Source organism: Primulina eburnea, chromosome 13, assembly GCF_022965805.1.
Source record: "Primulina eburnea isolate SZY01 chromosome 13, ASM2296580v1, whole genome shotgun sequence".
Lineage (NCBI taxonomy): Eukaryota > Viridiplantae > Streptophyta > Magnoliopsida > Lamiales > Gesneriaceae > Primulina > Primulina eburnea.
This window is the reverse complement of record NC_133113.1, coordinates 21119909-21191997: the sequence shown is the minus strand read 5'-3', so window position 1 is coordinate 21191997 and position 72089 is coordinate 21119909. Positions and strand designations below refer to the sequence as shown.

At 37.0% G+C, this 72089-nt stretch overlaps 2 protein-coding genes and 1 pseudogene across 3 annotated transcripts; all 3 read right to left on the bottom strand.

Annotated features, from left to right (window-relative positions):
- Window positions 1–385: 385 nt before the first annotated feature.
- Window positions 386–7240, bottom strand: LOC140808773 (protein ROOT INITIATION DEFECTIVE 3-like). Of its 2 annotated transcripts, none has more exons than XM_073166019.1 (10): window positions 6866–7240; window positions 6574–6776; window positions 4886–5173; window positions 4137–4250; window positions 3132–3265; window positions 2906–3053; window positions 2555–2739; window positions 2051–2178; window positions 1284–1534; window positions 386–733 (listed from the first exon to the last, which is right to left on the bottom strand). In XM_073166019.1, exons 1-10 carry the CDS (start codon window positions 6945–6947, stop codon window positions 557–559), a joined length of 1710 nt encoding a protein of 569 aa, XP_073022120.1. In that variant the 5' UTR covers window positions 6948–7240; the 3' UTR covers window positions 386–556. The 2 variants fall into 2 exon arrangements, with proteins under 2 accessions (XP_073022120.1, XP_073022121.1); XM_073166020.1 differs by having other exon boundaries at window positions 6924–6940.
- Window positions 7241–41450: 34210 nt separating this feature from the next.
- On the bottom strand, window positions 41451–44892 carry LOC140810780 (phospholipase A1 PLIP2, chloroplastic-like; annotated as a pseudogene).
- Window positions 44893–63325: 18433 nt separating this feature from the next.
- On the bottom strand, window positions 63326–64099 carry LOC140808647 (zinc finger BED domain-containing protein RICESLEEPER 2-like). Its single transcript, XM_073165785.1, has 3 exons — window positions 63671–64099; window positions 63501–63574; window positions 63326–63408 (listed from the first exon to the last, which is right to left on the bottom strand). Exons 1-3 carry the CDS (start codon window positions 64095–64097, stop codon window positions 63370–63372), a joined length of 540 nt encoding a protein of 179 aa, XP_073021886.1. The 5' UTR covers window positions 64098–64099; the 3' UTR covers window positions 63326–63369.
- Window positions 64100–72089: the final 7990 nt, after the last annotated feature.

Below are 72089 nucleotides of genomic sequence, written 5' to 3'. Positions count from 1 at the left end.
AATATGAACTCCTGACAGCTAAGAAATTACTTGGAACCTTTAACCTTATCAGAGGCAGTTTAGACAGCGATATTTTACATCAACCTAATTGCAAACAAATATGATTATTTAGTATAAGATCAAAGTGGGATTAATTGTTCTATGATTATTTAATTGCAAGTCCTGACCCAAATCTTCCTTGTTTCGACTTTCAAATGCAAGATTATACAGCATCCTATAAAGCTGCCGGTTCATTATATTTTTTAACATATGGACACTAAAATATAGATTAAATTTCCCACATCCCACTGACAATGTCATTCATGCAGCAACAAAATCAGCTTTGGACGACTGACGACAGTGTCTCAATGGCTCTACAGTCACACAGTCCATAATACAGGCCCCGAAACAAAACCACCATAATTGTATAAAGAACTCTAAAATGTGCCATCATGCCCTCCAAAAATGAGAAAAAGTGATACATGATCATGTTGAACTTGGAACTTTTGAGTTAATAAACACATAGCTACGATCGATACGTACCTAATTATTAACAAAATTGACAGAAAAAATCAGTTCATAGCTCACGACTTCTGGCACCTTCAGTGAGACTACGATCCAAAATCTCTTCAACGCAAAACTGATGTAGCTTCTTGTACATTCTCTCCCAGTGCTGAATCATTTGAGCAGATCGTTCTTGATCGCTTTTCAGCCTTTCTAATTCCACCTCAGATGCCACTGAAGAACCTTGTCGCTGCAACAGGGAAACAAAAGCGAGAAATGTCAAAGTGATCTTTACCTCCGCAGTTCATTTCAATAACATGTGCTTGCTGTATTACACAGCGAGATGAAAATATAAGGAGGAAATGTAATTAGAAAGCAGAAATTTCCTGATACACAGAATCCAAACTAAACTAAATATGATCAAATGCTTTCCTCTCAGAATATAAATTGAAGGAAAATGTTGGGAGTACACTTAAGGTTACACTCAAACTTACATTTTGCATGATAAATTACAAAAGTATCAATGAATCCAATTAGATCTTCTTTTATTTTTTTATTCTCCATTACCCTTGAAAAGTAAAAATATTATAATGTGTGTCAATCTAAATGTACATATAGCAATATGCACAAAGATTTTCAACTCACAACAGCAGAAGAAAAACTACATCAAAGATATGTAAAAATCAAGCAGAATACGTCAATTCAATTTCTTAACCTAAATGCACTGTCCTCATAAAAAGACATAAATGGATGTTAAATCAAACAATAAAGAGGAAACTTCCATCAAGAGAAATCCAAACCTCTAGTTCTTTGATTTGATTCTCCATTGTTTGAACGCTAATATACGACAAGTCTAAGAATTTGTCAGAATTGTCATGAGGACTGAGATAAACGTCAACATGGGCATTTTCCTCTGGCGTACTAGCATACTTTTGTAGTGGGGGTGGAAAAAGGAAGCTGTGCCCTTTTGGTGTTGTATCTCCTGACTTTTTAGACATCTGAGAAAATACAGACTGCGACTGTCTGGTGATGAGAACGTTATTAACTACACCTGCACAAGGCCAAGGACAGAGAAAACAAGCTTAACGCCTATACAGTCTAATAAAACGAAAGAACTTTCAACTGGTTAAAAGGATGGAAATTTAAGATTGACAACATAGGAAATAAAGTTATGATGAAATGACATAAACTATAATACGATTACTGCAATTACATAACACCCAGTTAAAACAGTCATCTGTTCAGAAAATGCTCGCTACCAGCTCGCATTGGATCGATAACGAATGCAGACATCATCAATGTACTTAACCAAGCATCCATCATCAGTAAGTATTGAAGTATAACAGTGGCTTTTATAAAGTTTTCACAGGATTCCAAAAGTTAAAAGCAACTAATAGAAACAACTCATGACTGACATACATAAATCCCAACGTAAATACATCAATATAAGATACATCAAGTGGAAAAGCGAAATTTGTTAAGTTAAAAAAATAATTGAGTCGAGTAATTAAAAAGTGTAAAAATTACAAAGTAGTCAATTGAAAGAACAAGCATCATAAAAAAATACCTTTTGTGTGTCTGAAAACACGAACGATATTTTGAGTTCTAGTATCCCAAACTCGAATCAAACCATCCTCTGATCCAGAAACTAATAGAAGTCCATCAGCACTAAAAGCCAAGCATGTTACAGCTTTACTGTCGTACAGATCACAATTCACTTTCAGGACAGGTTAAAAATGAAACAGACCCACAAAAGTAAAATATGCAAAGTATTTAATAGAAAGTATAAATTGAAATATAAACACATGCATTAGCTTATGTTCTTGCCATATTATTTCTATGACATGAAAACAATGGAGGTCATTAGCTACCATAAACCCTCCATATATTGTAGAATAAGATGCTCGTAGCCTCGAAGAGATTCTGATAACGAAATGAATTGCAGGTCACTGTATGTCAGAAATCTTTCATCAAATATGGTGGGAAAGGAATAAATCATTAAGCCTTACAAGTTCCAACAATCAAATTTGTCATTAAATTGAAACGTATGTAAATTTGAAATATAACCAACCTATGCTCAGTCAATGAAACAAGGCTGTTGTTGGGGGTACCAGGAGAATTTAATCCGGCAATATAAATTTTGCCATCCCTGCCACCAGCATAAAATACTGTTTCTCTAGGTCCCAAGACAATAGTATCAATTATGGAAGGAAAGACTATATCTGTTAATAGTTTTCCTTCATATAAGCTCCATACCTGTGATAGAACAAGGGATGGCATTATCTTTACCAAAATGAAAAAGGGTAAGGTACAAGGTAAGAAAGGTGGCATCATATAAGTGAAAAGAGCTGAACACACGTTTGTCTTTTTTAAGGAACGAGTACATTGAACAAATTGGAAAACAGAGAGTGAAGAAAAGAACCTTGCATGTACGGTCCTCAGAAGCCGACACGATGATGGCATTACATCCTCCATGTCCAGTCTTAATGTCGGTCACTTTCAAAGAATGCTCGTGAAAGCTGTACTCATACAGAGATCTTGCCTCTTCTCTCCTCACATCATCAAATATCCTAAAATCGATAACTTCCATCAAATATTTATTTTCCGCAGCATTATAACAAAATTACACATAGGGACCTAAAACATACAAGAAAAGTGACCACACCCGAACACATCCATCCTCTGCCCCTGAAATCAAGAGGGATTGGTCATCATTGAATACCAGGCAAGTGACAGCCCTGTAATGTGCATGCCACTTCTTCAGCAATTTCCCAGTCGCAATCTACAGATCAAATCATAAAATTTAAAAACACTATCCTATGCATCTCCGTGTCCCAGCTCACAACGCACAATTGATGCAAATATATTTAAGAATAACAAGATGTTAGATTTCACATCAAGTAAAAATTGCACTATATTTCAAAGTACAAAATGTAGATTTTCGTTCCCACATCCTATGCACTCTGTAATAGTAAATATTGAATGTCCCTTCACGACCTAACCATTTTAAAGCAGTCAAGTTTAAAATAATGCTATATGGACAATTAGAAATCAGCCAAGTTGCGAACTCCCTTCATGGTCCGACGATTAAGAATCAGACAATTTGCCAACTACCCCTCATTGCAATTTTCACTGCCGCAAAATTTATAGTCTACATTATAAAAATTAACTTTTGCACATGCAAGTTGGCACCTGTTTTGTTATCCCTTCTTTTTTAGCAGTTTCTATATTCCTTGTTTTTTTTGTAGTACAGTTTCTATATTCTGACAGCTTGAGCGTTATCTTTGTTATCAATAATCAAAGGCCAGATATTCTGCTCTCTATTATTTTTAGAAAGACTAACTCTCTTCCTTATACCAATCATGCATTTTCAGTCTTATTCACAGCCCAATCGCATGCTTACCTAGGAGTTCATCCTACTTAGTAGACGTGGTAGCATCTCATGGAGCTAAAAGAACAAAAATAAAAAAATTTACAACCAAATGTATAAAGTGAAGCTAATTAGACAGGTTTATTCAAATAGTAGATAATCACTTACTCAATGATATAGCATAACATAAAGCATGAAACAGGTAAACGACCAAGCAGCTACGAAACAGAAATCATTTAAGCGATTTAAAAAGGCATCATATGGAATACTAGATTTTATTCACCTCCCAAATGTAGATATCGCCTGAAAGACCTCCTCCAGCAATATAAGTTCCCTCACTATTTGAGACAAGTGGCGCAATGGGTTCTGCAAGGATGCTACGGGCTTCTACATGTGGCTGCAAACTCAAAGCAACTTAAATAAATTTTGATCCACGTTTTCCGAATTAACAATATTACAAAAATCCATCTTCCAACAAGCCAATCGAGGGTTTGAAAACTGAACCGAGTACCTTTATTTAGCACACTTATATTTGCACCAATAGATTCATCAAAGTAGTTCTAAGTTCTTTGCTTCCAAAACATATGAAACAAACAAAATCAGAGGTGGTAATTTTGATCAGCATCCAGTGCAAGCAATAATCAAAATAAAAAATATTGAAGCCTCGCTGGAAATAGCGCCACATATCCAAGTTTTTTTTAGCAAATATCTCCAAGTTTTCGACCATTGCGAACCGAACGGGTGGTCGTGATCATTGCTAACTGATCTTTACTTCCACCCCCAAAATTTTCTGCTTTTTTTTCTAAAAAATATTATTAATTTTTTTTAAAAAATCCAAAATGTCTGGTTTAAAAAAATTGAAGACATAAGGGAAGGTCATGGCGACAGTTCCATGAACTATCAATGGAACAGGAATCGTGGTTGGCCGTTGCGGCGAACCATGTGCAGGACACACCGGACTTCAGTGATACCAAATTATTTATAGAGCCACACCTGCGCCATATATTTGTGGGGCAAATTAAACAAAATTACCTTGTTCCAGGACCAATAAAGGATGGAGCCAGAAGAAGAGTGCTTAGATTTTCGTAGTTGGGACGAGGCAAGAAAGCGGCCGGCTACGTTGACGAGACCGTGAGGAGGAGAAGAGCATGAATGGAACCGTCGGAGCTCCTCGCCGCTGCAGAGGTTCCAACAGCTTATGTCGGCGTCTGCCGGTGATGACGCTATCAAGATTTCAGCGGCTTCCATCGCAGGGTTTAGGCTAACTAGCCACTGGGTTGCTTGAAACTTCTGTAAAATCTCTTGCCTCAGACGATCACCCTGTTGCCATAAGTAAACAATCATAATTTATTAATGCCAAACCAGAGCTAAAATAGTAGCATAAACAGTAGACATGATTCTCAATGTCTCATACAGACTTAGTGTTGGATATCAAAGCTTTTCAAAAAGCAAATGTTTTAAAGTGATTATTTATTTATCATTGAAATGTATATTTGCTCACTAGTTTAAGATGAATGATAAATTCATCCTGGTGCGGAGTAAAAAAAAAGATCATTTTTCTTAAATGATTGGAGGCTTTAGTTTTAAACTGAACAGTTTTTATTTAGAATTCAGTTCCTTTCTCAATGAAAATTGAAAATATAATATTTATAATAATTCGTGAAGTTTAGAGTAGGAGTTATAAGAAAAATGCTTTGAGAATATTAGCAATTTGATTATAGGATTCTTCAAAAATTAATCTAATAAACCTCACTTTTACCAGAAAATCATTGAGCAAAACTAAAACTAACACGCCTAGATACATAAGCACATGAACTATATATGCCTCAATAACCAAAAATATGAGCAACCGCTGAATTGGCTTAGTCAGCAGCCCAAAGGGATTAAACCAATGGTGGCCACAGGCTATTTACAAACCCCTCAAACACACTTTCTTCCCCCACCTCACAAGTAGGAGTCCTCACCTCACAACAGAACGGCAACTGAGATTATACAAGATAAAAATTTAAAAAATAATGACATGATTCACAGTTTTCTGACCAGGTAAGGGACAATTGTCATGCCAGAAATGTCATCCATTTTGCAAAGGTTTGGACAAACACGTGAAGTTTTGTTGCGTCAAGGCATGGTAAATAAAGTATAAGAACCTACTCTGCTTTGCTAATTTCAAGGACAATCTGAAACTGGGATTTTCTATCTAGCTTAAAAAGGAGTTTACATAGACGAATAAATAATAGGCACATACATTTTCCAGTATGGAATCTTTTAACGAAGTCAATGTGAACCTATAATAAATGTCACACAAGGTGAGGTGGAAGATATCACCAAGAACATGAGAAAATCAATTAAAACAAAAATGACAAACAATCGGTATTCATCATATGAACTAAGATAAGCCATAGTTATTTGAAGCACGATAGTCGAGACACACTAAAGAGCATCAAATGGTGAAGCTTAGTTCCAAGACGCAAAGTGTGGCACACTTTTTATTAGATATCCTATAATCTACACATTCAAAGAAAACTTCATCATACACAACTCCGTGTTTTTTGCAGACTATTAAATAACAATAAAACAAATACTACTCGAGTATAAATGCTATTATCTAACATTCAGATCATTTATTTACTATCACCACATTTAAGGCGGGCTTAAGAGTGGCATAAGCATTAGACATCCAAAGCAACCCAAAGCATGGGCTTTATAGTTAAGGCGCGTACTTTACGGAATCTCTGTTTGTGTTGAGGAGCAATGACTGAGCAGACGATCTGGGAGTTACTATTGTTCTTATTATAATCATTACTGTTCTCCAGGAACACTTGTTCTTTGGGCCTCTTTTTCTGGGGCTCCATCTCGAAATTCCACTGTAAATCGAGCCCGATTTCTTCTTGACCCGGGCCAGGAGCCAAACCTTGAACTTGAACTGAAAAAAGGAGAGAAAGTGCCGTTAGGGTAGAAAAAAGCTCAAATTTCATGAACAAATAGAAGTTAGACAAATATCAGAGACAATACAGGGAGGGATGTAAGGGGGGTGGTGTTCAAGGAGATTAGGGGTGTTAAAGTAGGTCACTTGCTGCGAAATCTGACCCTCCATGCTATTGTTATACAATCACTGCAAAAGGGAATGAAAAACAGGATTAAATCAACAGAAAATTCTGTGGTGTACAACCAAAACAAAAAAGAATCTAGAAACCAGATAAAAAAAATTATAAGAAATATTGGGATTGCGTTTCAAAACTATCAGTCACCTGTAGGGTTTAGATTGTTGTGGGTGTTGAAGGAATTGTTGGAATTTATTTTGAGAGAGAGAAGCCATGGCTGCAGGCCCTAGAGAGGAGAAACGATGGAAGGGTCCAAAATAAACTCTCTTTTATCTGCTAACTACAACTTCAATCTCCAAGACTTCTCGATTTTGTTCCTTTGTAGATTTTTTATTTTTATTTTTTTGGTGAACATGTAATGTTGCCTTTTTTTTAAATTTGATGATAATTGTACATGAGAGCCGAACAAAAAAATATCAGGAAAAAAAATCACAAAACTCCGATAAGACGATCTCACATTGAAGTTTTTGTCTATTTCAAGTGATTGTTTTTGTGAGACCGATATTATATTCGGGTCAGTAATGAAAAAATATTATTTTTTATATTAAAAATATTATTTTTTATCGTAAATATGGACAATGTTAACACGTCTCACGATTAAATATCCATAAAAAATATATTAGTAGCTTATTTTTAAAGTAAGACGTCTAGATTATAAGCTTCTGAAACATCATTTAAGTTATATTATATAAAAATATTCCTTCCTATTATCTTTATCTTTAACATTAATAGGAAGGACTAAATGTATCGTGCTTACAAAAGTTTAGGAAAAGAAATATTAGATTGAGATATCCAGGAATCAAAATAATTTTAGTGCATAAATATAAATACTACATCATGATTTTCTCCCAATAATCACATAAACTTCATATGTTATGCAACCTGTTTACTTACACACTCTGTGGTCAATTTCTGATATTTGGACATGCACACAATTTGTGTGGGGACTCGGACGCTAATCAAGTTCTTAATCATCATTGGGACCAATTAATCAATAATAACACAGGGTCTAAATTTTTTTTTTTTTTTAAACTGCGGAACGTAGTGATATACAATATATATACATATCAGTATATAAAATACAAATCATGTATTTCAACATTTATTCAAACTAGGGTTTAAAACTAAAGTCAAGTGTTTAACCCTATATCTAGTCCAAGTCCGGTGCCACCACTCTAATCACGATCTAGCTCTTCATCTCCTCGACCCTGGACCTGTCCCACCTGTTGTCAAGTACACATACAGACAAGACAACAGCCGGATATACCGGTGAGAATATAATCCCCAGTATAAATCAATGAAACATGCAATCATATAAATCATATAAAGCATGTAATCAGGTAACATGAATACGTATCAAAATCTGAAACATAAACAATATCAAATCAAACTGTCGACATCAATCATAATTCAGACTAGACTCAATCCTAGTCTAGGGATCCCGGTTTCCAAATGTGGTATTCCTATATCGAATTTCGTAAAGGATGGAACCATAATATCTATTACTCGATATAACCAGTGCCCTGGTATTCCTATATCGAATTCCGTAATAGAAGAATTCCAATACCATTTACTCGATATAACCAAATATGGTGTTCCTATATCGAATTCCGTAATAGATTCCATTACTCGATATAACCAAACATCCAGTGTCCTGACCTAACCGTCAAGGACTGTAGCTCTATCACTAGCATCCTATCTTGAGACATAGTGCAATGTGCCGTGGCGATACCACCACTATCCGGCACTTCTGTCACAAGATAACTTGTCTAATACCTGTCATCTAAATACAAGAGAACAAGTACATTAATCAATGTAATGCAAATATCCATGCAATAAAATAAAGTATGTGATTTAGAGAAACCCAAGTCTAAACCGACTCAAGTCCATCTCCCAATACCACATTGACTTATACCTTTCTTTCGTCGGTTTCTGGCTCAGTCGAAGTCTTGAACTCACAATCTGTCTGGTACTGACAATATCAATAATCTCATGTCAATATACCATTCAATTCCATAATAATCTGATCAATCTGGAATTAATTCAAAATCAACAGTATAACGGTACAATTCCAATATCCCCGTCTATACCAATTCACCAGATAATAGTTACAATCTATAACCCATATCCAATACATTCTATAATCAATCCATAATCCAAATCTGTCCGGTATTAACTGATTATAATCAGAAAATCATAACAATTCCATAATCAGTCTATTTCTTAATCTGACTTCGATTCTATGATGTCTAACATATCCAGAACATCATATCTGAATCCTATTCAATTCTGACAATAGCATAAATTCAAAGCATGTCAAAACGTAGCAAAACTTACGTCAAAGTGTAGCCTACGTCGATAGGAACTCACTACCGAAGTCGGATTACAATTCGGACGGACGGATTGATCACACGATTGAAATTGAAATCAAATTCCAAAACTTTCTCTCAATTCCTCGATTTTTCGTTTCTGAAAGAAATAAATTGCAATGTATATATATATATATATATATATATATATACACGTACATGCAATTGCCAAATGTCGAATTTTCCTTCTGCATGACTCGCGCATATACGCCACATCTTCCGCGCATATGCGCGAGACCTACTGGATTCGGCCTCGGCAGCTCGCGCATATGCGCGACTCTTTCCGCGCATATGCGCGAGGGCTACTGGAGTTTACCGTGGCGTTCCGCACAACTCGCGCATATGCGCTGTAGTGACCCGTTCCAGAATCACCTACTAATCAAGAACTAAGCATGCAATTAACTTAATTAAAAACAATCAGAGATAATTGCGGAAAATGGTCAACCAACGATAGTTATACAACCCAAAAGATATCCAGAACAACTTAGAAATAAAATATGCGGTACAACCATATCGAATCAAATGGTACTGAAGAAATAACTCAACCGGCTACTCCACGTCCTCCTCATCCTCCTCCTGAGCCATCCAACCTGAGGCCTGCCCCGTGGGAATGGGGTGTCCAAGATAAACAAAACCGAGGACGTGAGCGATAAGAACGCCCAGTACAAAAGCATGAGTATACAAGCCTATATGAAATGCACATGCTATGATATGATACCAGGGTAGTCAAGAAACAGGAGTCACAAAAGATCTCAATATGCTCAGTCTAGAGGCGCCAAGTGGATAGTGCCGCGCGGTACTCCTCTGGGTCACTGCATCCACTACAAGATCAGACGTGGACCTAAAATGTCCCGGATCACCAAAGCCCTCCGGACCCGTCGGCCACTGTGTACTCTCGGTGTCCATGCGTCCACAAGACAGGGCTGAGCGGCCCCACAAGATATAGCTTATCTCGAAAGAGATACAGCTCAACAATAAAGGCTATCTCGAAAGAGATACGGCTCAAGATGAAATGTAACATGCAGCAATAAACGTGACATAATAGCATGCATCATATGACATATATCAATGCAGCAAATAATCATGCAACACATATAAGAATGTATACTCGACCAGGATATCTCGGATAGTACTTTCGTACCTCAAACCAGCAGATCCTAACAATCCGCCCTAGAATCAAGCCTGCGTCCGTAGCCCACTGATGTCGCTAACTCCCAACTAGAGCACAGCTCCGCTACAAAACCAGTAGCTCCCCGCTAGTGCCTGAACCTCGGGAAAAGACTAGAAACCAAACGGAAACGACTAAAAATGCTCTGGAACGCTCGGACTTGGCGAGAAGAAGTGAAGCCTCGTGCCTCTATTTATAGCCAACGTTCGGACGATCCGATCCACTTCGGAAGATCCGATCCGGTACACTTCGGACGATCCGAACCCTGCATGTCTTCTACGTGTCCAGCCACCTGGCTCGGACGATCCGAACCCTGATCGGACGATCCGAATCCTGCATGCCTTCCACGGGTCCAGCCACCTGGCTCGGACGATCCGAATCCTGTTCGGACGCTCCGAACCCTGATCGGGCGATCCGAACCCTGTTCGGTCCTTCCGATCCCACCGAAATATAATTAATCCAATAATTAACTCAAATTAGGCATCGGGATACTACATTCTTCCCCCCCTAAAAAGGATTTCGTCCGCGAAATCGTGTCTGAAGAATGACAATTCTGAACAACAATACATTCAACTTAAGAATGAATTACAACTGAAAGTACAACTGAAATTACAATCATAACTGAAAAATACTACAACTAGAACAACTCTGGATGCTCTGACCGCATACGACTCTCTAGTTCCCAAGTGGCTTCTTCAGTACCTCGGCGCTGCCACTGCACTAAGACAAGAGGAATGATCTTATTCCGCAACACCTTGTCTTTGCGATCTAGAATCCGAACTGGTCGTTCTACGTAAGACAAATCCGAATCAAGTTGAACTTCAGAGGGATGTAAGATGTGAGACTCATCCGCTACGTATCGTCTCAACAAAGATACGTGGAACACATCATGAATACTTGATAGGTACGGCGGCAATGCAAGTCTGTAATCCAAATCTCCCACGCTCTCCAATATTTCAAATGGACCAATAAATCTCGGAGACAGCTTACCCTTGAGACCAAATCTCAAAATCCTGCGAAAAGGCGAAACTCGGAGAAACACTTTCTCACCTGGCTGAAAATAAAGAGGTCGACGCTTAGTGTTCGCATAACTAGCCTGTCGATCCTGAGCAATCTTAATCCGTTTCTTGATTACTGCAACCTTATCAATAGCCTGTTGGACTAACTCCGGTCCCTCAACATGTCGTTCCCCAACTTCATCCCAGAATAATGGAGTACGACAACGTCGCCCATATAACGCCTCAAATGGTGCCATACCAATACTACGATGATAGCTGTTGTTGTACGCGAACTCAATCAAAGGCAAATGATCCTGCCAAGCGGTTCCGAAATCCATAACACAAGCTCGCAACATATCCTCAAGTGTACAGATAGTCCTCTCTGACTGACCGTCGGTCTCTGGATGATAAGCCGTACTCAAACTTAGTGAAGTACCCAATGCTGACTGGAAACTACCCCAAAATCGTGAGGTAAAACGAGGATCTCTGTCACTAACAATACTGACTGGCACTCCATGCAAACGTAAAATCTCTTGAATATACAATCGAGCCATACGATCGAAAGTGAAATCACGGTTATATGGCAGAAAATGAGCAGACTTGGTGAGTCGATCCACCACTACCCAAATAGCATCACTGTTCCTCGAAGACAATGGCAAGTGAGTAATGAAGTCCATCGCGACATGCTCCCACTTCCATTCAGGAATAGGTAAGTTCAACAATAATCCTCCCGGTCGACGGTGCTCTGCTTTAACCTGCTGACAAAACTAGACACTTGGAGACAAACTGATAAATGCTGCGCTTCATCCCTTTCCACCAAAATCGTGTCCTCAAATCTTTATACATCTTGTTGCTTCCCGGATGAACACTCAACTTGCTTCGATGAGCCTGAGACAAGATCTCTTCCCTCAAAGTATCATCCTCTGGTACTACAACCCGATTAGACAAACACAGAAGACCATTAGACTGATAATGGAAATTACTATCTCCACCAACCAACCGAGCTAATCTCTGAGTCTTGAGATCAGACATCTGAGCATCTCGAATCCGAGTGAACAAAGTTGGCTCAGATAAAATGGTAGCAACACGAATGCTCTCCATACCTTTCCGATGTTTGAACTTAAACCCCAACGAACAACAATCCTGGACAGTACTAGACATAGCACTGGTCTGAAGTGCAGAGGCTCTCACCTTGCGACTAAGAGCATCGGCTGTGAGATTCGCAGAACCTGGATGGTACTTGATCACACAGTCATAATCTTTAAGTAGATCCATCCAACGACGTTGTCTCATGTTCAACTCAGCCTGAGTGAACAGATACTTCAGACTCTTATGATCAGTAAAGATTTCAAACTGAACACCGTACAAATAGTGACGCCAGATCTTTAGCGCAAACACAATAGCAGCTAATTCTAGATCATGAATAGGGTACTTCTCCTCGTGAGATTTAACTGCCTGGAAGCATAAGCGATCACATGACCATTCTGCGTCAACACACACCCTAAGCCTTGAAAAGAGGCATCGGTGTAAACACTGAAACCATCAGATCCTGACGGTAACGCCAAAACAGGTGCAGAAGTCAGAAGTCGACGAAGCTCTCTGAAACTATCTTCGCACTCAGATGACCACTCAAATGGAACATTCTTCCGAGTAAGTTGCGTCAATGGTCTAGCTACTTGAGAGAAATTCACGATGAAGCGACGATAATACCCTGCCAGACCTAGAAAACTACGGATCTCAGCCACTGTCGTCGGACGTGACCAATTCAGCACTGCCTCAATCTTGCTAGGATCCACATAAACTCCTTCCTTGGAAATTACATGACAAAGGAATACTACACGATTAATCCAGAACTCGCACTTACTCAGCTTAGCATACAATTGCTTCTCGCGAAGAATCTGCAACACAATCCTCAAGTGATGGATATGCTCTTCCACACTGTGAGAATAAATCAAGATATCGTCGATGAAAACCACAACAAAATGATCTAGAAAATCCCGAAAGACTCGGTTCATCAGATCCATGAACACTGCTGGCGCATTTGTCAATCCGAATGGCATAACTAGAAACTCGTAATGCCCATATCGAGTACGAAATGCAGTCTTGGAAATATCATCATCTCTAACTCTCAACTGATGATAACCCGATCGCAAGTCAATCTTGGAGTAAATAGAGGTACCCTGAAGCTGATCGAACAAGTCATCAATACGAGGTAATGGATACTTGTTTTTGATCGTCACACGATTCAGCTGGCGATAATCAATACACAATCGCATCGATCCATCCTTTTTCTTGACAAACAAGACTGGAGCTCCCCAAGGTGAAACACTCGGGCGAATATAACCTTTATCAAGAAGATCCTGCAATTGCTGCTTCAATTCTCTCATCTCTGACGGAGCAAGACGATAGGGGGCACGAGAAATCGGTGTAGTCCCTGGCATTAACTCGATGCCAAATTCCACCTCTCTAATCGGAGGAAAACCAGGAATCTCATCTGGAAAAACATCAGGAAATTGACAAACCACTGGAATATCCTCTATACCAACACTACCTGTGGATGAATCAATCGCATAGATGAGGTAGCCTTCCCCGCCCGACTCTAAAGCACGACAGGCTTTCAGAGCAGATACCACTGGCATCGGAGGTCGCGCTCCCTCACCATAGAAAAACCAACTAGAGCTCTCAGTCGTACGAAACTGAACAAGCTTCTGGTAACAATCCACAGTAGCTCGGTAGGTAGTCAATAGGTCTATACCCACAATACAATCAAAATCTTCCATCTCTAGGATCATAAGATTCGCAATCAATTCGTTACCCTCAAAATCTAAGGGACAACCCATCACTAGACGCTTTGCTAACACCGAATGACCCATCGGAGTAGAAACGGAAAGAATGACGTCTAGAGAAACATACGGTAACTTATGACGCTTAACAAATCATGCAGAAATGAATGAATGTGATGCTCCGGTATCAATAAGAACAAAAGCAGGAATACCGCATAAACAAAAAGTACCTGCTATGACTCTCCCTGTCTCATCTGCAGCCTGATCCTGGTTCAGCGCAAATACCTAACCTTGGGTACGAGGTCGAAGATTTGAACTACCCATTGCCTGACCCTGCATCCTCTGCTGAACAGTCGTCTGAGATCCGGAACCAGATCCTGCTCCACCTCGCAACTGAGGGCAATTCTTCTTAAGATGACCCATCTCTCCGTACTGAAAACAAGCTCCCGCGGCTGATCGGCACTGCTCCGATGGATGGTTCTTCCCACAATGCACACAAGAAACCTTCTTCTTACCAAAGCGAAAAACACCGCTAGACCGTGATCCAGATCCAGAAGAAGAAGAACCAGATTTCTTGAAAGACTGAGATCGAGGGCTCAAAGTACTCGGAGGTCTGGAAGAAAGAATAGACCTACCACGCTGGAGACTGATCTCTGCCTGGCGACACCGGTTCACTAACCCATCATAAGAAGTAGGATTATCGCAGACAGTGACTCGATCAAAAATCTTCTGGTTAAGACCCTGAAGGAAATGGTCATACTTGGCCTCAGAACTGCCACTAATATGAGGAGCAAAGGGTAACAACTCGAAGAACTTCTGCTGATATTCATCAACAGACATACAACCCTGCTTAAGATTCAGAAGATCAATCGTCTTTGCCTGACGAAGGGCTGGAGGAAAATATAGCTGCATGAAAGCTGCACGGAAATCGGCCCAAGTCACCCTACCCTGAGACTGGACTATCGGCGCAGAAGTCGATCGCCACCACTTACGCGCACGGCCCTCGAGAAGAAAACTAAGGGTCTCCATCTGCTGCTCTTCGGTGCACTGGAATGCACGGAAACAACTCTCCATGCGCTCTAACCAATCCTCAGCATCATCGGGAGTCTCACCACCAACTAAAGGCTTAGGCCCCATCTGAATGAAACGGTGCATCTCAAAACGCCTAGGGCCATCACGACGATGACGATGTTCACGATGACGCCTACGATCGTCCTGGTCACCCCAACGACCTACACTCCCCTGACTACTCTCATCACCAAAGTGGTCAGCCATTGCTACAAGATAGAATGGGGAAAATGGTAAAATGGTCAACGAAAATCCCAAAACAGAATCTATATCCCAAAATCATATGCATGCTCTGATACCATAAATGTAGTGACCCGTTCCAGAATCACCTACTAATCAAGAACTAAGCATGCAATTAACTTAATTAAAAACAATCAGAGATAATTGCGGAAAATGGTCAACCAACGATAGTTATACAACCCAAAAGATATCCAGAACAACTTAGAAATAAAATATGCGGTACAACCATATCGAATCAAATGGTACTGAAGAAATAACTCAACCGTCTACTCCACGTCCTCCTCATCCTCCTCCTGAGCCATCCAACCTGAGGCCTACCCCGTGGGAATGGGGTGTCCAAGATAAACAAAACCGAGGACGTGAGCGATAAGAACGCCCAGTACAAAAGCATGAGTATACAAGCCTATATGAAATGCACATGCTATGATATGATACCAGGGTAGTCAAGAAACAGGAGTCACAAAAGATCTCAATATGCTCAGTCTAGAGGCGCCAAGTGGATAGTGCCGCGCGGTACTCCTCTGGGTCACTGCATCCACTACAAGATCAGACGTGGACCTAAAATGTCCCGGATCACCGAAGCCCTCCGGACCCGTCGGCCACTGTGTACTCTCGGTGTCCATGCGTCCACAAGACAGGGCTGAGCGGCCCCACAAGATATAGCTTATCTCGAAAGAGATACAGCTCAACAATAAAGGCTATCTCGAAAGAGATACGGCTCAAGATGAAATGTAACATGCAGCAATAAACGTGACATAATAGCATGCATCATATGACATATATCAATGCAGCAAATAATCATGCAACACATATAAGAATGTATACTCGACCAGGATATCTCGGATAGTACTTTCGTACCTCAAACCAGCAGATCCTAACAATCCGCCCTAGAATCAAGCCTGCGTCCGTAGCCCACTAATGTCGCTAACTCCCAACTAGAGCACAGCTCCGCTACAAAACCAGTAGCTCCCCGCTAGTGCCTGAACCTCGGGAAAAGACTAGAAACCAAACGGAAACGACTAAAAATGCTCTGGAACGCTCGGAGTTGGCGAGAAGAAGTGAAGCCTCGCGCCTCTATTTATAGCCAACGTTCGGACGATCCGATCCACTTCGGAAGATCCGATCCGGTACACTTCGGACGATCCGAACCCTGCATGTCTTCTACGTGTCCAGCCACCTGGCTCGGACGATCCGAACCCTGATCGGACGATCCGAATCCTGCATGCCTTCCACGGGTCCAGCCACCTGGCTCGGACGATCCGAATCCTGTTCGGACGCTCCGAACCCTGATCGGGCGATCCGAACCCTGTTCGGTCCTTCCGATCCCACCGAAATATAATTAATCCAATAATTAACTCAAATTAGGCATCGGGATACTACATGCGCGCACATTCATCGCGCATATGCGCGAGACCTTCTGTCCTGTTGGCGCATGTGCGCGCATTGGTTCGCGCATGTGCGCCACAGCTACTGTCCTCGCACATTCCTTTTCACATGTAATCTTATTTCGTGTCTCGATTAATCCTTTCATAATCATATCAAATTATACATCAATAATTACAGATTACCAGGATTAAATTCTCGGGCATTACATTTCTCCCCCCCTAAGATACGATTTCGTCCTCGAAATCACAGGCAATCAAATCATATCATTAAGAAGAAATGTAATTACAATCGAGTACGTATTTACATCAGTGAAACAAGGCTGGGAATTCCTGTCTCATGTCAGATTCAGTCTCCCACGTGGCTTCTTCAACACCATGACGAGTCCATTGAACTTTCACCAATGGAATCATTTTCGTTCTGAGCTGTTTTTCTTTACGATCGATAATCTGGATCGGTTTTTCAATATAACTCAGATTTTTATCAAGTTCTGCCTCGTCTGGTTGAATCACATGTGAATCATCAGGGAGATATTTCCGCAGCATAGATACATGAAAGACATCATGTATTCCGGATAATGAAGGCGGTAAGGCGAGTCGATAGGCACGATCTCCTATCTTCTCAAGGATCTCATATGGACCGACGTATCGTGGAGACAACTTCCCTTTCTTGCCAAATCTGACAACTCCTCTGAAAGGTGAAATTTTCAGGAACACTCGGTCTCCAGCCTCAAATACCAACGGTCGTCGTCTGAGGTTGGCATATTTGGCTTGTCTGTCCTGAGCTGCCTTCATTTTCTTCTGAATCAGCTTTACTTTCTCAGTCATATCTCTGATCATATCCGGTCCAGTCTCAGGAACTTCAGAGATATCATCCCAGTAAAGAGGGGATCAACATTTCTTTCCGTACAACGCTTCAAATGGTGTCATCTCAATACTCGTTTGATAGCTATTGTTGTACGAAAATTCACAAAGTGGCAATGCATCCTGCCAACCAGTGCTAAAATCAAGTACTACAGCTCTCAGCATATCTTCCAATGTCTGAATCGTACGCTCTGACTGTCCATCAGTCTGTGGATGATATGCGGTACTAAGATGTAACTTCGTACCAAGAGCTTGCTGCAGACTCTGCCAGAAGTGCGATGTAAACCGAGGGTCACGGTCTGAAACAATCGACTTCGGCACTCCGTGCAATCTTACCACTTCCTTGACATAAATCTCAGCCATCTGATCATATCGGTACGTCATCTTGTATGGAATAAAACATGCAGATTTGGTCAATCGATCAATCACGACCCAAATCGCATCACAACCTCGGGAGGATCTCGGTAACTGTGTCACAAAATCCATGGAAATGTGATCTCATTTCCATTCAGGAATGGACAAACTCTGTAATAATCCTCCTGGTTTCTTTCTTTCAGCTTTCACCTGTTGGCAATTCAGACACTTGGCTACAAATTTAGTCACATCAGATTTCATTTGTTTCCACCAATACTGTGTCTTTAAATCATTATACATTTTCCTACCACCAGGATGAATGCTAAAACGACTGTTGTGCGCTTCTGACAGTATTTGCTGTCTCAATTCTGAAACATTTGGCACAACAATACGATTATTCACATACAAGACATTGTCACGAACCTGATATTCCGATTGATGTTCAGTTTTGATCATCGCAATAGAATTCTGTACATTCTGATCAACTTTCTGAGCTTCTTTAATTTTCAAAAGTAGCTCTGGTTCAGCTCGAACAGCACACAATCTCAGAGGCTGACGATCTGTCTTAAATACTAATCCAGACAAACAGCAATCTTCAATCAAATTCGATACACCAATTGTCGATAAGGATAGTGCACATACCTTTCGACTCAGTGCATCTGCTGCTGCATTGGACTTCCCTGGATAATACTTGATTTCACAATCAAAGTCTTTCAGTAAATCCAGCCATCTCCGCTGTCTCATATTCAACTCTGATTGCGAAAACAGATATTTCAAGCTCTTGTGATCAGAATATATTTCAAATTTCTCACCGTAGAGGTAATGTCGCCATATCTTCAATGCAAAGACTATGGCTGCCAATTCAAGATCATGAATTGGGTAACGGGTCTCATGTGGTTTCAATTGTCTCGAGGCATAGGCAATGACATGCCCTCGCTGCATCAGTATACATCCCAGTCCTCTATGAGATGCATCACAATAAACCACAAAATCACCAGTACCTGAAGGAATCGTCAACACAGGCGCACTGGTCAATCTCTTCTTCAGTTCAATAAAACTGGTCTCACAGTCTTCAGACCAATTAAACGGAGCATTCTTCTGAGTCAACTGCGTAATCGGTTTGGCAATACTCGAAAAATCTTTAATAAATCGACGATAATATCCTGGCAAACCCATAAAACTGCGGATTTCCGGCACATATGTAGGTCTCGGCCAAGAAATCACTGCCTCAACCTTACTGGGATCAACTGATATACCGTCTCCCGATATAATGTGACCCAAAAACACAACATGTTTCAGCCAAAACTCGCATTTTGACAATTTAGCATACAGTTTCTCTGCCCTCAAAATTCTCAACACCATCCTCAGATGATTAGCATGCTCAATCATATTCTTCGAATAAATCAATATATCATCAATGAATATGATAACAAAATCATCCAAGTATTTCTGAAATACGCGGTTCATCAATCCCATAAATACCGCCGGTGCATTCGTCAAACCAAAAGGCATGACAATAAACTCATAGTGTCCATACCTGGTTCTAAATGCAGTCTTTGAGATATCAGAATCCCTGACTCTCACTTGATGGTATCCAGATCTCAATTCGATCTCGGAATACACTGAAGAACCCTGCAATTGATCAAACAAATCATCAATACGAGGCAATTGATATTTATTCTTTACCGTTGCCTTGTTCAGTTGCCGGTAATCTATACAAAGTCTCATCGACCCGTCTTTCTTTCTTACGAACAGTACTGGAGCACCCCAAGGAGAAACACTGGGTCGGATGTACCCCTTGGCCAGTAAATCCTCCAACTGTTCTTTCAATTCTTTTAATTCGATTGGTGCCATCCTGTATGGAGCCCTAGAAATCGGAACTGTTCCTGGCATTAACTCAATGCTGAAGTCTATCTCTCGAATCGGAGGCAATCCAGGAATCTCATCTGGAAAGACATCAGCAAACTCACACACCACTGGCAAATCTGCCAATGATGGGCTCGTTTTCAGTAAGTCAACTGAATATACCAGGAATCCATCCGCTCATTTCTGCAATAATCGAGTCATATTTATTGCAGATATCAAAGGAATTCTAGCCCTAGAACCCTTACCATAAAATTTCCACTCCTTAGCCATCTCAGGTCTGAATCGAACTATCTTGTGGAAAAAATCGACTGTAGCCCGGTACTTGGTCAACATGTCGATACCGACAATACAATCAAAATCAGATAAACCAAGCACAATACAGTCTAACTCAATCGTATGCCCATCGTACTGCAGTATACACGATTTCACAGATTTCACCGATATCAAACATGTTCCTAACGGAGACGTGACAGATACTCAGTAGCTAAGGACTCAACAGGCAATGAATGCATTAAAGCAAATCGCTCAGACATAAAAGTATGTGATGCACCAGTATCAATCAGTACATAAGCAGGATAACCAGAAATAAAACAGTTACCTGCAACTACATCATCAGGTGCATCTTGTGCCTGCTCCTCGGTCAAAGCAAAAACTCTGGCCTGATGTCTCGGAGGCTGGCTCGCGATCTGGCCCCCTCCTGGACTCTGCTGTGACAGAGTAGACGGTGCTGGCTGAAAGGAATGAACGGCAGAAGATCGTCTCCCTGTCTGAGCCGCTGATCCAGACGACTCAGCAGCTTGTGATCCCTGGGCACTCCTCTGGGGACACACTCGGGCAAAGTGTCCCTGCTGTTTACAGATACGACAGCTGCCAACTACTCCTCGGCACTGATCTGTGGAATGTCTCCCTCCACAAGTACCACAGTATGGTCCTGCATAGCTCTGGCTCTGACCGGTCTGTCTAGAGCCACTCGAACTGGACGAGGTAGTCCCTGATTTCTTGAATTGCTTTCCTCTAGCCTTCAAGAAATCCTTCTTCCCGGTACTACCGCTGCTGCCACCTTCAAATCGAGGAGGTGGTTGTTGTCCCGGTGCTGGAAGCACAAACGAAGCCTCTCTCTGCCTCATCAGGCCTGCCTCGGCTCCCTTGGCTCTATTCAGGGCATCGGTGAAATTGTTGGGCCTCCCAGTATTCACCAGAGTAAAAATCTCAGGATTTAGGCCATTTATGAACTGGTCTGCTACGGCCTCATCACTTCCTGCCACATGAGGGGCAAATCGGAGCAGAGTAGAAAACTTAGCCACATAATCCTCAATGTTCAACTGGCCTTGTTTCAGGTTCGCAAACTCGGCTCCCTTGTCCTTCCTATAAGAAACTGGAAAGAACCGTAGATAGAATTCAGTCTTAAACACATTCCAGGTAATGGCCATACCTCTCTGTTCCAATGCCCTTCTAGTCGTGATCCACCAGTGTTTAGCAACGTCATGCAACTGGTGTATTATCAGTTTCGCCCTCTTTTCCTCAGTATACTCCAAAGAGTCAAACAGTGATTCAATATCGTCCAACCAACTTTCACATTCCACGGAGTTCTCCGTTCCTTTCAAAGTCGGTGGATGAAATGACTGAAACCGTTTCAGCAATTTCTCCATTGCTGTAGGTGTCACATCCATGGGAGGATTCGAGGTACTCCCCTGTTCTGGCATTCTCCTCGGAGGCATATCTGATAACCAAAAGGGTTAGCAGTTCCAACAATAATCCTATTTCAAGCCTCCCTGGATCATCTTACAGCTGATCCATTCCAATAATACACAATACCATATCAATAACAGATAAGTCGGGTAACATGTATTAAAACAGGAATCATGCTAGCAATCAAAAGCAGGAAAGAAAACACATTCTACCCCGCTCACTATCTCATATCTCAATCTCAAGGATCTATCGCTCTGATACCACCTGTTGTGGGGACCCGGACGCTAATCAAGTTCTTAATCATCATTGGGACCAATTAATCAATAATAACACAGGGTCTAAATTTTTTTTATTTTTATTTTTTAAACTGCGGAACGTAGTGATATACAATATATATACATATCAGTATATAAAATACAAATCATGTATTTCAACATTTATTCAAACTAGGGTTTAAAACTAAAGTCAAGTGTTTAACCCTATATCTAGTCCAAGTCCGGTGCCACCACTCTAATCACGATCTAGCTCTTCATCTCCTCGACCCTGGACCTGTCCCACCTGTTGTCAAGTACACATACAGACAAGACAACAGCCGGATATACCGGTGAGAATATAATCCCCAGTATAAATCAATGAAACATGCAATCATATAAATCATATAAAGCATGTAATCAGGTAACATGAATACGTATCAAAATCTGAAACATAAACAATATCAAATCAAACTGTCGACATCAATCATAATTCAGACTAGACTCAATCCTAGTCTAGGGATCCCGGTTTCCAGATGTGGTATTCCTATATCGAATTCCGTAAAGGATGGAACCATAATATCTATTACTCGATATAACCAGTGCCCTGGTATTCCTATATCGAATTCCGTAATAGAAGAATTCCAATACCCTTTACTCGATATAACCAAATATGGTGTTCCTATATCGAATTCCGTAATAGATTCCATTACTCGATATAACCAAACATCCAGTGTCCTGACCTAACCGTCAAGGACTGTAGCTCTATCACTAGCATCCTATCTTGAGACATAGTGCAATGTGCCGTGGCGATACCACCACTATCCGGCACTTCTGTCACAAGATAACTTGTCTAATACCTGTCATCTAAATACAAGAGAACAAGTACATTAATCAATGTAATGCAAATATCCATGCAATAAAATAAAGTATGTGATTTAGGGAAACCCAAGTCTAAACCGACTCAAGTCCATCTCCCAATACCACATTGACTTATACCTTTCTTTCGTCGGTTTCTGGCTCAGTCGAAGTCCTGAACTCACAATCTGTCTGGTACTGACAATATCAATAATCTCATGTCAATATACCATTCAATTCCATAATAATCTGATCAATCTGGAATTAATTCAAAATCAACAGTATAACGGTACAATTCCAATATCCCCGTCTATACCAATTCACCAGATAATAGTTACAATCTATAACCCATATCCAATACATTCTATAATCAATCCATAATCCAAATCTGTCCGGTATTAACTGATTATAATCAGAAAATCATAACAATTCCATAATCAGTCTATTTCTTAATCTGACTTCGATTCTATGATGTCTAACATATCCAGAACATCATATTTGAATCCTATTCAATTCTGACAATAGCATAAATTCAAAGCATGTCAAAACGTAGCAAAACTTACGTTAAAGTGTAGCCTACGTCGATAGGAACTCACTACCGAAGTCGGATTACAATTCGGACGGACGGATTGATCACACGATTGAAATTGAAATCAAATTCCAAAACTTTCTCTCAATTCCTCGATTTTTCGTTTCTGAAAGAAATAAATTGCAATGTATATATATATATATATATATATATATATATATATATATATATATATATATATATATATACATACACGTACATGCAATTGCCAAATGTCGAATTTTCCTTCTGCAGGACTCGCGCATATGCGCCACATCTTCCGCGCATATGCACGAGACCTACTGGATTCGGCCTCGGCAGCTCGCGCATATGCGCGACTCTTTCCGCGCATATGCGCGAGGGCTACTGGAGTTTACCGTGGCGTTCCGCACAACTCGCGCAGATGCGCGCACATTCATCGCGCATATGCGCGAGACCTTCTGTCCTGTTGGCGCATGTGCGCGCATTGGTTCGCGCATGTGCGCCACAGCTACTGTCCTCGCACATTCCTTTTCACATGTAATCTTATTTCGTGTCTCGATTAATCCTTTCATAATCATATCAAATTATACATCAATAATTACAGATTACCAGGATTAAATTCTCGGGCATTACAATTTGTATAATATTTACAAAATTATGTGCAATAAATTATTATAACTTATGTTGAAATAATTTTTTATTCTAATTTTGCTTTAGGTTTTTTTTTTATTTTACTATTTAAAAATAAAAATCAACTTTGTCATGTTTGGTGATCCTTACCGTTTATTCGAAAATAAAAACATTTCACAGGTGACTTAATGAAACTAGTGGATTATAATTTACTCTTGCATCTTTATTTTTTTATACAATAAAAAAATTACAGCTTGATAACGATAATTTCCTCAATTTCAAATATAGCGAATTAATTATAAACACGTAAACATCGTGAGGCTGATGTAGATTGCCGGCCACATCTATCGAACTCGTCGCGGGGTGTGACTGATATGAGGCTCATTCAATAGTTTGTTATTAAGATAAAAAGCTGACATTAAAAATTTGGGAATCACGTGATTATTGGCCGAATTTTGAGACCAACTCTAACATCCTGAGTTGAAAGATATAAAGAAGATTTGATATATATTTTTTGTTCTTATTTTTCAAAAATTCATTATTTAAAAACTTTAAAGTTAAATGTTTTTTATTTGAAACAATTATGAGATGAGTGATACATATTCGATAAGTCTCGCATAATGTGAGGTGAGCGAGTGAGAACATACGTACACTAAAAAAATTGGTATTATCAAGACGAAGACATTATTGAGACTTTGTATAAGGAAACATGATTAAAAAAAAGAAGCTCAACATATTTATGAATTATGTAACCTTGTATACTATATTATATTATATTATAAAAGGAGTTGGTTAAGTCTGGTGCAATCAGTAGTTACTCAGAGATATCAAAGATGTTAGGAATCAATTGGTAGTAAGTAGTTAGCAGCCTCCAGGATCTTTTTCATTTTCTCCTACTTTCTCTAATAAACATCGAAGAATAGTAATTTCAAGTAACATGTAAACAGAAATCTTCTTTATGTTTTTTGAAGTTTTAAATAGTTTGAAACATATATACATCCGGAATTTAATTATAAGGTGATTTGATTTGATTTGAATATATCAACAAAAATTATTTCTTTTTTTAATAAAAAGAAGGAGACAAAGCATTAAACAGGAAGATGAATCTCAGCAGACAAAAGCCTTTACTACCGTCGGCATAGTATTTTCATGTTCCTTCCGCCTGAATTACCTCCCTCCGAAGTCTCTCTCACACATCTCACATTCTCATGCCACCACCAACAAAAGTAGTACTAATTCTCCTTATCCTGTTTGCTTTCAGCAATCCCAACGCCGATTCCGGGGCCGATCGCGACGGGTTGGGAATTGCATCGCGAAGAAGGCGGTGTAGAAGATGACGCATGCACGGTAGATTGCTGTACTGGAGTTGTGCACATGACACGCGGCTCCGAGAAGATACGGTGTTAGATCTCGGTTTTTTCGTGCCCAAAACGCAGCGGAAGTTTAATAATTTTATTTTATTTTGAAAAACAAAATAATTTTAGACACTCGTATTGTTTTCATATATTAAACATACATAGGATCTTTAGAAAATTTATATCTTCGGTGAAGATTTCACAAGGCTCCAACTATTTCGAGATTAGCGGAAATAGCTCTTGTTGTAAATCCCTAAGAACGGTTTTCGATCTTTTAATCAGTTCCACGACTGGAATATATGTTCCTCTTCTAACTTGCACTAAAAAGTGTAGAAGATTTTGTATTTTGAGATCAAGAAAACAAAATGGTTCAAAACCCTTTTGAGAGCAAAAAGATAATTGCCGATAGAGTTTTTTTTTGAGAACAAAGTAGAATGAATATTGACGGAGACTTTCCCCTTTTTTAATTCTTCAAAAGCATCGGTCAAAAATCTCTTGCAATCAATAATCAAAGTCATATATATATTTTATTATTTTGACTAATGATTATTTCCTTAATTAATCATATTAATTAGGTTAATGATTTCAATAAATCTACACATGATCCTCGAAATTGGCACACCATAATAATGCATATTTCGAAAATATGCATATATATATATATATATTATTAATTTTATGTGCAAGTTTTAAATTATGGTATCATGAATATTTTCATATTACATAAATCAATACCATATTTTATAAAACTTAATGGGTCATTTTAACTCAATTAAAATATAATTATTAAAGCCCATTTAAATTTTAATAAATTTACATGATGAGCTTATACTCTTACAAGCCCATGATCCATGCTCCCATTATATCATCATAATCCCGATCGACGATCCAACATCATCGATGTGACAATTTCAACTTATTTGTTATTATGATGCACATTTTAATTTCGAGATCACCAATGTCTAAATAAGGCATGTGTACTCCTTTTGATTGTTTTACAGTCATGCTCTCAAAATTTCCATAAGCTTTTATAAACTTTATTTATAAGCTTATCGATTGATCATATCAATCTTATTTCTTATAAATTCAACTCATTGAATTTATTATCCCAACGGGAACAAGTAAACCAGTGCTTGTGTGACCCTCAATGGTTCAGGGATACAGCTAGCCGTGCGTTCACAACTCTTTGTGATTCAGGACATAATCCTTTATTCGGGCTTACCATAATTTGCCCCATTCTATGTATCAACTATTGATCATGAATGTCAGAACTCATTTCTGATTGCACCCATCGGATCATGGTAAGAGCGTCTAGTAGCATCGCCCCATGATCTCATAGGTATCACTGATAGTGCCTGGAAGAACCAGTCGATTATGATTAACGTACAGTACGATCCCTTCATCTCATATATCCCGATAGAATCTGCAACAATTGGTTCATCGAGGGTTGAATATTAGATCGATAACTATGTGATAACTATAATAGTGGCATCGCGTGTACCATTTGAGAACTCCTTCTCTAACGTACATATCATACTATGGCTAGAGATTCCATGCACTATTATTTCATCAGATCACACAGGATATCCACACCCGTAGGTGAGCTGTGAATCCCCGACTACAATGCACTGGCTCCTATATGTGTCGCAACAGAAAATTATAAGAAAAACAGGATTAAATCAACAGAAAATTCTGTGTTGTAACACCAAAACAAAAAATAATCTAGAAACCATATAACAAAATTATAAGAAATATTGGGATTGTGTTTCAAAAATATCAGTCACACACGATCCATTTAAAATTTAATTAAATAAAAAGAATTTTGACTTTTTTAAATCGAGAAAAAAGAGTTGAATATGTTAGTTAGATAAGATCATTAATTAGCTCATTAATTAGTTAGTTAAATTTCACCTGGGGTCGAGCGTCTGAAGAGTGGGTCGAGTGGGTCGAGGTGCTGGGTCGTGAAGACCTCGACCCACTCTTTTATTTTTTTTAAGAGATAAGAACTCACTCTTCTAATTTTTTTTATTTTATTTTTAAAATAAAAAAATGAAGAGTGAGCCACTCTTCTACTTCAATTTTTTTATTTTTTAAAAATAAATTTTTGTCGAGGTGCTGGGTCGTGAAGACCTCGACCCACTCTTTTATTTTTTTTAAGAGATAAGAACTCACTCTTCTAATTTTTTTTATTTTATTTTTAAAATAAAAAAATGAAGAGTGAGCCACTCTTCTACTTCAATTTTTTTTATTTTTTAAAAATAAATTTTTTTTAAAAAAAATAAAAGTTGAAGAGTGGGTCGAGAAGAGCTTGACCCACTCTTCTACTTCTAATTTTTTTAAAATAATTTTTTAAAATAAAAAAAACGAAGAGTGCTCGACCCACTCTTCTAATTTTTTTTTATTTTTTTATGTTTTTTAAATAAAAAAAATAAAAAGAGTGGATCGAGTGATAATGTTAGAGGTTTGGTTTAAGGTTTTGTTTAGGATTTAGGGTTTGGGTCGAGTTTGGGTCGAGATGGGTCGAGTGAGTAGGAAATTTTTGATATTTTTGAGTTTTGATCATTTTATAATATATAATTCACTTTATATACGATTAGAATGTAAATATATATAAAAAAATTATTTGTGTAAACATTAGTTATATGTTATAATTTAAGTATGTTAGTTAAAAAATTCATAACAAATAGAAGAATATATTTCTTATTATAACAATGTGAGTTGAATTTATACTCGACTAAAAATCTTAACAAATTTTATAATTCCACTGAAATTCATAACAAATTTTATAATAATAGAACTAAAAAAATTCATAACAAATTTCATTACATATTCACTTTAATGAATGTATACCGAAGCATATGACATGTGGGGACCCGAACTTAATTCAATTCTTAATCACTTTCTGGGAATAATTATTCAATTAAAATAAACAGGGTCTAAATTTTTTTATTTTTTTAAAATACAAGAGTACGCAGCATATGAAATAAGTCTTATTTCATTTACAAGATCACTATCCAGATCTAAGTAAAAATCATGTACAAACGTAAATCATAATATCTACCGTTCCTTCACTACAGCTCAGGTGATGTAACAGATATACTCCTAAGTCTGGATCTCCACGCTAACTGTCTTCTCTCATCCTCTTCTTAACCCTGAACCAGCCCCACCTGTTGTCATGCACACATACAAAACAAGACAACAGCCGGATAACCCCGGTGAGAAATACATCTCAGTATAAACAATGTAAACATACAATCATATAAAAACATATATAAAAACATATAACTGATATCATTAACATGCAGCCACTCAACAAACATGTATGATAGGAAACTGTAAATCAACTTGTCGTATCAGACTTGACTCAAACAACACGTCATTTCAGACTCGACTCATTCCTAATCTAGGGATCCCGGTTCTAGATATTGATAAATATATCGAATCTCAGTCGATAGGAATGAATCAACCCCTAAACGGCATCGATATAATTCATATATCCAGTGTCTGGGCGAATCGGCCGCAGAATTGAAAAATCAGTCAAGGACTTGGCGAATCAGCCAATAACCAGACGAATCAGCCGGTGACTAGACGAATCAGCCAATAACCAGACGAATCAGCCGGTGACTAGGCGAATCAGCCTATAACTCAATACTTACATTGTCTATGAATCAATAGACCATGCACATCAATCTCAGCAATTACAAGTATCAATGCAAATCAAGGCAATAAACTAAAGTATGTGATTTACGGAAACTCGAGTCAAACCTCACTCGAGTTGTGCAATCCCAACTCCACATTAATTTATACCTTTCGTTCTGTTACTCTGACTCTGTCGAATTCTCGAACTCAAAGCCTGTCAATATTCAATATGACAATAACAATATCGAGGGTACGGTATCAATACACAACTCGAATAACACTGGATATAATCAGAATTCAATCAAATTTTGTTTCAACAACATAACGTCATAGTCTTAATATATCCAGCAATACCATATTAGTCAGATATCAATTCTAACATCTCATAATCGATAACAATTCAATTCTGATTAATCCTCTCATAATCATATCAAATTATAATTCAATAATTACATATTACTAGGATAAAATTCACGGGAATTACATTTCTCCCCCCCCTAAGATATGATTTCGTCCCCGAAATCACAGGCAATCAAATCAGATAAAAAAGAAATGTATAAATAAAGGTTAATTCAGAATACTCATTCTATAAAATCATTCCGAACTCTCAATCTTATATCAGATTTTGTCTCTTAGGTAGCTTCTTTCAATGCCCTGCCAACTTTACTATATTTCCAACAACAGAATAGTCTTCATTCTGAATTTTCATTCTTTCACGCATCCTTGATTTTAATCCGAAGAAGAATTCAAGAAGTATAATATCATCATACTACTTAAGATCATTCTGATAAAATCAATTGCAAATTCTGGCTATACAACATCCGTATATACCAATCAATAGCTCCTAACAATTCAATCTCGGCCTCAAATACCAACAGTCATCGTCCGACGTTGGCATATTTCATATCAATTTCCGAGCTATCTTCATTTGCTTCTGAATCAGTTTCATTTTCTTTATCAGATCTCTGATCCTATTAAATCCAATCTCAGGCATCACCGCAGTATCATCCCCATACGAAGAAAATCCATAGTTCTCACTGTACAATATCTCGACTAAAGCTATTTCGATACTCATCTAATAGCTATTATGGTACAATAATTCATAAAGTGACAAAACATCAGGTCACTAGTTCTAAAATCCAGCACTACAGTTCCTGGATATCCTCCAGTATCTAGATAGTTCTCTCCGACTATCCTTCAATCTATAAACTATAGATGAAAAATCATGCTATACATTTTGCCAAAAGCACAAAATCAACCAAAAATCACGGTATGATATAATCAACTCTGGCATTCAATACAATCTATCCTCTTTTCTGACATAAATCTCCATCGACTGATCGTTTCTGCACGTCATCCTGTATAACATCATATAAACAGATTCAGGCAATCTGTCAGTCATAATTACATCATAACATCATCTTGTCCAGGTTTCAGTAGTGTCGTTACACAATCCATAGAAATGTACTCCCATTTCTATTCAAGAATCGATAATCTATGTAACCAACCTCCTGGTTTCTATCTTTCTGTCTTCATCTATCGACGATTCAGACATTTCAGTACAAATTCTGCTACAACTGATCTCCTCTGTTTATATCAAAACTGTCTTTTCAAGTTATCCTACCTTTTCTTGTTACCAGAAAGAACATTGAATCGATTGCTATATCATCTTCGAATATAATGTCCCCTAACAATATACTCTGTCTTAAATACTGTTTCCGAACCATACAATTCTCAAGCAATTTCAAAACAACAATCATATACAATAATCTGTTAAATTCAGGCAAGAAATAAAGAAGTTTCTGACATCGGTATCATTCTCAGTCACTGATCACGGTCTCACTGTGCTAAGATCAATCGGCATACTATCTTCAGATATCATATACTCTGAATATAATCTGTTTCGAACTAGATTCATATCTGAACAATTTCTGTATACAATAATTTTCCAGTTCTCAGATCATTCCATACAAGATATTCGATTCAGTCAGTCATATACCACGAGTATATCAAAAGATCACAGATCAACGGCATAAAGTCATCAGAATACCTCTGAACACAGGATTCATCAACCCATAACTGAACTGATAAATAGAGTTGGTATAGAATCAAGATCGAAACCAATCTCCTTGATACAAGGCAAATCTGGAAATCTAAGTCTGAAAGACTATAGCAATTCTTCTGCTATTGACAAATCGGCTCACGGTATACTCAATTTCAGTAATCAACTGAATACATAAGGAATTACTCCATTCCTTTCAATAATCATTGAGTCATAAATAATACGGAGATCAAAGGAATTCAAAATCGAAAATCCTTACCGTAATTCGTTCCTTCTTCGGCCATTTCAGGTCCGAATCTTACCATCTCCTAGCAAGAATCTACAATAGTTATGTACTTGGTCAGCATAACAATATCCATCATGCAGTCGGAATCAGACAACACTAGTACAATACAAGCTACAACACAATCTAACTCGATCTCATGCCCGTCATACTGTAGCATACAATGTTTAACCGAATTCACGGATATCAACCTTTCTTCAAAGGAACTATTGTAGCTAGGGACTCAACAGGCAATGCATACATTAATGCAAATCTTTCAGAAATAAATGTATAAGATGCACCAGTATCTATCAATAGTAAGCAGGATAACTATATCAAGAACAGTTACCTGCCCCAACATTATCAGGTACATCCTGAGCCTGCTCCTCTGTCAAAGCAAATACTCTGGCCTGCCGTCTATTAGGCTGGCCACCAGTCTGGCTTCCTTCTGGCCTTTGCTGTGATTGAGATGGTGCTGGCTGAAATGAACGAACAGCAGCTGATCGTCTACTCGACTGTGCCGCTGATCCGGATGATTCGGCTCCCTGGGATCTTTGGGAACCCCGCTGTGGACATACTCTGGCAAAATGTCCCTGTTGTTCGCAGAAGTGGCAACTACCAAGTACTCTTTGGCATTGCTCAGTGGAATGTCTCCCTCCACAAGTTCCGCAATAAACTCCGGTGTAACTTTGTTGAGAACGAATGGAGCTAGAAGAGCTGCCGCCAGAATTCTTAAACTGATTTCCTCTGGCTTTCAGAAATTCTTTCTTTCCACCACTGTTACTGCCACTCTCGAATCGGGGAGGTGGTTGTTGTGGTCTCGATGCTGGAGGAACATATGCAGCTCCTCTTTGCCAAATCAGGCCAGCTTCAGCTCCCTTCGCTCTATTCATGGCATCAACAAAGTTATTCGGTCGTCCGATATTCACCAAAGTAAAAATTTTAGGATTCAAGCCATTGATAAACTGATCAGCAATGGCTTCGTCATTAGCAGCCACATGTGGAGCAAACTTTAACAAGGTAGAGAACTTGGTCACATATTCTTCAATATTCAGTTGACCTTGTCTCAAATTGGCAAACTCCGCCCCTTTGTCTTTCCTGTACGATACTGGGAAAAATCTCTGATAAAATTCAGTTTTTTAAATATATCCCAAGTAATAATCGTACATCGATGCTCCAAGGCATTCTTCATCGTAATCCACCAATTCTTTGCAACATCATGCAACTGGTGCCCAATCAATTTCACTCGGCGCTCATCATTGTACTCCAGTGAATCAAACAACATCTCAATATCATCCAGCCAACTCTCACACTCAACTGATGTCTCAGTACCTTTCAGAGTAGGCGGTTAGAATGACTGAAACCTTTTCAGTAACGTTTCCATAGGAGTTGCTTGGGAGGATTCGATGTGCTACCCTGTTCTGAGATTCTTCTCGGAGGCATATCTGATAATCAATGGATTAGTAACCAAAATACAACAACCGGTTTCAATCCTCCTCCGATCATCTTACTGCTGATCAAGAATCGGTTTTGACCATTCTCAATCACACATATTACAAAATCAACTCAGATTAATCAAGTAACAAGTATTATACAAAGCAGTAACACATGCTGGCAATCATAAGCAGGAAAGAAAACTCAATCTACCCCGCTCACTAGCTTCTATCTCAATCTCAAGAACCTACAGTTCTAGTACCTACTGCTCTGATACCACCTGTTGTGGGGACCCGAACTTAATTCAATTCTTAATCACTTTCTGGGAATAATTATTCAATTAAAATAAACAGGGTCTAATTTTTTTTTTAAAATACAAGAGTACGCATCATATGAAATAAGTCTTATTTCTTTTACAAGATCTATAAGGCCCGAGAATTGGATTGCCGTAATCTGAGATTAATCTGTGATGATTTATTGATTAATTGAGATGATTAAAACAGAACGGATTAGACCGGGAAAATAAGGGAGAAAAGATGAAAATGTATGTGCAAGGAGGTGTTCTTGCGCACATGCGCGACGAGATGCGCGAATCATGCGCGGAGAAGGCAGAAAGGTTGGCCCATATGCGCGGCAGAAGGCGCGTATATGCGCGAGTTGATGTATGCGGAGACAGTAGGTCTCGCGCATATGCGCGATGTCAGTGCGCGCATATGCGCGAGTAGTCCAGTAGCCTAAGGAAGTGCTCGGCGCACATGCGCGACGTGAACGGCGCATATGCGCGAGCATGGTAGAACAATTGGCGCACATGCGCGGACTGGAGGCGCGTATATACGCGGAAGCTGCCGAGACACACGTGCTGAGAGATTGTGTCTCGCGCATATGCGCCGATGGTGGTCGCGCATATGCGCACAAATTTTTCAGATATCAGAAAAGAAGAAATCGAGAAAAGGTTCGGGAAAAGAATTGAAAAATCCTTACGCCTTTTGTGAGAAATCCGTCCGCCCGATTTTGAATTCGACTGCGGTACTGTGTTCCTATCGACGTAGGCTACAACTGGACGTAAGTTTTGCTACGTTTTGATATGATTTGAAATTATGGTATTGTCAGAATCTGATATGATTCATATATGATGTTCTTGGCATGTTAGACATCGTATAATCGAAACCGGACTGAGGAACATATACCATATGAAATTGTTATGATTTTTAGAGTTGAGTTGAATAAGAATTGATATCCAGATTGAGTGATTATCGAGTATAAGACGTTAGAATTGATATCTGACTGATATGGTATTGCTGGATATCTTGAGATTATGACATTATGTTATTGAAACAGAATTTGATTAAATTCTGATTATATCCAGTATTGATTGAGTGGTGTATTGATACCGTACCCTCGATATTGTTATTGTCAGATTGAGTATTGACAGGCTTTGAGTTCGAGACTTCGATAGAGTCAGAATATCAGACAGAAAGGTATAAATTAATGTTGTGTTGGGATTGCACAACTCGAGGGAGGTTTGACTCAAGTTTCCCTAAATCACATACTTAGTTTATTACATTGATATTTATAATTGACGAGATTGAGGTTTGTTGTCTATTGATTTATAGCCACTGCATGTATTGACTACTGAGTCGTTTAGTCATTGGCTGATTCGCCTAGTCACCGGCTGATTCGTCTGGTTATTGGCTGATTCGCCTAGTCACCGGCTGATTCTTCTGGTTATTGGCTGATTCGTCTAGTTATTGACTGATTCGTCTAAACTTTGGCTGATTCGCTTAATTACTGGCTGATTCGTCTAGTATTGGCTGATTCGCTTAATTCTTGACTGATTTGTCAATTCTGCGGCTGTTTCGCCCAGACACTGGATATATTAATTATATCGATGCCGTTTAGGGATTGATTCATTCCTATCGACTGAGATTCGGTATATTTATTATTATCCAGACATCGGGATCCCTAGGATAGAGTTGAGTCGAGTCTGAGACGACGCGTTGTTTGAGTCGAGTTTGAGTCTGAGTGTGATTCATTGCTTAATATTGATTTATGTTTTCTGATTCGATACATGGTATGAATATTTGTTATATGCTTTTATATATGTTTTTATATGATTTCATGTTTACATTGTTTATACTGGGATTTATTTCACCGGAGTTATCCGGCTGTTGTCTTGTTTTGTATGTGTGCATAACAACAGGTGGGACAAATTCAGGGTTGAGGAGATGAAGAGAGATCATGATTAGAGTGGAGGCTCCGGACTTGGATTATAGATAGGGTTAGACACTTGATATTAGCTGTTAAACCTTAGTTGAATAAATGTATGTGGTACAGGACTTGTACTTATATACTGAAATGTATATATGTTTTATTTCACTACGTTCCGCATTTTTTTTTAAAAAAAAATTAGACCTGTTTTATAACTGAATAATTAGTCCCAATGATGATTAAGAACATGATTAGCGTCCGGGTCCCCACAACAGGTGGTATCAGAGCGATAGATCCTTGACACTGAGATAGGAGCTAGTGAGCGGGGTAGATTGAATTTTCTTTCCTTGCTTGTGATGCTAGCATGCTTACTGCTTTATATAATATATGTTACTTGACTTATCTGATTTGATTTGTAATATGTATTATTGGGAATGAATTTGAACCGATCATCGATCAGCAGTAAGATGATCGGAGGAGGGAACTGAAGTGAAACAGGTTTGTTGGATTGGGTTACTAATCCTTTTGATATCAGATATGCCTCCCAGACGAATCCCAGAACAGGGTAGTACATCGAATCCTCCAATGGATGTAACACCGACTCTTAAGGGTACTGAGACATCAGTTGAGTGTGAGAGTTGGTTAGGTAACATTGAGATGTTGTTTGATTCACTGGAGTACAGTGATGAGCGCCGAATTAAATTGATTGGGCACCAGTTGCTGGATGTTGCAAAAAGCTGGTGGATTACGATGAAGAGGGTCTTGGAGCAACGAGGTACGATTATTACTTGGGATGTATTTAAAACTGAGTTTTATCAAAAAAATTTCCCAGTGTCGTACAGGAAAGACAAGGGGGCGGAGTTTGCCAATTTGAGACAGGGTCAACTGAACATTGAAGAATATGTGACCAAGTTCTCTACCTTGTTGAAGTTTGCTCCACATGTGGCTGAAAATGACGAAGCGGTTGCCGATCAGTTCATCAATGGATTGAATCCCGATATTTTTACATTGGTGAACACAGGACGACCGAATAACTTTGCTGATGCCATGAATAGAGCAAAGGGCGCTGAAGCGGGCCTGATAAGGCAGAGAGGAGCTGAATTTGTTCCTCCAGTGTCGAGACCACCGCAACCACCTCCCCGATTTGAGGGTGGCAGTAGCAGTGGTGGAAGGAAAGATTTTCTGAAGGCTAGAGGAAAGCAGTTTAAGAAGTCTGGCGGCAGTTCTTCTAGCTCTAGTAGTTCTCAGCAGAGTTATACCGGCGTTTACTGCAGAAATTGTGGAGGGAGACATTCCACTGAACAATGCCAAGGGGTACTTGGTAGTTGCCACTTCTGCAAACAACAGGGACATTTTGCCAGAGTATGTCCACAGAGGGGTTCCCAAAGATCCCAGGGAGCCGAATCATCTGGATCAGCAGCACAGTGAAGTAGACGATCAGCTGCTGTTCATTCATTTCAGCCAGCACCATCTCAGTCACAGCAGAGGCCAGGAGGAAGCCAGATAGTTGGCCAGCCTCCTAGACAGCAGGCCAGAATATTTGCTTTGACCGAGGAACATGCTCAGGAAGCACCAGATGATGATGTTGCAGGTAACTGTTTTGTTTTATTATCCCGCATATGTATTGAGGGGTATCGGTGCTTCACATACTTTTATTTCTGAAAGATTTGCATTGATGCCTGCATTATCTGTTGAGTCTCTATTTACTGTAGTATTTGTTTTTTTTCCCTTTGGGAAAAGATCTTGTATCAGCGATTTCTGTTAGATCTTGTATACTACAGTAGGATGAGAATGAGATCGAGTTAGATTGTGTGGTACCTTGTATTGTACTGGTGTTCTCTGATTTTGGAACTGCATTACTGATATTGATATGATGATCAAGTACAGAGCTACCATAGATTAATTCCAGAAGATGGTGAGAATCAGACCTGAGATGACCAAGAGATGAATATTGTACGATAAGGATTCTAGATTGTGAATTCTTTTGATATTCGTACTAGCTATGACTCGATTATTACAGAAAGGAGCAGAGTGACTCCTTATGTATTCAGTTGATTTACTGAAGTTTAGTTTATCATTGGCTGATTTACCAATGATAAGAAAGTTATTAATGTTTTCCCCAGATAAGACTCTAAATCTGATTTCAGAGAGATTGATTTTAGCCTTGAGTTGATATTAGAAACTGTTGATATGATGAATCCTGATTGAGACAGATTGCATTCAGGATGTGTTATATCTGAAGATGATATATTCGTTGATTTTAACAGAATTAAACCGTAATTAGTTGGCCGAGGTGGATATCAGTGTCAGATATTTGCGGTTTTATAAGTTTAACAGATCATTACCGATGAGTGATGTTTTGAATCTGATTGAATCTTGCTGTTGTTCTGAATCCGTTTTTGAATCAGGTAAGTAATACTGTATTGTATGTTAATAATTGATTTGTTTGTACCCGATATTTCGAATGTGAAATGACATAGATTGTCAGAAAGGTGCAATACTTGATTTAGTAAGCATCCTGATAGCAGAAACTGTTTTGATAGAAACAGATGGGATTAAAATATGGCAGAGTTTGGACTGAAATGTCTGAACTACAGACAGATAAAGATAGAAAGAAAGAAACCAAAAGATGGGTTATATAACTTGTCGGTTCCTGAATGGAAATGAGATTACATTTCCAGGGATATCGTGATGAAGTTACTACATTCCTCTCGGAATTGAGTATTGATTAAGTTAGGAATGACAGACTGACCCAGTCTGTGAGTGTTAAACCGTACATGAAGATGTACAAATATGATATATTACTGAGATTCTGTCAGAAAAGTGATTAGATTACACGGAGTGTGGAGAGTTGAGTATATTAGACCGTGATTTTGGTTGATTCTGCACATTGGGCAGAATGTATCGTAAGAGTTAGATACTAGATTATATCTGAATACTGAATAGTATTCACTACCTGACGGACAGTCAGAATGGATTATCAGGATTTCGGAGGATATGCTGAAAGCTATAATGCTTGATTTCAACACTAAATGGCAGGATTCATTGTCATTTTGTGAGTTTTCGTACAACAACAACTATCAAACGAGTATTGAGATAACTCCTTTCGAAGTGTTGTACGGAAAGATATATGAATCCTCTCTTTATTGAAATGATATCTCTGAGGTTCTTGAGATTGGATCTGAAATGATCAGAGATATGACTGAAAAGATGAAGCTAATTCAGACGGAAATGAAAACAGTTCATAATAAACAGACTGAATATGCCAACGTCGGACGATGACTGTTGGTATTTGAGACCAAAGATCGAACATATCTTTGATTGAGACAAACAGACTGAAAAACAGCTGATGGTGTTGAGCTGTTACGAATTGTTAGTTAGGTATATACAGATGTTGTATAACCAGTATTGCGAGATTGACTTTATCAGAGTTATTTTTAGAAATAGAATTTGATATGAGATTGAAATTTCAGAACAGATTCATTGAGATGAGTTTCTAATTTAAACTCTATATACATTTCTTCTGATATATCTGAATTGATTACTTGCGAGTTCGAGGACGAACTCAGATCTAAGAGGGGGAGAAATGTAAGGCCCGAGAATTGGATTACCGTAATCTGAGATTAATCTGGGATGATTTCTTGATTAATTGAGATGATTATAAACAGAACGGATTAGACCGGGAAAATAAGGGAGAAAAGATGTAAATGTATGTGCAAGGAGGTGTGCTTGCGCACATGCGCGACGAGATGCGCGAATCATGCGCGGAGAAGGCAGAAAGGTTGGCGCATATGCGGCAGAAGGCGCGCATAGAAAGGTTGGCGCATATGCGCGGCAGAAGGCGCGCATATGCGCGAGTTGATGTATGCGAAGACAGTAAGTCTCGCGCATATGCGCGAGTAGTCCAGTAGCCTAAGGAAGTGCTCGGCGCACATGCGCGACGTGAACGGCGCACATGCGCGAGCATGGCAGAACAATTGGCACACATGCACGGACTGGAGGCGCGCATATGCGCGGAAGCTGCCGAGACACACGCGCTGAGAGATTGTGTCTCGTACATATGCGCCGATGGTGGTTGCGCATATGCGCGAGACGTGCAGCATAAAGGGGCGAGCCACTTGCCTTACACGCGTTCGTGTATGTATATATATATATATATATATATATATATATATATATATATATATATATATATATATATATATATATATATATATATAGGCACGAATTTTTCAGATATCAGAAAAGAAGAAATCGAGAAAAGGTTCGGGAAAAGAATTGAAAAATCCTTACGCCTTTTGTGAGAAATCCGTCCGCCCGATTTTGAATTCGACTGCGGTACTGTGTTCCTATCGACGTAGGCTACAACTGGACGTAAGTTTTGTTACGTTTTGATATGATTTGAAATTATGGTATTGTCAGAATCTGATATGATTCATATATGATGTTCTTGGCATGTTAGACATCGTATAATCGAAACCGGACTGAGGAACAGATACCATATGAAATTGTTATGATTTTTAGAGTTGAGTTGAATAAGAATTGATAACTAGATTGAGTGATTATCGAGTATAAGACGTTAGAATTGATATCTGACTGATATGGTATTGCTGGATATCTTGAGATTATGACATTATGTTATTGAAACAGAATTTGATTAAATTCTGATTATATCCAGTATTGATTGAGTGGTGTATTGATACCGCACCCTCGATATTGTTATTGTCAGATTGAGTATTGACAGGCTTTGAGTTCGAGACTTCGATAGAGTCAGAATATCAGACAGAAAGGTATAAATTAATGTTGTGTTGGGATTGCACAACTCGAGGGAGGTTTGACTCAAGTTTCCCTAAATCACATACTTAGTTTATTACATTGATATTTATAATTGACGAGATTGAGGTTTGTTGTCTATTGATTTATAGCCACTGCATGTATTGACTACTGAGTCGTTTAGTCATTGGCTGATTCGCCTAGTCACCGGCTGATTCGTCTGGTTATTGGCTGATTCGCCTAGTCACCGGCTGATTCGTCTGGTTATTAGCTGATTCTTCTAGTTATTGACTGATTCGTCTAAACTTTGGCTGATTCGCTTAATTACTGGCTGATTCGCCTAGTATTGGCTGATTCGCTTAATTCTTGACTGATTCGTCAATTCTGCGGCTATTTCGCCCAGACACTGGATATATTAATTATATCGATGCCGTTTAGGGATTGATTCATTCCTATCGACTGAGATTCGGTATATTTATTATTATCCAGACATCGGGATCCCTAGGATAGAGTTGAGTCGAGTCTGAGACGACGCATTGTTTGAGTCGAGTTTGAGTCTGAGTGTGATTTATGCTTAATATTGATTTATGTTTTCTGATTCGATACATGTTATGAATATTTGTTATATGCTTTTGTATATGTTTTTATATGATTGCATATTTACATTATTTATACTGGGATTTATTCTCACCGGAGTTATCCGGCTGTTGTCTTGTTTTGTATGTGTGCATGACAACAGGTGGGACAAATTCAGGGTTGAGGAGATGAAGAGAGATCATGATTAGAGTGGAGGCTCCGGACTTGGATTATAGATAGGGTTAGACACTTGATATTAGCTGTTAAACCTTAGTTGAATAAATGTATGTGGTACAGGACTTGTACTTATATACTGAAATGTATATATGTTTTATTTCACTACGTTCCGCATTTTTTGAAAAAAAAAAAAAATTAGCCCTTTTTATAACTGAATAATTAGTCCCAATGATGATTAAAAACATGATTAGCGTCCGGGTCCCCACAAGATCACTATCCAGATCTAAGTACAAATCATGTACAAACGTAAATCATAATATCTACCGTTCCTTCACTACAGCTCAGGTGATGTAACAGATATACTCTTAAGTCCGGATCTCCAGGCTAACTGTCTTCTCTCATCCTCTTCTTGACCCTGAACCAGGCCCACCTGTTGTCATGCACACATACAAAACAAGACAACAGCCGGATAACCCTGGTGAGAAATACATCCCAGTATAAACAATGTAAACATGCAATCATATAAAAACATATATAAAAGCATATAACTGATATCATTAACATGCAGCCACTCAACAAACATGTATGATAGGAAACTATAAATCAACTTGTCGTATCAGACTTGACTCAAACAACACGTCATTTTAGACTCGACTCATTCCTAATCTAGGGATCCCGGTTCTGGATATTGATAAATATATCGAATCTCAGTCGATAGGAATGAATCAACCCCTAAACGGCATCGATATAATTCATATATCCAGTGTCTGGGAGAATCGGCCGCAGAATTGACAAATCAGTCAAGGATTTGGCGAATCAGCCAATAACCAGACGAATCAGCCGGTGACTAGACAAATCAGCCAATAACCAGACGAATCAGCCGGTGACTAGGCGAATCATTCTATAACTCAATACTTACATTGTCTATGAATAAATAGACCATGCACATCAATCTCAGCAATTGCAAGTATCAATGCAAATCAAAGCAATAAACTAAAGTGTGTGATTTAGGCAATCTCAGCAATTCCATATGGTATCTATTCTTCAGTCCAATTTCAATTATACGATGTCTAACATGTCAAGAACATCATATATGAATAATATCAGATTCTGACAATACCATAATTTCAAATCGTATCAAAACGTAGCAAAACTTACGTCCAGTTGTAGTCTACGTCGATAGGAACTCAGTACGAAGTCAGATTCAAAATCAGATAGACGGATTTATCACAAAAGACGTAAGGATTTTTCACTTTTTCTCTGAAGCTTTCTTCACGATTCTTACCTTTTTTTGAATGGATTTTCGAAGTTACATATATATATATATACATATATATGCACGCATGTAAGGCAAGTGGCTCGAAGTCACCTATCTTTGGGTTGTAGGAAGTAAGAGCACCAGAAGCAAATGTAGGTTCTTTGATCTCATCAGCCTACTAAATCGTCTCAAAGACTCTCTGCTGCTCTGTACAATGCCAGATAGATTGAATTGGACTTTTCCCACCAAGTTAACTGACTTACTTATGATGATTCCGGCGTTAATTCCTTGTCGTACCACAACTGGCCACCAAACTTTTCGTCGGTGCTCTCTCTTGGCTTTTCTCATACTTCTAAGCTCTTGAAAAATGAAGTGTCGAATGGATTTCAGGTAAGAGTTCATATCGTGGTCTCTTTGGATGGTTCCTTCTGAGCCATATGCCGAACGGTCACTTAATATCTCGAGAGGGTGCGGCGAGTTTAGGAACACTGCCTGTGCTGCAAGAATTTGTTTATCTGTTTTACCAACATCTGTTAAAACATATAGACCACTGCCTGTAGGAAGAAGAACGTGGCTTGGAAAAACTTTTCGTCTGGTTGCAGGATATAAAATTCTCCCATTGGAGCATATAGCAGCTTCTGTTGATACTTAAAGAGAAGAGAGTAAAGATTTTGACAAATTAATAGAGGATTGACATTTAAGTTAGATTATCAATAAATACTTGCCTGTTCATTAAGACATGGAAGATTGCGGAACTTCCCATTTACGGCGTTGAGAAATTCGGCGACATGGTTAGGATAATGGCAAGAGAAAGCTCGGGGAACAATATCCCTGTGCATGGTGATTGAACGAACATGATTTTGAGGCAATCCAAGGTTGAGGAAAAGGCGATCCCCTCCACACGTCATCAAAGGTGTTCCAAAAGTTATAACCGGGAGTAATGATGAACGGGGGCGCCCCTTATCAGCAACATGAGATTTACAAGAATAGAGAAACTTCCGCCAAGAGAGTGCCCCGTGAAACGGAATTTAGCACAATCACCTCGAAATCCAAGGTGTGCCTGAATTTCAGGCAACATCTGCTCATATATGCCTTTTGCTGCCTCATAAATACCTCTATGCACAAGCACATCAAGCCCCTAAAGCAAACGATGTATCGAATTCGTTTGTCGTGCACACACCATACAACCATATAAAAGAAGGAATAAACTACGTCTAAAAAGCATTTTTTCAAGAATACATTTGTGACATTAAAAGCCAAAATCAGCAGTTGATAACACCTAAGAAATGGTATATATATGATTACCTCAAACTGAATGGGCTCAAAAAGCAAATTGGCCAGCCAAGAAGCCAATGACTCAGATCCCTGTCAGCAATAAAACATTTGGAAGCTTTTCAAAAATTAAATAATCATCATATTGATCATATTCCAGAAAGCACGTGGTTTCTTTAAGAAGCATAAATTTTCTGAGCTTAGTCAAGTTGTCCTACCTGTATGACAAAGAATCGAGTGGCACTCGGATCATCATCGCACACAAACCACTCGCATGGCGATGACCGAGTTGAATTCAAATCATCGGCCACATCTTGCTTTACTTCCTCCTTTGCTGCAACAACTGCAGTCACTGAATCCGTGGTTGCAATTAACGAGGTCACGTCCTGATTGATCAAATCAACATCGACAGTTTTCGCATTCATTTCTTCGGCCAATTTTTTATTTGACATGGACTTGGTAGAATTGAATCGAAGAAAGCTCCTCGTATGAGAATGTAAATAGGAAGCAGTGGAAGCAGCAATTTGATATGCAGCATATACCATAGTAAGGTTTCCATTTACCGCCCCTTATCCTTCTTCCACCCGCTTGATTTCATTTTCATGTGAAGCACGAGTTTCGTCTACTGCTTCCACTTGCTCTTGTTGGTCTTCAAGTGGTACTCTATCTTTCTCAGCTTTCAATGCTTCATCCTTTTTCTCAACAGATGAAGTCAAGAAACGCAATCCATGGTTCTTTAGGAGATTATCAGGCTGTACACCATTCAATATTAAAGCAGAGAGATCAAACCATCAGGGTATAATCTCTACGCATCAAAATTGATCTACCCACATCGGCTGACTAAAGCCAGAACTTTGGAGTCACAAGCCAATATTACCGCAACAGTTCAATACACAGGTGGATCATTTGTCAAGAAAAGGCACGATCTAAGGAGAAGTATAAAGAAAGAACAAACTCAGAACTAGAATTCAAGTTTAAAGTCCAAATATAAACATCATATATCAAGCAGATGATAATCTTTTTCGAGGCCCTTTCTGTTTCCCTTACAACATATATGGCAAGACTTGAATCAATATCAAGCGAAACATTACCTTAATCTGAGGAATGGAATAAGCCAGGCTCCCTAAATAAGACATCTTAGCATATAATCTAGCTTCCGCCAGCGGCACCTTACGAAGCAGTTTCGAAAACGATTCTCTATCAAACTCGATCTTTTCATCTTCATCAACTGCACACACATCACACCCTTCAGTCTCTTAATCTAGCTTCCGCCAGCGGCACCTTACGAAGCAGTTTCGAAAACGATTCTCTATCAAACTCGATCTTTTCATCTTCATCAACTGCACACACATCACACCCTTCAGTCTCTTCCCCGCAGTTTTCTTTGAATTCATCTTGGCTTTCATCATCTTTCTCCATTTTTCTTCTAATATCATGAACCAGATCACCATATTTATCTTCCTCCCTTAAAAGAAACTTCAGATGCAAAATCTTGAAAACCCAATTCTCATCCTGCTCTTCTGTACCGACCTCATCGATTTCTTCATTTTTATCCACCGAAACGCCGTCGTCCACCACGGTTGCCAGCTCATAGCGGTGTTTACCATCGAACCACAGAGATCTCAGCAGGTGCCGGAAAGCGGAAACCCATCCCGGATTCCTCCGAGGCGCTGTCGAAAAAACGGCTTATCCAGGGGCACAGAGGTAAGTCGATGTTCCCAATTTGGCGCAGCCGCCACTGCATGAATCCCTGCCTTCGCACACAAAACATCCATCTTTTTTTGAAAAAAGATTCGGTTTTTCCTGGTGATTGTTTTAAAAAAATACACGCTTTGAATGATCGTTTCCTCTTGAAATTATTGTGTTCCAGGGACAGATTGAGGATATATTAGAAATAATAATGATAATATATATACATATATATATATATATATATATATATATATATATATATAATCAGATTAAGCCGGTGACCCAACTTGCTTCTATATCTATTTTACACCGGAGTACTCTGGGAGCTCGTAGAGGAGAGACGGTTTTGATCAAGTTTTCGTTGATTGATATACATCAATATCTATATAAATACTGAGTTTTTTACGAAAGTTATCAATAAAAAAATTCTTACAAAAAAGAATTATTAATATTAACAAATAAAAATATTTCTGTGGTTAAATATGAATTTTTAAATTTTATTTTTAACTTTAAATTTGAATTTGATGTATTTTATTTATATTGATTATATCATTTTATTTAATTTTAATTATGATTTTACGTTTTATTTTATATTTATATATTTAATTATCACTATTTTCTATCATATTATATAAAATATAATTTTTTATATAATAAAATGTTTTTCAATTTTAAGAAGAATATCGTCCTGAATTTAGATATATGGATGGTTTGTATTATTATTTTTTATTTGACGATTTATTATTATTATTATTATTATTATTATTATTATTATTATTATTATTATTATTATTATTATTATTATTATTATTATTATTATTATTCCTATATATATATATATATATATATATATATATATATATATATTAACATATTCTCAAAAATAATAAAAAATTTAATCAAAATGTAATAATCTAATAAATGACACAAATTTTGAATTTTTTTTTTTAAATATTTATTTATTGTTTAAAATTTTGATAAACAAAATAATATATGATTTTTAGATATATTTTTTTTATTAATAATAGTTTCACCCATATAAAATAAATAAGTCATTTAATAGCAAAAGAATATTGTCCTCACTTAAATTTTATCTCAAATGATATAATTGTTTTTTATATAATAGTTTTATATAATAATATTTAAAATTTTAGTATATTCATTATACTATATCAATAATTTAAATAAAATTTCAAATATCAATACTTAATAATTTTAACAATTAATTACATAACAATGATAAATTACCAATATGAGAAAAGCATTAGGAGTGTCTTCCCGTTTGGTCACACACACAATGCGATAGAACCCTTTCTTTTCCTATAAAGGAAAAATCATTTGTTGAAACATATCTGCATTTTTCATTTTTATTTATTTATTTTTTTCTATTTTAAGAATTATTTTTTAGAATTCAAAATTTGTTTGAGATCTTTACACAATTTAGTTAAAAAGAGAGTCGGTGGGGACCAAAATCCAGAGGATATATGCTTTGAATGATTGAAAAGGGTGTCGAGTAAAACATACATCATTTGTTGAAACATATCTGCAACGTGGTCAATTGGAGGAGATTCTGATCCTTTTCTCCATGTAAACATAAATTATATATTATTCATGGAAAATTTTTATGAAAAACTTCTCAAATCCTAGTTTTATTTAAAATTTATTTTTCCTATATTTAAGATTTTGCAAAATCGTCTTTTATCTCTCGTTTTCGGTATGTGACGTTATTATAGCTATCGAGTCTGTCCAAAGGCATATTATTTTCAAACTATATACCATGAAGCAAGGTTTTTTTTTTTTAATAGATCATCATGATTCACTATAATAAAATTAACTTTTGTCTCTTTGATCGGAATGTCGTCGGGTTGTATCCATCGGATTTTACAGACTGTCCTTTACAGCCTAACCACTCAGTCGCAGCAGATGGTTCTTGATGTTGATCCTTTCAACAGCACTTAGCACAATCATGTATTGTTTTCTATATCAGGATGTATGGTAAAAAAGTTTAATTTTGAAAATAATACATGAGAGTGGTCGTAAGCCTTTATTATTTTATTTAAATATACAACATATTATTTATAGTAACCTCATGCAGAGGAGTTGAAACTTGTTTAACTACTTATAATAGTTAGAATTACAAAACATATAAACTGAAAATATTACAAATTTTATTTTGAAAGAAAAATGAAGAGGTTGAATGATGTGCTCATCTTCTTTATGTTCCGATATATATAAAAGTCTTGGTGGCTTTGAAATCCAGACTTCAAACTTGTGAATTGTATTGTCAGTTGTGGCCAATAACATCTTTTAGTTGGTGATCCACTAGTTAGTGGTTTGTCATTTTGTGGTGATTGAGTGGTTCATCATCCACTAATAGAGTGGTTGGATCACATGTCTTCTTCACTTTTGTCGAGAATCTTTTGCTTTTATTTGGTCCTCGGGGAAACGTGACTTGTGTGTACCTTCACCACTTGGATTTCTCTTCGCATTATGTTTTCGGTCAGATCCGGGTCGAAAACTTTTCCCGAATTCTGGTTTTTCTAGTTTGGGAATTATGGACATTTTTATTATGACCATCTTCTCACATGAGCCATATTATTGAATTTCCGATGCGTTTTTTTATTCTCCAGCATCTTGTTGTCATACAGAAGATTTCTTTTCTTTTCAAATATTTCTTCTGCAAAGCTTGTAGTTTTTCATGTCATGGTATTTAAAAGAAAAGATCTATTTATAAAATTTTGATAAAACTTAAATGGAAAATTTACTTTGTCAATATCTGTGAGTTAGACTCATAATTCCCATTCGCATCTAATGGAGATGTCGTCTTCAGTGAGTGATGAAACAAGTGGCGTTTCATTCTCTGGAAGATCTTTCATGAAATTCTGAATATTCATGTCTGGTCTTCTCAAACTGATGAAGAGAAAGGCTTCATACGTGCCTTTCCCAATTGGTTATTGTGTTATACTAAAAAATAAAGCTCTAGAATATCTCATCTTGACAAATAATTATTATTTGTCTATGTTTCATGAACAACTTTCTGGATCCATTTTGGTAGTGCTGAGATTTCTGAGAAGTTGGGTGATGGAGTATAAATTGAGGCAACAACCCTAAATTCATACCATGTTTTTACCTATTTGAGATAGGAATTTGGTTTCATCCAGATACTATGATACTTTTTTGCTACATCAATTCGGATTGTGGCTGGGTCGATACTTATTTTTGTTTTCAATTTCTCTTAGTTTTGTTGATATACATGAAATGGAGAAACTAAAAGCTCGTTAATACAAACCTTAGATTTTTCATTGTCAGATTGAGTTCTATGGTTGATATCTCACTCTTCAATCCTCGAGGTAAAGGGTTAACTTGAAAGCTCGAGATAAGGATCAGGAACTTCAATTTTTGCTTTGGCCGACTCATTTAAGGATGATCCTGCTTTAGCACTTGTGCTTGGGGTACTTGAATCTCTTACTCCATGTATAAAGTCTTATACTCAAAAACTCTCTATTTGAGAAACTAGTGGCTTCTCAAGTAAAAAAACTGTTTATTCAATCAGAAAGTGCTCTTATCAACTTGTTGTAGCATATCTACAACTTCTGCATTTATGATAAGATTATTGAACTCGATTTGAAGCATTTCTTAGTGTTCTATCAAATGCATCTGTATTTTCATGATGACATTGACATTAGCGTTGTTAATCTCTTGTTAAGAAATATACAAGAATATTTTCATGAGATTTAATAATATCAAAAGTCTGTCATCTCAATAATCTAGTCTTCTCGGGTTTAGATTCAATTCTATTTTTCAAGAAAACTTTTACACGTGTATTATCAGCCTTTAAGATAATTTTTTTTGCAAGTAAAAATATGGTCATTTTTCAAAAGTCGTTTTTCTTGCATAACATTCATTTACAGTGATATTACACCTTACGGCTTCTGCATCTGAGAATAGTCTACTTCAATACCTGCATGGTTGTTCTCCTTCTGGTATGAGCTTTGTAAGAACCGTTGCCCACCAATGATCATTGACATCTGTATATAATATCAAATCATTTTCATCTTGAGGATTATCCATTTTTGGGAGCTTTTTTCAAATTTCTTTTAATTGGCTTAATATTTTTGTGTGTTATTCTATCTGTAAGAATTTTGCATCCTTATTTAGTAATAGACTAAACATTTTCTTTCTTTTTGATAGATTTTTTTATGAACATTCCAGCAAATTTAACAACTCCTAAAAACTTTGAAGTTGTTTCTTGTCTTTGAGTTTTTTTGGAAAATTCTGTTTTTCACAATGTGTTATTGTATAATTATTTCTGATTAATCAATTTCTATTCTAAGAAATTCAATTTTCCTTGTTGCGATGACCACCTTATTTTCTGATAAAACAATTCATCTTTTACACATCTTAAAGAAAATATCTAAATGTTTAATATGTTTATCCATATTTTTAGATGTTATTAAAATATTTTAAATATAAACACAATAATCTTTAAATAGATTATCAATGTTTCTTTGAAATATTTTGGATGAATTAGTCAATCTTATTGGTAATAATTTCCAAATATAGAGTCCTTGTAGTGTAGAGAAAGTTGTGAATTTCTTGATTTCTTCCTTCATCCGAATTTGATAGAATCTAGATTTACAATCAAATTAAAGAATTTTTTGGCGTTGCATATCCATTTGATTAAATGCGTTCTAGTGGTATAAAATACCCATCAAACTCCAGAATTTTATTAATTTTTTTATAATTAATTATTAATCTGAGTTTGTTCCTTTTTAATTCACCGTGATTTCTTACCAGGAAACCAAGACTGCTATTGCTAATATTCTTGCTTTGACTAAATCAAGTTTAAAATGTTCTTCGATAATAATATACTTATCTTTTTTTATCTACTATTTTTAATTGGGATAGGCTTACATCTGACAAAATCATATTCCTTATCTTCCTTAATTTTAAGGCTGACTTAGAGTTGGTTTCTGTGGGGACTCGGACGCTAATCATCTTCTTAATCATCTTTGGGATTTAATTATCAATTAAGATAATCAGGGTCTAAAAATTTTTCTTTTTAAGATACAAGTGCGGAAGGTAATGGAATTAATTAATATACATATCAGTATGAAAATACAATTATTGTACATCATGCATCTAGTTCAACTAGACTAAGGATTCAACTACTATAATTAAGTAACGCAACCTATCTATATCCAAGTCCGGAATCACCACTCTAATCTCGATCTCTCATCATCTTCTTGACCCTAATCATGTCTCACCTGTTGTCATGCACACATACAAAACAAGACAACAGCCGGATACTCCGGTGAGAATAAATCCCAGTATAAACAATGTAAGCATGCAATCATATAAAACATATATAAAAGCATAAACAAACATCCAAACATGCATCTAATCTGACTACATGAATCAATAAAAATATGTATTTAAGTCAAGGTCTTGTTATCTTATCTCAACTCATTTCTAACCTAGGGATCTCGATCTAATTTAGACTTCGGCATGCTGTATCGAATGTCTACAATAGAAGTCGTTCTACATCTAAGCTCATCGATACATCGTAAGTCTAGAGTCTTAGCGGTTCTGACAAAGACTCGGCGGTTCTGCCCTAGCTAGGCTGATCTGTCCTAGACTCAAACTCTTGCTCTGCTATAATTCAATAAGCTAAACATATCAATCTGATAATTTGCAAATGTCAATGCAATGAAATAAAGTATGTGATTTAGGGAAACTCAAGTCAAACCTAACTTGAGTTCTGCAATCCCGAATCAACATTTATTTATACCTTTGTCTTCCCGGTCTGAAGAAGACGAAGTCGTGTATTCTGATCTGTCCATACCCAGTTTGGCAATGACAATCGTATAAATACAATATCAGTATATAACTCAATTCAATATATGTTCTGATCAATACTCAAATCAGTATATAATCTAATCCATGTCTGAACAAGATACAATCTAATTCATATCAACGATATCACAATACAATCGAGATCATTACTGAATCTGATCAATCTAAATCAACTGATGTTTCGACGACATAACAATACAATCTGAATAACCCCGTCAATCTGAACATCACTTATATAATACCACAACTCATAATCGATATCAGTACTAATCATAGTCTTCCATAATAACAGATCGTGATACCAAATCTATACAATCTCAGTCATATTACTTCAGAAAATCATAACAATTACAGAAACGGTCTGTTCTTTAATCTGACTTCAATTATACGATGTCTATTATAGCAGAAACACTATATTTGATTCGTATTCAATTCTGACAATATCATAAATTCAAATCATGTCTAAACATAACAAAACTTACGTCCAGTTATAGCCTGCGTCGATAGGAACACAGTACTGTAGTCGGATTCAAAAACAGACGGATGGATTTTGTACAATCGTGATCCTAAGCTTTACGGACTAATATTTCCCGAAGTTTCCTTCGTTTCTTCTTTTTCCTTGTTTATGAAATGCTTGTGTGTGTGTGTGTGTGTGTGTAAATATATATATATATATATATATATATATTGTATATATATATATATATATATATATATATATATATTATATATATATATGATACATGCATGAAGGCAAGTGGCGTTGTGCATGTTCTGCACGTTGCGCGCATATGCGTGCACAAAGTCGCGCATATGCGCCGGTAGCTCGCACCAGCATTTTGTCTGCTCGCGCATATGCGCCATTTACGTCGCACATATGCGCCAATCATTCTGTCTGTTCCGCGCATGTGCGCCATCTACGTCGTGCATATGCATCGATCATTCTCGACGTTCCGCACATGTGCGCCGATGCTTCTGTAATTCTCGCGCATGTGTGCCGATATATGTCGCGCATGTGCGCGGGAACTCTCCTTATAATTCATGTCAAATCTTCTCTCGGTTCTACCGGTCTGATCCGTTCCGTCTGTAATCATCTTAATTAATAATTAAATCATTTCAGATTAATCTCAGATTACAGTAATACAATCTCGGGCCTTACATTTCTCCCCCTCTTAGATCTGAGTTCGTCTTCGAACTCGCAAATAATCAATTCAGACATATTAGAAGAAATATATACTGAGTTTAAATCAGAAATCATCTCAATGAATCTATTTTGAAATCTCAATCTTATATTAGATTCTATCTCTCAACTAGTTTCTTTAAAATTCTGACAATCTTACTGTGTTTTCAACAACAGAATAATCTTCGTTCTGAAATATTTCTCTTTTGCGGATCTCCGATTCCAATCTGGAATAAGAATTCCAGAAGTATAATCTCATAATACCCCTCAAAATAGTTCTGACAAAATCAATCTCACAATACTGGCTATACAACATCCGTATATACCAATTAACAGCTCATAACAAATCAATTCTATTAGCTGTTATCAAATCTTTTTATCCCAGTCAAGGATATATTAAATCCTTGGCCCCAATTACCAATCGTCACTATCTGACGTTGGCATATTAAGTCTGTCTGGTCTGAGCTATCTTCATTCTCTTCTGAATTAGCTACATTTCTTTGTCATATTTCTGATCGTATCAGATCCTATCTCAGGTATCTCCGAGATATTATTCTTATACCACTGAAATCTGCAGTACTCAATGTACAATGTCTCATCTGTAGCTATCTCAATACTCGTTTGATAGCTATCCATATACAATTATTCATATAGTGACAATATGTCATGTCAACTAGTGCTAGCATCCCGCACTACAGTTCCACAAATATCTTCCAATATCTGGATAGTACGCTCTGGCTATCTGTCAGTCTGTGGATAATATATAAGAAAGCTTATGGTATATTCTGCCACAAGTACAAAATCAATCGAATTTCACAATCTGATATAATCAATCTAACATTCTGGTCAATCTGACCATTTCTTTAACATTTATCTTTGTCATCTGGTCATGTTTGTACGTCATCTTGTACAGACTAATAGATATAGATTGAACAACATGTCAATCACAATCATATCATATCACAATCTGGAAAGTATTGCAGTAATCTCATTACGAAATTTATCGAATTATACTCCCCATGTCTAGTCAGAAATATACAAATTCTGTAATAAATATTCTGATCTCTATCTTTCTATCTTCATTTATTGGCGATTCAGACATTTCAGTACAAATTCTGCCAACATTTCAGTACAAATTCTGCCATAACTGATTTAATCTGTCTATATCAAACTGTCTGTCCGAATATTATACATTCTCAGTCACCAAAATGCAACTGAATCCACTACTGTGTGTTTCTGACAATATCTGTCATTTCAGATTCGAACTATTTGATATAAAAAAATCAGTTAATAATATAAATGAAAAAAAATACCTACCTGGTATTCGTTTCTGACTATCGATATCAAATGCTGTTATACAATTCTGAAACATTTGACATCACAAGATAATCATTCTCATACAGTACGAATCACATATCTGTCACTCTGATCGATGCTCTGTTCTGATTATCGAAATCTAGTTCTGAACATTCTGATCACATTTCTGAATCAATGAAATTCTCGAATTCAACTCTGATTCGGATTGAACTGTATATAATCTCAACGGTTCACAATGATCTGTATCAAATACGACTGTAGAAATATAACAATACTCAGGCAGACACAAAACAACAATCGTATATGAAATCTGCCAACTCAGACAAAAATAAATTTCTGACATTTCTGACATATCTAAAATTTCTGAAATTTCTGATCTTCCTGATATCGGTATCATTCTCAATCACTGATCACAATCTCAACTGTGTCAAAATCAATCGGTATACTAACTTCAGATATCGCTTACTCTGAATACACTCTGTTTCAAGCAGGATTCATATCTGAATAATTTCTGTATACAATCTTCATAGTTCTTAGAATATTCAATACAATCTTTCAATATTCGATTCAATCAATCAAATGCTGCAAATATATCAAAACATCATAGATATAATGAGCATGAAATCATCAGAATATCTCTGAACATACTGAAACATGCCAAAGAGAAACACTAAATCATATGTAACTCCTGGTCGGTACTCTTCTATTGATCTTTCAATTCTTTCAATTCATTCTGTACATTCAATGTCATTCTGTGCTAAATTCTAAAGTACAAACAGTACCTGATCTCAATTCAATTCTGGAATCTATCTTTCTGATATAAAGCAAATATGAAATCTTATCTAGGCAAATATCAGCCAACTCGTACATCACTGGCAAATCTGTCAATGCTAGACTCGATTTCAGTAAGTCTACTGAATACATAAGGATACCATCTGTTCCTTTCTATAACAATCGAGTCATATACAACACAGATATCAAAGGAATTCTAAATCTAGAATCCTTACCGTGAAATCTCTACTCAACCATAGCTGGTTTGCATCTTATATTCTCCTGAAAGGAATCTATAATATTTTTGTACTTGTTCAGCATATTAATATCAATAATGCAGTCAAATCAGAAAACACAAGTACATCAAAATCTAACTCGATCTCATTCTTCTCTTACCGTAGTATAAAATATTTCACAGAAATCTTTGATATTAACATCTCCCCCAAAAGGTAAGGATATCAATACTACAGTATAAACAGACCCAACAGATATAGCATACCTCAATGCAACTCAGCCAAAGATAATCGTAGGGAATGCATTAGTATATATCAATACATATGCAGTCTAATCATAAAAGAACAGTACTTGCTACTGTATCATCAAATGCCTCTTGGGTCTGTTCCTCGGTCACTACCACCAGATGGTCCTGATCCCTGAGATCTTCGGGAATCTCGCTGTGGACAAACTCTCGCAAAGTGTCCCCGCTGTTTGCAGATATTGCAACTACCAAGTACTCCTTGGCAGTGCTCTGTAAGATGTCTTCCTCCACAAGCTCTGCAATATATTCCAGTATAACTCGGGCTGGAAACACTGGAGCTAGATGAACTACTCGGTTCACTTCCCAACTTCTTAAACTGTTTCTTCTGAATTTTCAGCAGTTCTTTCTTTTCACTACTGCTGCTGCCAATCTCAACTCTGGAAGGCAGTTGCTGTGAACCCAGTGATGGGAGATCACCTGATTCTCCTTTTTGTCCCATTAGAACCATTTCTACTCTTTTCGCTCTGTTTAATGTATCAACGAAATTAATCGATCGTTTCACATTCACCAATGAACGTATTTCCGGATTCAATCCCCGAATGAACTGATCAGATATAGCTTCATTATTCTTGCCACATGAGGGACAAAACGTAGCAAGATAAAGAACTGAGCCAAATACTCATCAAAACTCAAGTGCCCCTGTCTCAAATATGAAAACTCTGCACTTTTGTCTTGTCTGTATGATAAAGGGAAAAATCTTTGATAAAATTCAACCTCAAAAATTTTCCACGTAATTCGTGAATTACATTGTTCCAAAGCTTCTTTGGTTATTAGCCACCAATTCCTTGCAATCTCCTGTAGCTGGTTCTCAATCAGTGTAATTCTACAATCATCTGTGAAACCAAGAAATTCAAATAGAATTTCTATGTCTTCTAATCAATTCTCACAGTCGACTGTCATCTCAGTACCCTTCAGAATCGACGGTTGAAATGACTGAAACTTCTTCAATTCTATTTCTATCAAAATTTCTGACACACCCATCTGGCTAGTCGAAGTACTACCTCTTTCTGGAATTCTTCGAGGCGGTATATCTGATTATCAAACAGATTAGTACACAATCTATACAATCTGTCTCAGCCCTCCTCTGATCATATATCTCTGATCCAGAATCGGTTCTGATTCACTCTTGATAAATACATGCTGTAATCAACTCAGATAGCAATACAACATGTAATAAGGAAAGCAATAACTCATGCTAGCACACATAATGTAGATCAACATTATAATAAATCTCATGCTAGCAATCACATGCACGGAAAGAAAATTCAATCTACCCCGCTTATTCTTTTCTATCTTAGTCTAAAGGATCTATCGCTCTGATACCACCTGTTGTGGGGACCCGGACGCTAATCATCTTCTTAATCATCTTTGGGATTTAATTATCAATTAAGATAATCAGGGTCTAAAAATTTTTCTTTTTAAGATGCAAGTGCGGAAGGTAATGGAATTAATTAATATACATATCAGTATGAAAATACAATTCTTGTACATCATGCATCTAGTTCAACTAGACTAAGGTTCAACTACTATAATTAAGTAACGCAACCTATCTATATCCAAGTCCGGAATCACCACTCTAATCTCGATCTCTCATCATCTTCTTGACCCTAATCCTGTCTCACCTGTTGTCATGCACACATACAAAACAAGACAACAGCCGGATACTCCGGTGAGAATAAATCTCAGTATAAACAATGTAAGCATGCAATCATATAAAACATATATAAAAGCATAAACAAACATCCAAACATGCATCTAATCTGACTACATGAATCAATACAAATATGTATTTAAGTCAAGGTCTTGTTATCTTATCTGAACTCATTTCTAAACTAGGGATCCCGATCTAATTTAGACTTCGGCATGCTGTATCGAATGTCTACAATAGAAGTTGTTCTACATCTAAGCTCATCGATACACCGTAAGTCTAGAGTCTTAGCGGTTCTGACAAAGACTCGGCGGTTCTGCCCTAGCTAGGCTGATCTGTCCTAGACTCAAACTCTTGCTCTGCTATAATTCAATAAGCTAAACATATCAATCTGATAATTTGCAAATGTCAATGCAATGAAATAAAGTATGTGATTTAGGGAAACTCAAGTCAAACCTAACTAGAGTTCTGCAATCCCGAATCAACATTTATTTATACCTTTGTCTTCCCGGTCTGACGAATACGAAGTCGTGTATTCTGATCTGTCCATACCCAGTCTGGCAATGACAATCGTATAAATACAATATCAGTATTTAACTCAATTCAATATCTGTTCTGATCAATACTCAAATCAGTATATAATCTAATCCATGTCTGAAAAAGGTACAATCTAATTCATATCAACGATATCACCATAGAATCGAGATCATTACTGAATCTGATCAATCTAAATCAACTGATGTTTCGACGGCATAACAATACAATCTGAATAACCTCGTCAATCTGAACATCACTTATATAATACCACAACTCATAATCGATATCAGTACTAATCATAGTCTTCAATAATAACAGATCGTGATACCAAATCTATACAATCTCAGTCATATTACTTCAGAAAATCATAACAATTACAGAAACAGTCTGTTCTTTAATCTGACTTCAATTATACGATGTCTATTATAGCAGAAACACTATATTTGATTCGTATTCAATTCTGACAATATCATAAATTCAAATCATGTCTAAACGTAACAAAACTTACGTCCAGTTATAGCCTGCATCGATAGGAACACAGTACTGTAGTCGGATTAAAAAATAGACGGATGGATTTTGCACAATCGCGATCCTAAGCATTACGGACTAATATTTCCCGAAGTTTCCCGAAGTTTCCTTCGTTTCAACTGATACGCGCAAGCAAATTCGGCAACTGAACTTATCAACGGAAGTCAGTTGATACAATGATACAAAGTAAACTGATCAGTTGGAACTGATCACTTAAAAACATTCAGCCGAATATCTTAAAGTCTCTCAACTGAAGATGTCTCGGGAAAGAACAAAGAAGACATAACAGAGCACAAGAACGCCGCACAACAACCAAGACTACTTAAGACAACGCATTCCGGACAAAGCAATTAAGACGCCAAACTACAATCATTGAAGAGAACATTGCCCAAGGAATGATGAAGTGGCAATCAACGGATACTAGAATTCAAATGCATATCAAAGTTACCGTTGAAAGAGAAGTATAAATATGACTGAAGAACAGCAGAAAAATAAGAGACGATCACTCAATCTTAAGCTTACTGTTACTCTGTCAAAATCTCATCTCACTTTCATTTGAATTACTCGTAGCAATCAAGGCTACAATCTGAGCTTATTAGCACTCTCTAAAAGTTGTTAGATTCAATTGTGCTAATATCAGTTACGCACTGAGAATATTGTGTAGACTAAGAGTTTCAGTTTTGGCAGTTGTAAGTCCAAACTGAAGTGGGTCTGTACAAGTATTGTACTTGATCAAAGTCTTTTAGTGAATATCCTATCCTTGTGATAGAAGGGGTGACGTAGGAGTAATTAAATTCTCCGAACATCCAGAAACATCTCTTACATATTTCTTTCAGTTTCGTATTCTATCTTTCAGTCAGTTACTTTCCGCAACTACTCTAGTTTAACTGATTGTTATTGACCAACAAGATTCCGAGATTCAGTTTGTCACTAAACTGAACTCAAATATTGTTAAAGAACAATTTTAAGTGTAAGTGTAAGGCCCGAGAATTGGATTACCGTAATTGAAATGATTTGGATATATTTACCGTAATCTGAGATAAATCTCGGATGGACTCTTGATTAATTAAAGTGATTATAGACGGAACGGAGTGGACCGGGAAAGACGAGAACAGACGCGAAATTTATGTGCGGGGGTGTGTAGTCGTGCACATGCACGACGGGATGCGCGAGTATGCGCGCATCGGGCAAAATCTTTTGCGCACATGCGCGACGAGTAAGTGCGCACATGCGCATAATGTCCAGAACCTCTCGCGCATATGCGCCGAGATGGTGCGCGCATATGCGCGAGGGACAATTGTGCGGAGACAGTAGGTCTCGCGCATATGTGCGGTGTTAGTGCGCGCATATGCGCGAGCACTCCAGTAGCAAAATTTGGATAGAACGCTCGGCGCATATGCGTAGGGACTTGGGCGCGCATATGCGCCAGTCATGCAAAACGTAAGGATGCCACTTGGTTTGTATGAGCAACGTGTGTGTGTGTATATATATATATATATATATATATATATATATATATATATATGCATACGAACGTTCAATTCTCTTAAAATTGAGAAAGGGCCGAGTAAGCTTCATGGAAATCCTTACGCCTTTTTATTTCAATCCGTCCGTCTGTTTTTGAATCCGAGTACAGTACTGAGTTCCTATCAACGCAGGCTACAACAAGACGTAAGTTTTGTTACGTTTAGACATGATTTGAAATTATGATATTGTCAGAATTGAATAGGATTCATATATGATGTTCTTGTCATGTTAGACATCATAGAATCGAAGTCAGATTGAAGAACGGACTAGTTATGTAATTGTTATGATTTTTGGAGTCGATTTGACTGAGATTTCATATCAGATGTGTGTTGTTATTGAGATTATGAGTTGAACTGATACCGATTATGAGTTCTGGTATTATATCTGTGATGTTGGGACTGACGGGATTATTGAGACTGTATTGTTATGCAGTCAAAACATCAGTTAATTGATATTGATCAGTTTATGTTTTGATTTGAGAATTGATCAGAACAGATTCTGAATTGAGTTATATATTGATATTGTGTCTGTTCGGTATTGTTATTATCAGATTGAGAATAGACAGAGTTGAATTCGGGAATTCGTCTTCATCAGAGCGGGAAGATAAAGGTATAAGTCAATGTGTATTGGGAGATCGACTTGAGTCGGTTTAGACTTGAGTTTCCCTAAATCACATACTTTATTTTATTGCATTGATATTTGCATGTATTTGATTGATATACTTGTTCTCTTGATATATAGATAGCAGGTATCAGATTACTTGTTCTCTTGATATATAGACAGCAAGTATTAGTCGAGCAATCTTATGACAGAAGTGCCTAATAGTGGTGGGATCGCCACGGGCACATTGCACGATGTCATGAGATAGTGTATTGGCGGTAGTGCCATAGTCTGTCACCGGATGTTTGGCTATCGATGTGGATAGAATTAGAGCTTTTTCTATTACTGGTGGTCGATACTATATCGATGTGGATATAATTATAGCTTATTCTATTACTGGTGATCGATACTATATCGATGTGGATAGAATCAGAGCTTCTTCTATTACTGTTGATCGATTTTATATCGATGTGGATAGAATTAGAGCTTTTTCTATTACTGGTGATCGATACTGTATCGATGTGGATAGAATCATAGCTTGTTCTATTACTGGTGATCGATTTTATATCGATGTGGATAGAATCAGAACTTCTTCTATTACTGGTGATCGATACCATATTGATGTGGATAGAATTGGTCTTTCTTCTATTACCGGTGATCAATATGAAATGCCAACGTCTGGGAACCGGGATCCCTAGGCTAGGATTGAGTCTAGTCTAAAACGTAGAATCAAGAGTCTGATTGACAGTTTATATTAATTATGTTCCTGAATATGGTACATGTCGATGATGTTCCTGATTAGGGTACATGTTTAGAATATAATTTATTCCTGTTATTGATTCATGTCATGATTTTTATATATGTTATGACTTTCTGTTATATGCTTTTATATTGTTTATATGATTGCATGTATACATGATTTATACTGGGATATTTATATCTCACCGGAGTTATCCGGCTGTTGTCTTGTTTGTATGTGTACATGGCAACAGGTGGGATAGGATCAGGGACAAGAAGAGAACGAGGCTGGACTAGATAGCGTGGAGATCCAGGCTCAGAAGCAACTTAGGATTCAGCACTGACTTGTAGTTGAACCTAGTCGGATTATTGTAGATAATACAATAATTGTATGTTTATGTTTAATGTGTAGTTTGAATTTAATTACATTACGTTTGCGCTTTGCATTTTTAAAAAAAAATTAGACCCTGTTTATTATAAATGATTAAATATTCCTAAAGACAATGAAGGAATGAATTAGCGTCCGAGTCCCCACAGTAAGTGTTTATTCAACCCCCCCTTCTAAACACTCTTGTTACGACAACCGATCCTATCATATACGATACATGCATGAAGGCAAGTGGCGTTGTGCATGTTCTGCACGTTGCGTGCATATGTGCGCACAAAGTCGCGCATATACGTCGGTAGCTCGCACCAGCATTTTGTCTGCTCGTGCATATGCGCCATTTACGTCGCGCATATGCGCCAATCATTCTGTCTGTTCCGCGCATGTGCGCCATCTACGTCGCGCATATGCCCCGATCATTCTGGACGTTCCGCGCATGTGCGCGCATTCAAGTCGCGCATGTGCGCCGATGCTTCTGTAATTCTCGCGCATGTGCGCCGATACATGTCGCGCATGTGTGCGGGAACTCTCCTTATAATTCATGTCAAATCTTCTCTCGGTTCTCCCGTTCTGATCCGTTCCGTCTATAATCATCTTAATTAATAATTAAATCATTTCAGATTAATCTCATATTACAGTAATACAATCTCGGGCCTTACAGTTTCTGACTCACCATGCCAAGGGATATCCAGTGTTGTTTTCTTTTTATAATTTTCTTGACATCTTCTAGAGATACTTTTGATTTGAACTCTACATCATTCTGGTGTAAAGCTATTTTGAGAAATTATATTTCTTCTGGTTAGAGGTTTTGATGTACACTCAATTGAAACATCATTTATCCAAACTGTTTAGAATCCTTCATTTTTGTGTTCAGGAGTTTTCCTTCATCACCATAGTTGCTGCGAAACTGGATTGACAATTTTTTGTAAAATGTCTCTCTCACGCTCTGGACTATGACTTTGTAACCACATGATATTGTGAACATTAATATTCTAATCTCATTTTCTTGTATATGATTTAAACAATTGCAAGAAACTATTTCCTAGCAGCATGTTTGCAACTGTATCATGAAAATAAATCGGTAGTGTTTTCACCTTGTACCAAGGTGTTTTCCAGCACTCTCGATTAATACTTCTGTCATCTCAATCATTTTATGTAAAATTAAGATTCTCTTGGAGAAATCTCGTCCAACAATATGAGGTGAAAACACTACTCATTTTATTGTAAATTCCTTCTCCAGAATCAATGTAAGCAGCAAAATATTCTACTAGGATTCATATTGAAAATGGCTTGTGGTAATTGGATTTCCCACATTCTATCCGCTGTCATTAATTACATTTCATTCTGTAGACGCTTTCAAGGTTTGTGTTCCTCGAGAAACTCTAACCCAAGAACCAATTGATATAGTTCTTTTCCTAGAATTCCTTTGTTATGAACTTCTAACCCCCAATATTGATAATTCCTTGGTAAGTTCCTATCCTATATTATTTCAAATTGAAGGATCGTATGCTAGCACCTTCGAAGATGCTTCAAGCACTAAATTTTCCAATGAACTGCAATAGCTCGTGTTCTAAGAATGTTAACACCGATGAATTAAATCGAGTTTGGTTTTAAGAACAAGCGGAAAATACTCGAAGTAATCATTCGTGAAGAAAGTTGTTATATTTGAAAACAATTTAACTAATGTAAACTGAATAACTGAAAAGGGGTAGATCAGTTTTTGCATTCATTAGTTCAGTTATGGTGACAACTGAACTGACGGATACTCTTGCTGATCCAAACAGTTTGAAAATAACAGTTAATCAGTTAAATACACAAGATATGTTTATGGATGTTTGGAGACTTCAACTGCTTCTTCGTCATCCCTTCTACCACATCGGGTAGGATTCACTAGAATACTTTGATTTATACAACTACTTGTACAAACCCACCCAACTTAAGAATTACCCACTTCCTAACTAAACTCCTAGCCTAGACTGAAGGCAACACCTTCTAGCCAACACTTCTTTAATGTCTATGTGTCAAAGACTACATACACAAGTTTAACGTCTTTTTGCAAGACTGTATTTGGGTGGTGGTGAGAGTGTTTGTGTGTGAGAACTGAACAAAGATGTTCTCACACACTGAGGGAAATAAGCTTCTAAACTAAGCTGATATGACTGTGAAGAGTTTCCTCTGACCTGATTGCTTCTGAAAGCTGATGTACAATATGCGTGCCCTTTCACACTCTCTGGAATATTGTTGTTGGTCTCTCACTTTCTTGAGTCTTCACTGATCTTCATCTTCCATTTATAGGCGCGAATTTAGATCGTACAGTGAGACTCGTTTATTGTATCTGTTGCATTTTGAATTCGTTCCTTGGACTTTGTGTCTCGACTTTTTGATTGCCCCTCTGAAATGTTTTGTCTTTAATGCTCTGATGCAACGTTTATTATTGTCCTTTGACTGGACAAATTTTTGTACTTGTGCATAGCTGTAATCTACTAGAAAGAGCTTGTCTTGATCTATAACTGAAAGATTTTGACTGATGCTCCGAACTAGTCAGTTGAAGTGACTAGGGATGACAATGGGTAGGGTATGGGTCGATTGAATACATCAATCCCCATACCCATTTATTAAATTCATCTCCATACCCATCGGGTATTGAATTTCATAATCATCCTCATACCCATCGGATTATCGGATACACATACCCTACCCAAATACCCTATTATCATATACAATTGAATTTTTAAAATTTAAATTGTTTCAATGAAGTTATGAATATTTAAAAAATTATTTAAATGAACAATCAGAAAAATTATTAATGATAAAAATTTGCAAAATAAACTTTATAAAAAAATAACAAAATATTAAAAATAATTTATATTAATTGAAAAAAAAGTACGCAATTCAACAAAAATATAGTAGAATTTACATCATATCCAAAAATTCATAATTCAATTTATTAATCAACTATGAGCTACCCCTAGTTTAATCATATGTAAACATTATCAATCCAAAATCAAACAACTAATCGTACATGTCTTCATCACTTGACATTGTAGTGTCCTGCAAAATGATGAAGAACAACATAAATAATTGACCCAACAGTTTATTTTCAATGTCAAATTTAACAAAATTAAATTGTATTAAAGACTTACAACATCAACATCAATAGTGTCCTCATCATATTCAACTGAAGAGTAATATGCTTCTGTTTCTTGTGAACTTGTAGCTACAAAATTCAAAGAAAAAAATCATTATTGTATATTGTAAATTAATAATATTTTTGTTCAAAAACAATAAAAACTAAAAATGCAATTTATATTACATTGTTTCTCATTCAATAACCAACTTTGAGTGCACATCAATGCTTCTATGATTTTTGGATGAAGCCTGCTTCTATGGGAACTCATCAATCTGCCACCAGTACTAAATGATGATTCGGAAGCCACCGTTGATATTGGAATGGCAAGCAGATCTCGTGTCATCCTCATCAAAGTGGGATATTTGATTCCATTGGTCTTCCACAACTCCAATATGTCAAAACCAACATTTCTAGGCAACACTTTGTCTTCCAAATAATGATCTAGCTCAGTCTTCATATCAGTGTAAACATCACACTCAATTGCTACTTCTTTATCGAAACTATCCAAAAAATCATCAGTACTTGTATTGAATATAGTCTCCGTTGATCTTTGTTCAACACTGGTATAACCATTATTATTTGTATAATCGTCAAGCAAATCATAGCACATCTTTTTAATCTTTCTAACAGGCTCTTTAAAACTAATCTCTCCATATGTTCTTTTGAAACAATACTCAACTAACTTTTTCTTATATCTGGATCTAAAAATAGTAGCTATTCCCATAACTCCATGAATATCACACCAATACTTCTCAAATTTGGAAAGCATCCTTTCATTCATGAAAGAAATTACCTTGTTAGGAGATGTGGTCCATAGGCGTCGTATGGGTTACTCATAGAACTCTTAAGCCCATGAACTTAAGTTTGTGCCTCCCCAGGATCGAACCCAAGATCACATGGATATATAGATACTTGGCACAATCCAACGGGTTTTACAATCCACACCAATTTTTTAGCATTCATATTGTGTACTACAATCCGTGCCACATCATCAAACTTTTGCTCTCTTTTAGGAGATGCTCTCCAATATGTGACACTTTCACGAATTTTCTCTACACTAGGTGCAATGATATCCAAATCATCTTGGACCACTAAATTCAAAATATGAGCATCACAACACATATGAAGTAAAAACCCTTGCATCATAAGTGTAGAAAGATCAAGCTTATGCATCATATAGTTCTTAAGAGAATCATTAGTGGAACAATTATCAACAGTAATGGTGGATATTTTCCTATCAATATTCCAATCCATCATAGACTTAACTATCACATTAGCAAGGACTTCTGAGGTATGTGGAGAACGAACATAAGCAAACCTACATAATTCAATTAAAATAATGTATATATGTAAGTATCTATTTAACTGAAATCATAAAAGTGTGAAAAATATTACATATTTGAGTGACAAATAGAATATATATCTCAAAATACGACCTTGCAAAGTCCAATTATCATCTATGAAATGGGCAGTCAAAGCCAAAAATCCTTTCCTCTGATTAGATGCAGTTCACATGTCGGTGGTTAAAGCAATTGTGCCTTTATTAGATTCCAATAAACTCAATACTTTTGTCTTTTCTGTCTTGAGAAATTTTGGAAGTTATTAACAAACTTGGGACTAAACGTATATGCGTATTGGAATTATTTTATTCAAAGCTATTTGGATTAGGTAAGTTTGAATTTCAAATTTATGGGATATTTGTTCATATGGAAATTTTTAGTGAAATAAAAACAAAAGGGAATTAGTTGTGTTCAATATAAGTTATCAATTGATGAATATTAAGATTTCTACCAAGTAAGAAATCTAAAAGCTTGATATGGGGATTCTAGAATTCTATGGGTTATAAGTGAAATTGATTTAGTAAAATTAGTCTAATGCTACCATGGGCTAACCTATTAAGTTTATATGCTAGAATTAAGTAAGCATTAAGGACACGTAAGAATGCGATATTCGTTTCAATGAGGAAAGTCCAAGGGTCTTAGGCCTCAACTATATTGTAATTAGGATTTGAAGGACTTTAAAATATAGGTAAGAGATTGATATGATATATTTTGGGTTTTATGGATTAACGTTACTCGAGGATTAAGATTTGCAACTATTTTATATTTGAGATGTACTTGTAAATAGTTAAGTTACGTAAGTTTGGTGACGTAAGATAAAGATTCGATTCAAGGATCTTAGGCTAATATTATTAAGGAATTGAGATAAGGTTAAATTTTTAAGTGTATTACCAATGATAGAAGTCGATCAGTAAAGTTTGGTACTAAGATTTCTTAAGTTGAACAGCATAAAGGACAATGTAATAGGTTGATAAACAATACGAGTATAATATAAGAAAAGTAAGGTGCGATAAGTTTGGACATCCATCTCTAGTATGAGAAACTGCGGGAAGTCAAAATTCGGGGCTATAGTTGAATAGAACTAAGTCACCATAAGTTGTTTTCAGTTGCGATTCACAAACGAGGATTTTGGTAGACAAATTTATTTAGGATTGAGGAGACGTAAGGACAACTTAATATTTATCTTATCAGAGTAGCGCATCGGAAGCGTGTATTATTAGGATTCTAGAATTAAGAGTCAAAACTTTTTGTTTATCAAAGATAAGCGAATTTCGAGGACGAAATTTCTTTTAAGGGAGGAAGGATTGTAGAACCCGTAATTTAGATTACGTATAAGTCATGCATAATTCTAGTATTTAAATTAAAACGATTTTTATTGTATGAGTATTTAAATTCTTTTCTTTAAATTTATTTATTTTACGCAGTAGTTTAATTGTTATCTTTTCAGTTAAATAAGTGAGGCCGGACTGGAGATGGAGTATTGAGATAAGCTAATAAAGACTTATTTAAGAAGGGGTAATTTAGCATGTTAGTAAATATATTCTTAAACAAGTTGGCATGCATGCAAGTTATTAAACTTCTTTGATATTTTATTAAATTATTTTAAAGGATAAAATGCATGTTTATTTTATTAAATTGTGTTTAATTATTTTATGCATAATTCATGCATGATAGGATTTAATTCATGAAATTCATGCATTAGGATTTCTATATGCATTTCACGTTCAAACGAGGATCGGAAACCGGAGAATTTTCAGAAAAATTATTTTATTATACGATTTATTTTTATAAATTAAGTTAAGGTATTTTTAAGGGTATTTCTCAAAAATGGGATTTTATTTGGGTATTTTCACTCGCAAGACTTTATTGTTAACGGTACGCAAATTTTATCGAATCTGGAGACTTTTTAATGGTTCGGCTATTATTTTCAAAATCTTTTCAACACGAAATATTTTTCGGGAGCGTGTTTGGATTTAATCGGCCAACTTTTAAGCTTGTTGGGCTTAAAATCCTTTTCAAACCCCTAATTGTCTTTTTAGGCCCATTAATTGTGTGTTTAACCATCTAATTATTATATAACAAGCCATTAACCCTAAACCTAGTCATTCTCCACCCCACCCCTCCAATCAGCAACCCCCTTCGTGAATTGCAGCAGCAAGGTTTTTCGGTGGTGCCTTTTCCTTCAAATTCAAGCGCTACTCCACATCTCGGTTGCTTCCCTTCGAGCATTTGTGCACAAAATATTATCAGGCATGCCACGTACTGTTGTTTTGCATCTTACACGCCATATACATACTGATGTGTGATTTTTTTATTACAAGAAATCTTCGATCCAGTTTAATGCATGAAGGGTTTTGTCGGTTTGTTCATGTTGTGCTTCCTTGATTGTTCAACTCACGTTTTTGTTTCACGTGCAAGGGGCTGCGGTTTAGGGACTGGTAAGGGACTGATGTTAGTGTCAAGATGTGGTTTGAGGCTTGAAACAAATCGCCAATGCTGTAGGGTGAGAGAGCTAGGGATTGTAGTGTAGTGGGCGGCTTAAGGAAATGGGACTCGGTTATGAGATTTGGGAGGCTAGAGATTTGAAGGGGGCTGTGGCTTGCATGAGATGATTTGCGTGGGTTCAGTAGGTTCACGGGAGTCCTAAGATGGTCTAAGGAGGGTTGAGTCGGGGCTGGACCAATCAAGCGGAGGCTAAAGCGCATGAAAGGGGACGTGAGGTACTAGGATACGTAGTTAAGGAAATTGCTGGAATTTCCAGCTACTGTTCAGGAGTGGTTCGTATGTTTAAGAGCTTAGTTTTGGGGTTGTTAGGGTCTTTTAAGTGTTTACTAAGTGTGGTAAAAAGATGGGAAAGTTTTAGTTAATTTTCTTTTCGATTCGGGTTAAAATCGGAACTCCGAACCGAGTTTTAAAATGAATTAGATAAGCGGTGAATTATGCTCAAGTTTACGTCTAGGAAATCTTTAAAAAATGTTTTTGGGACATTTTAAGGAGTTGGTAAGCTTCGGATCAAAATAATGAGTTTTGGATTTATCCGGGATTTAATTACCGCACGAAACATTAATTAAAGAATTAATTGAAACGCCTAGATTTAAGCTTAATAAAATTATGGAAAATTATATTTAAGCTCAAATAATTATTAGAAGTTCAAGTTTTTAATTTGGGAATTTTATGCTAAGGTTTGATTTAATTCGGGATTAAAGCGCATTAGTAAATTGTATTTAAGGATTAATTTAAAAGTCATCAATTTAAGCTAAATAAAAATATGATAAAATTCTTATAGGCTTAAATAATTATTTGGGAAATGTTAGAGTAATGGAATTAAGAAAAGGTCACAAACATGGAATTTTACGCCTAGAGGCAAAATGGTAATTTTTGGGTTTCCAGGGGCAAAATGGTCATTTTGCACCTGGGGTGAGATGTTGGTCCTGGCAGCGCCCTGAGCACAAATCATGATATTTTTAAATGTTCATGCATCACGTTTACGATTTTTACGATATTATAATAATTATGGTTCATGCTTGGTTTAAAGGAATTAAGAGAGAAAATGTAAGAAAGTGAAGAGCACTCCGTCTCCGCCGCGCCGCGTCGTTATTTCGTTTGTTTTCTGTCAAAACAAACCAAGGCATGTTTATATCTTCTTTCACTCTTCAATCAAACCATATAGGTATTTTTAAATATCGCAAGTACATGATTTTAATGCAAGAAGATCGAAATTATTCATATTTAATTATGTTGGTTAATTATATTACGTGCATAGAAAATATTCATTTTTGAGATTTATGCGATATTGCTTGTTGCCATCTCACTATCATGGGAGCATTATTTCACCCGGTCGCCAGTTACCGGTCATGGGATTATTATTTCACCCGGTCGTCAGTTACCGGTCATGGGAGCATTATTCTACCCGGTCGCCAGTTACCGGTCAGTTCAGTTCAGTGCAGGGGCCACTTGCGTAGACCATAATCTCAACAGAAAATTATAACATGCTATTTCAGTACAGGGCTCCGAGGAGCAAACATTTTCACTATGATTTTCAGTTCAGTTATGCACGTATTATAATTGCTCATGATAAATTATTTTCACGATTATGCCTCATGACATGATAATTTTACTCCCATGCAAATTTTACTATATTATTTACTCGTTATTTACGATATATTCATGCTGAGTCTTTAGGCTCACTAGACTTGATTGTTGTAGGCACTGTTGATGTCAGGACTGAGGGCGGGGATCAGTGAGCCAGCTCGAGTCGGCAGTAGTGGGAGCCGAGGACCTCATTTTCAGCACTTACGATTTTATGCTCGAATATTTTATCTCTTGTTGAGTTATTTTAAATTGTTACTTTGTAAAACATTAAATTTCTTCCGCTGCTATTTTGAATATCAAACATTATTTATCAGTTTAACTTATGAATGAGACATTTTGATTATTTAAAAAGAAAATTTTTAATATTTTTGCAAATTTTCAAAAACGAATTTTCGGGCCTTTACAAAATATGAGTAAATTCATTCATTCCCTTTTACCCTCCTCTTCTACACTAAAAAACATTTTTTTTTCTACCACAATATTACACACTTACCCCCAACATGTCTCTCATGTGAAACAACTTTTCTTACTATGGAGTCTTCGTCAATGCCAATAAAATGGAAAAAATAACTGTTCTCCAATATGTATGTGACTCTACATCCTCCAGAGGAAACTAAATGCTTTATTATGGAAAGACGATCCAATCATGTACAAACAGGAAAAACAGCGTTATGAGATAAAAACAGAGAGTGGTTTTACCAAAACAAAATATATTAATATACATAATAGGGTCACTAAATGGCCAAGATTGAAATTGTCTTTCTATAATTCCTTAAGCATAGTAATTAGCAGCAAATTTCTAAGGCAGTAATATTTCTGAGGAAGAGAGAGGCCAGCAACAACAAATTGGTCAAATTGAGATTGTATAAATGGTTGATCACTATGTTCACACATAGAACAAAAAATCATAAGGATGTATCTATTGATTACAATGGTGACTATTTGAGCTAATTTTCAACTTTAGAAATGATGGAAAAGGACATTATTGGTTCATAAAAAAAAATATTCTCCTGGAAGAGGGATTTTTCTCTAGTTAAATGCAACAGTGTAGTAAAGGAAACTTTCCCAACAAAAAAAAACCTCTATCCAAAAAGATGATGCAAGATTCAGTGCATCACGTGGTTCAGCCTGAAGAATAATAAATCAAACACTGGTCTCACTATATGAAATGAAGCATGGGAAATAACCCAAGCATAATGTCAGCAGTAACCCACTTGAAATCCAGTTGTGACAATTAGCAAGTCTTTTGGGGATAAGAATTAATATCGTCCACTTTCACCTGCACACCAAAGTTATCCCTGGAGGCATTGGGGAAATGATAATACAATGAGAACAAAGATATCATAATCATCAACTTGGGGCAGAAGAATCAATCTTGCCCTATATTTTAATATTTTCAAGTGTCCATAAGCTAATTTTTCAGATCTGAGGAACTTCACGTTTTCCATCCAAAAATTAACATCCAATTTCAGGGTCGGGTGACAAAACGGAGAAGAGAAGACCCAAATAACACTAAATAACTAATTTGTTCATGATACCACATCGACATAATATTTTTAAAAAATTATGATAAAAATTTGAGTAAATGATATATTTGATGCCAATTGTAGTCGTTTGTCATTCCGCCTCACTTTGCACCAAAGATTAACACAATTTAGTGTTGAAAACACAACGCAACCAGTTACAAAAAGCTCGAACTTTCTCATAGCCATCCTTAAATTGTAAATGGAGCAAAAAAATTAATGATTCACAATATCTCATACCAATTTAAGGAGAAATACAAATCAATCGAGGCACCGCGAGCTATATCAAAGGATAAAAAATAAAAAACCAACCATTTAATTGAAATGAAAAACAGAGGTGTACAATCGATGATCAAGAAACTATTCTGTAACGTCTCGAAAATCGAAAAGTCTACATAAACCCCATGTATGCAAATTATTAAATTTCTTTGGTATTTTATTAAATTCTTTTAAAGCATAGAAAGTATCTTTATTTTATTAAATTGTGTTTAAGTATTTTTATGCATTTTATGCATTATTATTGCATGATATGATTTAATTCATGAAATTTTAAAAGTTTATGCACTCTGATTTTTAAGTTTTATTTCGCGCTCGAACGAGGAACGGAGATCGGAGAATTTTCAAGAAAATTATTTTAATTACAAGATTAATTTTTATTAATTAATATAAGATTTTTTAAAGGTATTTTTCAAGAATTGGAATTTATTGGGTATTTTTATCTGCATGATTTTTATTTTTTAACGGTACGCGAATTTTATCAAATCGAGGGACTTTTTGAGGGTTCGGCTAATATTTTCAAAAATTTTCTAACACGAAATATTTTCGGAAGTATGTTTATATTTAATGGGCCTACTTCTAAGTTTATTGGACTTAAAACTTTTTTAAACTTGTTAATTAATAATTAAAACTCATTATCTTGATTATTACCTAATTAAATAATGTACTATGAGCTACCCTACATCTATTTACTTGAACCAACCGACACCTTCCCGGCCTCCACCATTATTTCATTTCAGTTTCAGCAACTCTAAAGCAACTAACCATCGGCCATAATTTGTTCTTGAGTGGTAATTTCTCCGGTGCTCCCCGTTGCTCATTTCTTCATCTTCTTGCGTAGGAAACATCATCAGGCACGCTTTGTACTTGTTCTTTTCTGCATCATACACGTTTATTATGTTGGTGATCATAATTGTGCATGAAAACGCGATCTAGCCTCGTACATGAGAATTTTCTCGGTTTTCATGGGATCATGGTGTTTTCTTGTCGAACTCTCACGTTTTCATGATTTGTTGCAAGGGGGCTGCCGAGTTGGGTTTCTAATGGTGTGTTAAGGTCGACGATCATGCTGTTTAGAAGCTGGAGATGGGTGGAGCTCGGGTTGATAGCTTAGATCGAAGGTTGCTTCTTGGGCGGCCGAGGGTTAAGGATGGTAGGATCGGGAGATTCCAACGAGCCAGCGGTGCGAGAACCCTTCCTAACCTTAAACCAGACCCCTGGTGGGGCTGAGACAGGGCTTGGGATGGTTCGGACTCAGCTGGGCGTGACTAGGAACTAGATCGTGCAAGAGAGAAGGCTTCGGGTGTTTGGTGATCGCAAGTGTTGTGTTTTCGGGGCTAGGGGCTGTATGCCTGGTGCAGCTGTCGTGGG

What these genes read in the sequence shown, in the direction of transcription:
- LOC140808773 (XM_073166019.1), bottom strand. Translation starts at nt 6,947, where the DNA reads ATGGAGGGTCAGATTTCGCAGCAAGTGACCTACTTTAACACCCCTAAT. An exon ending in CGGGTGTGGTCACTTTTCTT is followed by an intron (nt 3,054 to 3,131) that starts GTATGTTTTAGG and finishes TATCGATTTTAG; the next exon opens with GATATTTGATGATGTGAGGA. An exon ending in CTGAGGACCGTACATGCAAG is followed by an intron (nt 2,740 to 2,905) that starts GTTCTTTTCTTC and finishes GTTCTATCACAG; the next exon opens with GTATGGAGCTTATATGAAGG.
- LOC140808647 (XM_073165785.1), bottom strand. Translation starts at nt 64,097, where the DNA reads ATGTGCTATGATTTGCTTGACGATTATACAAATAATAATGGTTATACC. An exon ending in GTTATTGAATGAGAAACAAT is followed by an intron (nt 63,575 to 63,670) that starts GTAATATAAATT and finishes TGAATTTTGTAG; the next exon opens with CTACAAGTTCACAAGAAACA. An exon ending in ACACTATTGATGTTGATGTT is followed by an intron (nt 63,409 to 63,500) that starts GTAAGTCTTTAA and finishes ATCATTTTGCAG; the next exon opens with GACACTACAATGTCAAGTGA.